The sequence below is a fragment of the Camellia sinensis genome, chromosome 5 (assembly GCF_055761805.1).
Source record: "Camellia sinensis isolate YWXY chromosome 5, ASM5576180v1, whole genome shotgun sequence".
NCBI lineage: Eukaryota > Viridiplantae > Streptophyta > Magnoliopsida > Ericales > Theaceae > Camellia > Camellia sinensis.
Window position 1 is genome coordinate 109,764,540 of NC_138965.1, and position 51,038 is coordinate 109,815,577.

The window sequence follows — 51,038 nt, forward strand, 5'->3', positions numbered from 1 at the left end:
ATCTCTAAAAGGATTATATCATGCAAGAAAATATCACACCATTTTAATTATTTTTTCTAAGGTTGTTAAAGGTTAGTCAATATTAATTTTTTTCTCTCTACTTATTACAATTTTATTTTTCAACAATACTATTTCTTCATTCTTTCACACCACATCACTTTCAATCTCTTTTTTTTTTTTTTTGGCTTGAAGATCTATACTATATATATAAGCGAATGTAGTGGGTGAGCAACTCCAACCACAATCTCTATTTTTCATTAGTTAAAATATAAAAAAAGTACTCTTTATTTTATCTAATTGCTTTAACTATTGTGTTTTCCAACCACACTTTTTATTTTAGTTAATCATTTAAACTAACTTAATTAATTTTTAAAATAAAAAAATACTAATTGTTGATATTTTACTAATATAAATTTACAATAATAATAAATTTGCCCATACAAACATACAAAACCTGAAGAATGAGGAGAAAAAAAATACAAGATATAAAACAAGTTATTCCATAATTCATCAAACAGAATTGAAAGAACATATAAAATTGCTACATACACACACATATATATATAATATATATAAAATCCCAAATCCAATACATAAATATATAAAAATCTAAAATATATACATACATAATTGTTTGAAGAGCCTCTAGAGCTCTTCAATTGTAGCCACCAAAAAAATAAGATGGTAAAGTAGCTAACCTAATAGCTAGCTCATTGGAGCTCAAAATTAGACTTACAATTAAACCCACTTTTCTCTCTACTTTTAAACCCACAAAGCAAACCCACCCACATTAAACTCACTTTTCAATTGTAGCCACCATATAAAGCAAACTCCCTTTCTCTCTCAAAAAGAAAAAAAAAGAAGCTACAAACCTATACTAAATTCTAGTCAAATAGTAATTTGTAAAGGAAGAAAATGTTCTATTCCCACCACAAACAAACAAAAAAAGAAAGAGAAAAAAAAGAGAGGCATAAATGGATATGTAGCACACACACCTCCAATCAATCCATTTAAGCAAAATGAGAAAGAAGGTAGGTAGTATGGGTAAAACGATATATATATATGGAGCATCTTAAACTAATAAATGCTTAAATTAGGAATGATGAATGGAGGTACTGCCAAAAAATTCTTCTAATAAATGCCAGTGGTAGGAAATAGGTAGGATACTTAGATCAAAGATGCTGCATAATAAATTGACAAATTTAATGGCTTCAATTAATAACAATTCAAATAACATGGTTCATTCAAACCAAAAGCTTATTAGAGCAACCTTCCTGCACTGCCAATGAAGTCTGCATACATGCGCCACTGTTTTGGGTCATCATCAAAAAGATTGCCAAATCGCCCACCTGAAAAAGATAGCCATGGTTACTGGAAACATTCGCCATACCCGTTTCTTTCCCTTAGCTTAATTGACAATTGCTAGACCAATGAATAAGCGCCCAACAGCACCAATGCCATCCTTTTATACCATCTGCATACAACGTGAAATAACCAATGCTTGAATCCAATTTCAGACTACTTTTGAAGATTAACAGAGTGGCTCCCTTTCCTTCTAAATATACATCATATGTGCATGTGACAATTGGAACAAGGAAGATAACTCATCAAGATCTTTTCTTCATATAATTTTAGGGTCAAACCACATGCTTTCTCTTCAATTTCTTTATATAAAGAATAAATTGCAAGGGAACATTCAAAGGGAACACAGAAGAAACTATACAGCCAAGAAAATTTAAAATACCTGATGGCAGCAGCAGAAGCAGCAGTAGTTCCAGAGAAAGAGCGCACACCAACAACCTACAGTGTTAGTGCATTATACTTCTTAGTTCAAGATATACCAGGAGTACAACTCATCTATACAAGTTAACAGCAGGAAAATAAAAAAACCATTAGAGGGAGTGGATTACCTTTTTGGAAATTGACTTTTTTTCCTGATTTTTTACTATACATCCTAGAATTCGTTTGGAAATGGACTTCTTTTTTTTTTTCTGATTTTTTACAGAAAGATGTGCAAAAAAATTAGAGCGAGTGGACTACCTTTTTGGCTAATTTAGCATGTTCCCAAACATAGCCTTAATGTTCTAGTTTAGTTGCTTGAGAAAAGAAAAAAAAGTGATGCTTAAAAATTTTAGATAAGCTTCACAATTGTGATCCAATAGAACAGAAGGACTCCACTGAAGTAAAGCTAATAAAAAATTAAATTCATAGATTTTTTTTTTTTTATACTTCATTTTTAGCATCCAACATAGGGAAAATGAAAAGAAAATCACACAAAATTGAAAATTTTGTAAAATTAACCAGTGGATTGATGTTAATGGTATCTTGCGATTAGCTTGCTGAAGCTGCGGCAGATGCTGAGGCAAGAGAGCATCGTTGAAGCCATTTGAATCAGACAAGACGATGAAACAATAAGATCAATTTGAAACTGTTAAAATCCACTTACTCTCCACCTACTTCACCCACTTAAACCTACTCCACTAAACCTAACCCACTACTTCACCCACTCTCCACCTACTTCACCCACTTAAACCTACTCCACTAAGCCTAACCCACTACACCACTACCACCTCACCTACTCCACTAAACCTAACCCACTACACCACTACCACCTCCACTTCACCTACTCCTTACCTACTACACACTCACCCTCTTCTATATATAGGAATCATAAATCATTGTAATAGATATCAATATAAATCAATAATAATACATACAATTTATTCTCTCTCTTTCTCTATACATTATTTCTTACATGGTATCAGAGCTGGTTTAAAACCTAGTATTTTCGCTTCCCCGGCGGGCGGCAACCTCACCTTAGCCGCCCGCCGGACCTCAACCTATTCCGCTGATAAAATCAACAAAGATTTGTGCAACTGTAGTCATGTGTGAGGCTGATGGAGAAGAATTCTTCACCTCATATGACGAGACAGTCTGGAACTGGAAACACTGCAACATTCTGCTCTGGAATTCTGCAGCAGTTAGATTATAGCTTGGTTGAGTGCCAAGCTTTGGTTCTTCCACCCACTCTTGAACTTGCCCAGCAAAGTGTGAAGGTTCATGCTTGTGTTGGAGGGACTAGTGTGCGCGAAGATCAGCGCATTCTCTCCAGTGGGGTTCATGTTGTTGTTGGTACTCCTGGTCGTGTGTTTGACATGTTGCGGAGACAATCACTTCGCCCTGTTTACATCAAAATGTTTGTTTTGGATGAAGCTGATGAAATGCTGTCACGAGGTTTTTAAAAATCAGATCTATGATATTTTCCAGTTGCTGCCACCCAAAATCCAGGTTGGGGTGTTCTCAGTTGCTGCCACCCAAAATCCAGGTTGGGGTGTTCTCTGCCACAATGCCACCAGAGGCTCTTGAAATCACCAGGAAATTCATGAATAAGCCTGGAAAGAGAAAAAGCTCATGCTAGGATTTGCGAAGTGATTCGCTGCAGGAATTTTGGCTTTGGATGAAACCCTTACCATACTCCACTCATTCTCTCCAACTGTTCTAACTTTTTTTTTTATTATTATTATTATTATATCAAATAATCAATGCACTCATGTTCCCCACTAACAGTGTCCACTTTTGACCCAAACCATTTTCAATCCATCATTTCTCCTTCACCTTTTGCACCCCACTCACCGACTCTCTCTCCACTTTATCACATGGGTTTGTCCCTCTCTCTCCTCCATTTGATTTCAAAAATCACTTATTTTTATTTATTTTTTCCAAGTCACTTTTCCTCTTTTTTAAATACCCCACTTTATTTTGAAACAATCGCACTGATGTTTTTCATATAATCCATCTATAAATATTTTTTATCTATTTTCTTTCTCCCTTGTTTTCTTTCATTTTATTTTTATTTTTTCAACAAAACACTCCCCAAAAAAAAAAAAAAAAAAAAAAAAAAAAAAAAAAAAAAAAAAAAACATCTTACAAACTTGTCATTTCTTCATGCCGGGGATCAACCCCGATCAGCATTTTACACCATAAAAATAAATAAATAAATAAATAAATAAAAATAAAAAAAAAACACAAAACAAAACAAAACACAACCAACACAAATCGGAACAGTGGGATTTTTCTTCTCGCCTATTCCGCCGGTCTTTTCTTCTTGCCACCGTCTTGGGCGGCCCTTGCCGGTGTTGCCTCCGTGTTTCCCACTCCACTGGGCATGATCACTACTCCCTGCTCCTCCACTGCAGCAAATGGCGGCCCTCCAAATCGGAACATAAAACTGGCCTTCCGCTTCAGCTCCTTGTTTTCCGCCTTTAGCACACTTATCTCTGCTCGCGCATCCTTATACATGCGTTGGAGCAGAGCCAGTTGGGCGTTTAACTGCTGCACCTCATTTGTCCTACTCTGCAGCCGGTTCGACAAATTTGTAACCGCAGTCATGGTTTCCACACATGACTTCAAGGTATACTGATTAGCCTCCACATCCGACTGCACTGCCATTCTTTGCTCCACCGACCGCATCGGAAAGTTCAACGGAGCAAAACCCGTGTTTGGTTGAGGTTCACGGGCCTCCGCACCAGTTATCTCTCTTGTTGACTCGTTGAGGTCGGGAAAGAGAGTGAGTAGACCACGGGATGAAGAGGCCATATTCTGGGTAGCTGAACGGGAAGAAGAGGCCATGTTTTTTGGGTTGCTGAGTGTTTCAGCGAAATAGCAATTTCAGACTGATAATGTTCGGAAGGGGAGTGTTTCAAGATTTGCAGCTCTTAGAGGCAATCTCTCAGAAAAACGAATATCTCTCTCAGAAAATGAAGAGTTTTTCAGAAGTTTTTTCCCAAGTTTTTTTGTCTTCGCTTCTGCCTCAAGCACAGCCTCCGCATTGGTTTATATTGACACTGACGACGCGGCCGACACGCCACTCTGTCGCTCACGTGCCTCGCCGCGTCTCCGGCTCACCTTTTGATGGCTCGACGCTTTCTGTCGGGCACGACTTTTGATGAAGTGGGCGCGCCTTTTGAGGGCGCAACTTTTGATGGCACGTCTTTTTATGGATTGGGCACGCCTTTTGATGGCACGCCTTTTGAAAGATTGGGCACACCTTTTGAGGGTGCGACTTTTTAGGGGTCCGACAAGACTCTGTAAACTGTCCCGACATTGATTCCAGTTAGCTCCTTCATGGGTCCGACAAGACTCTGTAAACTGTCTCGACATTGATTCCGGTTAGCTCCTTTATGGGTCCGACAAGACTCTGTAAACTGTCCCGACATTGATTCCGGTTAGCTCCTTTATGGGTCCGACAAGACTCTGTAAACTGTCCCGACATTTGATTCCGGTTAGTTTCTACAACTACAAGGGTCCAGCAAGACTCTGTAAACTGTCACAACAACTGTCACAACATTGTCTGCTACAACGGTCCGACATGACCCCATAAACTGTCTTCTACATTGGTCTGACACAATCATCCAGTGTCTTCTACACCGTTATGACACCACCATACAGTGTCCTCTACATGGTTATGACACCCCCGTACAGTGTCCTCTACAACGTTATGACACCACCATCCAGTGTCTTCACCAATGGTCTGACACGACCATACAGTGTCTCTTCTCCTCTTTTATTTTTATGTATTTTCTTGTTTTGTTACTCTCTCCAAACTCAAGTTGGTTAGTTCCTATCCCCCTTGAGTTTGCGGGGGGCTGTTAAAATCCACTTACTCTCCACCTACTTCACCCACTTAAACCTACTCCACTAAACCTAACCCACTACTTCACCCACTCTCCACCTACTTCACCCACTTAAACCTACTCCACTAAGCCTAACCCACTACACCACTACCACCTCACCTACTCCACTAAACCTAACCCACTACACCACTACCACCTCCACTTCACCTACTCCTTACCTACTACACACTCACCCTCTTCTATATATAGGAATCATAAATCATTGTAATAGATATCAATATAAATCAATAATAATACATACAATTTATTCTCTCTCTTTCTCTATACATTATTTCTTACAGAAACACTTAAAATTAGTAAAAAAATCAAGTAGTGATCTTCGAGAGAATTAGAACTTTGATGAGTCTAAATTCGAATCGGTAATCGATGTAAAAAAACAAGAGTAAGAACACAAAAACAAACCACAAAAAAGTAATGAAGTCGTATTCAGATCTAGAAACAAAACAACCAAAAACAGAAAACCAACCCTGCCTTTCAAATAAAATTGATAATTCGAACAAAAATGAGAACTAATCACTGTTTTCTTCGTAGATCTATAGATACACATACATATGAGGCAGAGAGAGTGAGAGATGGACCACATCTACAAAAAAAAATTGAAAGAAATGATAGATCTGTTGTGAACGAAGCTTCAAATCTCAAATCAACAATAAAAATAAAAATAAAAATAAAAAATATGAAGAAGATGAAGAATCAAACCCATAGACTTCATGATTTGTGTGTGTGTGTGAAAAATGATAGAGGGTCATCTAGGTGATAAGATGGCTTTATCCTCAATTTGAATTTCGAATTTCAAATTAAATGATAACGCCATTTGAATTTTGAATGATAGCACCATCTGAATTTGGGCATAATCATATTTGATTAATTGTCTTGCTCTTTTGGATTTCATCATGTGTGGTGTCTTTGTTGTAGGCTCTACAAGTGTCATCTTTTGTAAGCTTCACGTGTCATTTGAATATCTTAAATAACATCACTGAGATATGACGTCGTTTTATTTATGCACTCCAACAGACCAAGTTGATCATTTTAGGAAGTGATTACCTACAACAAACCTATCATAGGCTCTATGTGTGTCATTAACTGACTGACTGGTATAAATATAATATGAATCTACATAACACATAAAAATATATAAAATAAATAAAATAAAATTCGCCGTGTCCCTCGCTGTGTCTGTGTCCCCATTTTTTGAAAATTGCCGTGTCCGTATCCGTGTCCGTGTCCGTGCTTCATAGATCGAGACACTTGTTGCACTGTCTTTCTCAACACTCAATTAAATTCTATTTGAATATGATTGACCATATGATCATATTAACACACTACTAGGATCGGAGAGCCTGTTCCTTGAGTCCCAGATTGGCTCTGGAATCGATGCACACAAACCAAGATGATCGGTTGTGCTGAAAACATACACACGACCATGTTGGCCTCCCTGCTGGTAATCCTGATGGACAAGTGCCCCTCCCAGGAAAGTTTGCTGAACAGTTTGCTCTGAGACAACAAGAACAACTCTATGACTTTGGGCCAATATTACCTAGCCCGATGGCCCATAGCCCTGATGGCTCTGGCCAAACTAAAACGGAGGTGCTTGAGAGCTAGATGCTGCTGGTGTGCCCTGCCTCCCTGGGCACTGGTGTTTCATGTGACCATGCTAGTCACAATCGAAGCAAGTCACTGGTCCGTTGCCCGAACCACTCGAAGCAATCACTATCTGTGGTGGCTGGGGGCAGTCACTCTCTTGCAATGCCCTGGGCGACTGCACTGAAAACAATGGAAACAAGGGGTTGGACCCCTAGATGTACTGGCTGAGTGGGCTCCCGATTCTTTTTTCCACCAGAATGTGGAAATGAGAGTCTCTGAAAATCTACCCAGCTCTGCCCTTAGGCCCATCAACTGAATAGCCCTCTCTAACTTGAGAGCATCATTACGAGCAGCTTGAAAAGTGGTCAAAGTAGCGGTGGCCAAACCCACCTATAAATTTCCCCAGAGACCCCAGAGAAACATGTGGATGCGGTCCGTGACAGTCAGAATCAACTGCGGAGCGAAGCGGCTCAAAGCTGAAAAGAGAGCCTAATAATCCCCGACACACATGATGCCTTGACACAGCTATAAGAACTCCTCTCGCTACTAATCTCTAATGACCAACAGAGAGAACTGCTCATCAAATAGCTAGCCAAAATTAGCCTAAGTAATGGTAGCTACTGGACGATTCCAAGTCACTGACTCCCACCACAAGAGTGCAGCACCCGAAAGCCTGAATGATGCAAGACGTACCTAGTCTGCCCCATCTGTGATCATTAATGCATCTAGAATACAGTTGATGTCTATAAACCAAGACTCTGCAACTAGTGGGTTAGTCCCCCTGCCATAGAGCAGTGGTGCAACCCTTAAGAAAGATCTGAGCTGCTCGGCATGTGCCTGCTCGATGGCTCGGTGATTGACATGAACAAGTGCTGGCGGTGGTGGCACATGTACTGGTGCAAGAGGTGGAGGTGGTGGCACGTGTTGGTGGTGGTACTATATGGCAGCGTGGGCTACCTCATGAACAAGCTAGCGAAGGGTAGCCATATCGACTAATACAGGTCCCTCCTGAGGTGGTGCCAGGTTAGCCCCAGCAGCCATTCGCACACTAACCTCCTCCTAGGGAGCTACCCTATGAGATACTCGGGGTGGTAGTCTTGCTGCAGATGTAGCAGGATCCTGTGGTCAACCTCGGCCTCTACCTCGAATGGGGGTTGCTTGTGCCGGCATTCTACAAAAGTTTAAAAAGGTTCAAATTAGTTACAGGTCCAACCTAAGGTATTCGAGTAATTATAGTTCATCTAAACATATCAAGTTTCAAAGTTCCCAACATTTAGTCTAATCACGAAAGCAAGTAAGCAAATAAGCATGTGAACATAATCAGGTGAACACTTAACATAAGCATATTATCTTATAAGCATGGCAATCAACAATTTCAAAAGAAATTTTAACCTATAGGCAATTTCTACACTTTGAAAAATCCAACCAATATACACATTCTAGCATGGATAAAAAAACAAGCAAAAATACCCTAGTGTTAACTACATGCAAACCCGACCCAAACAGTGGACTCGGCCACTTCCCACGGCCTTGGGTGTTTGAACCCGGTTAAGCTCTAATACCATGTCGTCTTGTCCTGATTTTCAAAGATCAATTAGGCAAAAACTAATTAATCTAAGCATTAGATTTTAAAGTAAAAACTCTCTTTATCACTTTGTTCATTCTCAAAATCACTTTCCCTAGCCAAGTCTCACTCAATTCCGAAAATTAGGGTTGTCACGTAAAACGTGCCCAATGGCATTAGATTGTATGAGGTTGGAAAGCATGTCCATTTTTCCTTCATAGAGCCTAACTTAAGGTGGCAAACAAAGTGTTCTTGATAAAATTTTACTTGCATTGAAAAGCATGCCGTTATAATAGTTTTTTAAATAATTCACCGTTTTAAGTTCAAAAACTCAAGTGTTCTCTCACATACTGAACACACATCCTCACTTGGCACGCAAACCAACAAAATGAAGTACATCATGCAATGATGGAAATAAATGCTTAAGTTACAAACTCACAATTAATTAATACAATAATCCGACAAAAGATGTGAAGGCACGCAAGCCCAAATTAACCTAGGATCTATACTTAACCAAAAAAACCACATCCATCAATACCTACACAATGCAAGGGAGGTGAGTATAGACACTCACCCAAAAATAATCTCATTTCTTACTAAGTAAACATGTCAAGTGTTGTGACAAGTAAAGTTATACAATGAAATGCCAAATTTTCAAATTAATGTACTTAATCTTATTAAGTCCATCTTATTTAATTAACTAACACTAAGGCAATTAAATAAAAGAAATACTCCAAAATCAATAACTGCCAACTGAGTATCAATAACCAGCCAAGAGGGCCCGATCTCTCCAACACATACCGTGTCCAAGCCGTAAATAAGTACATAATAGGTCCTACCCTAATCACACCATAGGCTCCCTCCGAGCTGCGTGTTAGAAAGAAACTTCATCCTCAACCACCGGAGGCTACTACTCCTCTAAACTGCGCAATGTCTAGGTTTCTAACTTAGAGATAGTTGGATCCACTACCTCTCAAGCATACTGGACCACAATATTAGCTATAAGCTTATAACCCGGGCCAAGCCCATAAAATCAAGGGTGGTTAATTACTTAGAAGTCTTATTTGTAAGGTTGGTACTCCATTAAGTCTTACTTGATTACTTTTTTATCAATAATGTCCCATGTTCAAGATATTTATGTATATATGATTGTTTTACCCTTTACTAAAAGGCATAAGGAATTGAAAGGCGTCAATTCAACAAGTGCTAATAAAAAATTATTAGGTGCTCCAAGTGTACTACATGACAATATTATCCCCCAATCACCAAGCATTATAATTCAAGCCCAACACAAAATTGTGGGCCCCACTCTCACCACCAATCACAAAAGCCCTAAACTATACTTTTCCATGATTTTAAGATAAATATGACAATATTGCATTCAAATTTCACGAAATCGCATAATAAGAACACTTTTATAGATTTCAAGACAAAAATCCAACTCTAACTTAAAGTGTCTGAAGAAGGCATGAATCAACTAAATAACTCATAGTCTAGAACAAATACACACTAATCATGCTTCCATGGAAAAAATCATGCCATAAATTTTGAAATAAAACCCTAGCATGCTTTCCAAGCAAGAGATGAGAAAACCCCTACCTCTTTGAAGCTTTAACAACTAAGGGCTCGTTTGGGAATTTGACTATTTTAGTTGGCTTTATTACTTTTTGGCTATTTTAAAAAAGTTTCATAGTTGATTTGATGGTTATGAGAGAAAAAATGAAATGATTACAGTTTGAATGTGACATTTTGTCTTATTGACTATTTCAATCTTCTTCTTTTTTTAAATCTTTATTAGCTATTTTAGCCCAAACTTCTCATCCCAAACACCCCCTAAACAATGGAGGAAAGAGGTTGAAAGTGTGAGATGTTTCAAGAGCAAGCCTTGTCCTTCAACTTTGATCTTCATACACAATAAAAACCACTTCCAAGTCTTCTAATCACTCCTTAAAGTAAGATTCTAAGCCTAAAAACACAACAACACTCACTTGCTTTGACAAACAAGGATCAAGCCAAGGGTTTTGTGTGCCAAATCTAGAAAGAGGAGAGAAATTTAGAGAGAGAAGAGATAGACGGAGAGAGTCAAATTTTTGTGGATAAAGTGGCTAAAATGAGGGCTCCCCCTCTAACTCAACCCCCAACAACCCTAAACTACCCCTAGGTTAACCCTTACCAAAGTTGTAACTAATGACTAAGATTGAATCTTGAAAACCCCTCAAATCCTCACCCTAGATTCAAAAATCAGATTTTTGTTCATAAATATCATGTATGTATAAAGCTTGGTCAAGCCCATGTGACCCCCCTTTCCCCAATTGTGAAAGGTGTAAGAATGTGTAAGGAAGAAGGTTTTGTTCACCCTTAAAGAGGGAAGACACATGCTAAGCTTAGGGAAAAGAGAGGGCTGGTTTTATTATTGAATAGAAGGATTTTCTGTGTAATTCTGTATAGTACTTATAGTCTCCCTTGTTCCCATTTACTGAACAACTCAATTTCTGGGTAAACTACACAGTTTATATAGCTTTATGTACTGCAATCTCACGAAAATCACAGGTCAACAAAAATAAATAAAATACACATAAATAACACAAAATTAATAATTATCAGTCCTAAAGAATCCATCTTTTGAATCTCAAGTCAGTTTGGGCCCGGATGCACACAAATTGAGATAATTGTTGCACTGCCTTTCTCAACACGCAATTAAATTCTATTGAACAGGATTGACCATATGATCATATTAACACAGTACTAGGCTCGGAGAGTCTGTCCCTCAAGTTCCGGGTTGGCTCTAGAATCGATGCATGCAAACCAAGATGATCAGTTGCACCGAAAATTAACCGACAAAGGTCTAAATTGAAATGAATAAAGAAACTCGTGATCTTAATAAAACTTAATTAAGACTCAATTATATTAAATAAAAGTTTAAATTTTTCCCAATCGTTACATTCATTCTATAACAAGTTATTGTGTTTCTTTTTGTTTTATTTTATTTTTATTGGCAAGTTATTGTGTTACTTAATAAAATGTAATTTATAAGTAACTGTATCATTAAGAAACAGTTGAACAAATGTAAATTTAACATAGAATATATTTGAATGCAAATATACTCTAGATACTGTTCCATTTTAGAGATATTGTATTAGGCAAACTAGTGAGCCATCTCACATTCGTTGATAGGCACATTAGATGCCCTTTTGATTATCCCAAAGGGTCGGGCATTTTGAGTGAAGACTGCTTACCTCAGGCCACGCTCACCACTATCATCATTCCTTGAGATACATTGAGGGAAAAAGTTACACTCCATGAAAATTAAGCCTTTGTTATTGAACCTTCTAAACGAGCTTTACTTGCAACAAACCCTTTTAGAACTCTAGGTAGCCTACAAATAATGAACATGACAATAATATTACACTAAAATTTCGACTAAAATCTTATTATTCCTCTGTCCCATTTTGTTTGTCCATTTGGGGATTCTAAATTTTAAGGGGACACGCAATAATTGCATTGGAATTCAAAGGTATTGTTTCCAACAACTACTCCTTTATTTCTCATTTTCCAATACACTTTGGGGAAAATTTGATTTGATGAATAATAGCACAAGATTGGGATTATTAATCCATGGGACTCACATTCCAGTGTTTGGTTTCAATTTTGTTATTCAGATTAATAAACATGGACAAGAGGGAATTATTTATTCCACTAATCTAGTTGGATAATCAATCCTACACTAATTTCATCGATTGCCCCCTAATCAAACAAGGCCTTATGACTTGTTGTAAGGGATAATTTTGGAAAAATACACATTTTATGCTTTGCCTTTTCAAAGTGGACAAACAAATGGGACATAGAGTACGATTTTACTATAAGAGTACAAACTAATTACTTTTCAATTTGGTACATCCATCGATATTGCACTAGACCTACAAGCATAGCCTCACGAAACAAATGAATAGCCAAGTGGACCACGACATCAACAAAAGTTTGAGGAAAAATTATTTGAAGTTTGTAAAGTAGAAGTACAATTTAATTCTCTAGTTCTTTAAATTTGTCACCTTCAATGCCTTCGAGCACAATTGTTGAAAGTGATTTCCTAACTCAAACAATGTGGTACCAATTTCCTTGTTAATACCCATGTGTCCCAATTGAAAGAAGTCGTAGAAGGGCATATGACAATCACGACTTTTTGAGACCTGAAAATTTACCACCCTGAGTGCTCACGCAAGTAGAGATGATTGTTGCCTAGCTATCAAGATACTTGATTGATTTCAAGAATCATAAACTCCTTGTCATTGCAGTGAACAATGTGTACAATGTCAGAGGCATCTCAAAGGACCCATTTGCAAGCCTCTTTAGGTGCAACTCCTGCTGCATTCTCATATTTTCCAAATCCATGCATACTTTTTTTGTTTCCTTGCTCTTCCCATCTATACTTAATAACGTTCCAGTGAAATTGTCACATATTCTTCTCTCTGTGCATGAGATTTAGGTTGTGTCAAAGCTTGAGTATCTTCTAGTAAAGCAGCTCAAATATAATGCTTTTATTTGTCCAATTCAAAATTGGATTTTCAACCCTTTGTCTTTTCTTGTTGTTTGGAGGTTTTTCAAACAACTTGCATGTCCCTAAATCAATTTGCTCTAATATTTGTTTGCCCAATAACTCCAAAGGTCTTCACCTGATTTGTATATTAAACAAGAAGTTCCTTCTCCATCTGTATTCTCAGGTAAGTAGCAACAAACACCTATGTCCCCCTATCCTATTCATTAACTTTTGAGATGATGCATCTTTGTGACAAGTGAGACAACCCAAATAATATTTTCTAGTCCACCTGAACAAGATACCATATGCAATGAAGTAATTGATGGTTTACATGACTACAACATGCAATCTAAAAATTTGTTCATTTGAGGCATCATAAGTTTGGATGCCATCTTCCTTAACTCCTTCAATTCATCAATTAATAGCCATAAGTAAACATCAAAATGTCTTCCAAGTGTCGATCGTTCAGGAATAAACGACATCATGCAAAAGCAAAAGGATCTTTCATACACTTCCATAGTGGAAGATTATAGGGCATTATGTAGGCCACATACTATTCAATGTGCTCATATTTCCAAAAAGATTAAAACCATCGATGGCCAGTTGTAGCCTTGCATTCGGCAAATCCTCAACGAACACAAGATGCTATCTATTAAAGTCCTTTTCATGCCTCAATATTCCATCATCCACACTTCTTTGTGCCATCTCATATGTGTAACTGTTTTCTTCAACATTTACAATTTTTTCAACCTAGGTGTCAATTGGTTTATGAGTTATCTTGTTACCCTTACCATCATCCAACTTGTATCCTTAAATCCAAGGCAATTCTCCATATTCACATTCTTCTTTCAAAGGAGTGCACAATCATGCTTGTAGGCATGAATGAGCATATATCCCAAAAACCCAAATCATGTCAGAATTTTTAGCCTTATAAAGGATCCATAGATTGAGATGCAAGGCATAGCATGGTTTGGTTTGGTGTGGTTTGGTCATAAACCGTCCATAGAACAACCTAATCACACTCTAGTAGAATGTCCTTGAATACCTTCATAACTATATCAAATGGGTTGTAGCTCCATTTGTTGTACAGCTTAATATAAGGTATCTTAATAACTAACAACAACCCAGTGAACCTTGTGCATTCAGGTACACTTCACATTAAGCATATTTGAACAACTTATCAAAGTTCAACGCATCATCCCTCTCCAAGCTCTAAGGTAATTCATCAGATCATTCATCAATATCATCATCCATAAGAAGACCCTTGTATACCTCTTCCAACATAGTAGGCAATTCGTCCTTGTCCTCACGAACTTCCCCTGCAATTCCATCGCAAATATATTCACCATTGTTGTGGTCAGCATCGTTCGGTACAAGAGGCTAAGACATAGGAACAAGTTCCCCATGGTGCACCTAAGCCCTGTAAGAAGGTGAGATTCCTCTTCGGATCAAGTGAATCCTGACAACCTGATTCCTATGCTTTTTTGTCATTCAAGCAGTTGATACACGAATACCAAATCCCATCCTCAAGGCCTATATTTGCATTGCAAATTCAATAAATGGCTTCAGCCGTTCTTGATATTCCATACTTCTTATTCTATTTATTCTATTTTAATCATCATCTAGCTCTTATCCAATTGTCACATACAAAACAAAAGGTCGCACGACTCAATGCAAAATGTGTAGTAAATTCTCCAACTCCTTATTTTCGTAGGTGGTCCTATCCCATTCGAGAATACATAATCTATGTCATAAGAAGCAATCCATACCACTTTGTCCATATCTAACAGAAATCTGGCAGCATGTCCTATTAGTTCTCCTAGTCTGTGTTACATGGACTCACCAGTTCTGGGGGAAGTACCTGTGTCAACACAACACGACACGGGTGCAGGTGCAAGATCTGTCGGACATGGATCTGTTATCTTGGACACATCTAAGTTCAGGAAGAACTCCATACAAAAGAATTTTTAGCTAACGAGTGTGAAACTTGTTCCATACCTCTGAAAATTCGCCAGAGAAGAGAAGGAGGTGTGTCGCAGGTGTAGCTCTCTGTGTCATCAACAAGCAACTCTCTCTCTCTCTCTTTCACAATTCACAATATGGATTTTTATATTTAATATTTGTATATATACATTTAATACAACACAAATATGCACAACTTTTTATGATTAATATGCAGTGTATCATGTGGATAAAGCAATCTGCAGTGTATGTTATGTGACATAGACTAGGTACAACTTTTTATGTTATAGAAGTATATTAGTATTATATAATCAAATAGAGACAGCTGAGTTTTTTTTTAGTTGAGAATGTCATCAGGTGTAACATCATCTTATTTGCACTTGGAATTGTAATTTGATGATATGACACCACTTTCTTTGCCACTTAACTTTCAATTTGCAAGCAACATCAGCAACATATATTGAGGTATAGTTTCACCTGCAAAAGCTTCAAATGAACATCAAGTTACAAAAAGCAATTAATTCCTTTAATCATTATTTTTTTTTAGTAGTAATTCATTTCCAACCCGTCCCTTCTAATTCAACAATATATAGAATATTTAATTTTAATGTATATATTAATATGCCGTGTCCCCGTATCCATATTAAATTTTTGAATACTTTTTAGCCAAGTCCCCATATCCTATAATTGAGAGAACATGCGACTCCGACTTCTGGACACGTACCCAAATCCGACTCTCTTACCGAGTCCATGTAACATAGCTCCTAGTACAAAACATAGATTGAGTATATTGCTACATCCAACTTAGTATGCACCTAGAGAACAAGGAGTTGAGACAATAAATCTCCATGAGATGAAACACATTTAAGTGGTAAAGCTACAATATAGATTTGTGCATTCCAAACTGGACAATCCAAGGAGAGTTTCATCTACAATGAAGATTCTCAAAGGGGTCGAAGGGTATATATGTATATGTATGCATGAACAATACTTCCTAATTTGACCACCGGGGATGGATTTCACATCACAATTGTGTGAAAGCCATGTAGGAGGTCCTCATAATTGCTAGGAACAACAGGACAATGCATTCGACTCCCATTGCAATTTGATATTCTTTGTTGCAACGATCAAATCTCAACTTGACTAGAATGAGAACCCACCACTCGTTTGAATTCATCTTCAAAGAAGAAGAGAATTTTGAACTAAGTTTGAGAATACATTTGAATGGTGTGGATCGAACAGTATCTCACCACTCCTGAGCATTTATGCCAACAGTAGGGATAATGTTTTTGCCTTTCAAATTTTCCAACTTAATTATAGTGAAAAGATGAATGAATAGTCACAATAATGCTAGGTATTGACATTTGCAGTAGATCATGAGCAATTTTGGGTTAATATGTTTCTTTTATGGCCCCAAGAGGCTATTGCTCAATAAATAGTGCTGTTTCTTGTAAGTACTTAACATACAAGTTAAATTTTGGATTGGTTTGGCAAAGTTTAGGCTGTTTTAATAGAGGTGATTGGGACGACATTGGGCTGTGCGCACAACAATTATGGTCAAAGGCTAGTGTATGAGCTATATGTGCCCATAGGGTGTAGTGGCCATGGTCAAATTTTCTTCTGAACCAAATCAACTAATTGTCATTAATGAAATCATGAGGGCCACACACAGATAATAACTATAAAAGAGACAATAATTAATTGTAGTTATTACATCATAGAAAGCAGGTATATGACATTTGTGTATAGGTTAAGTCGGTAAAGAAAAGATCAAGATTAGTAAGGGGAAAGACTATCACAATCAATACTGCAATTTACATTACAAACAACTCCAAAGATCAGCGCACTAACAAAATTACCCAGCAATTCACTCCAGATGTTAGGGTTTTAACACCAAAAATAAATGATAGCATTTCAGGTTTCAAAATGAGAGAGAGAGAGAGAGAGAGAGAGAGTACCTGATATTGCAACGACGATGGTGGCTGACAGTAGTGTGGTAGTGAAGGGGTGAGGACCTGAGATGAAAATAGGTTTTAAAAAGGAGAGATAGAAATCGAGAGTCAAATAGAAAATTTCACAAAATTACCTCATCAATGGCGGAGCAACAGGGGACGGTTGATATGGTGGAGTGAGTGACGGTGGACAATCGATATGGCAGTGGCACTGGACAGTGCTCTACTGGGTGTTGAATTGGTGGGGCTCATGTGTGCTGTAATCAATGGAGAGAGAGAGAGAGAGAGAGAGAGAGAGAGAGAGAGAGAGAGAGGCTCTGCATAGGTTAAGCCTTCTGTGACAAACACTTTGTTGCCTGAATTAATTTGGAAAGTTAACGACATCATTCTATAGGAACAACCTTCTGCAACAATTAAGCATTGGTTGCCAAAATGTTTTCAAAATGCACCAAAAATTTTCATAACTGTTAAAATAAAAATAGTCATTTGGCGGCAAATATTACTGGCAAGGTTTTAAAAAGCGGCCGCAACCATTACGTAACGGTTGTGGTAGTTACTGCCACCCGTTACGGCCGCTTTTGCAGTGTGATTGAGATTCACAAGTGTATCGGCCGTAGAGGCTGCTATAGCGGTCGTAACGGTGCCGTAACGGCCTATTCCGCACCGTTACGTAACGGTTCCGAATTGCTTCTTTAAAAAAAAAAAAAAAAAGTTGAAAATGGGGGAAAAGAGATAGAGAGAGAAGAGGGAAGATGGAGGTACAATAGATAGAGAGAGAATAGGGAAGATGAAGAACATGTTATTGATTTGTTCAAGTTGTAAGACCTATGCTATTCTATTCAGCTATTATCACTTAACCATTTTGTTTGTATGTGTCTATTTATATATTGTTTGAAAATAATAATAATAATAAGTGTGGTCATTATCTATTTGGCTTGATTAATATATATATATATATATATTTAGAATTTTATTTATTCTCTACTTTTGTCATTGTTTATCTTATATATAATAGTTAGTGATTATTTTTTTGTAAAATATAAAGTCATTAATTATTAAAATAAAATGTAAAAAACTCAATTTATAGTGATTTAAAAATATGAAATATATTGGATCAAACTTAAAAATTTATAAAAATTGATCAATATTTATTTTAAAACTCAATAAATATGATCATGGAAAAAAAATATGCGTAACGGTAAGTTTTTTTCAAATTGTGCGAAAAATAAAAAAATTCACGGTTCCAGTTACCGCAACCGTTATACTACGGCCTTTACACCCTGCAACCGCAACCGAGTCACTGCCACCGATACGGCGACCGCAACCGCTTTTCAGAACCTTGATTACTGGTCATTGTTCGTAGGGTGTCACTTTGAGACAAACTATTAGGTGCCATAAGTTACTGTTTCATCGAGGACACAATTCCCTCATTATGGAAGCAGAACTTGGGGTGCTTAGCACCAAGCCTTTGCTGACTAAAGCTTTAATTTAGTTGCCACGTATTGGACTTTCTGCGACAAGATGTATTTCAGTTGCCAAAAGCTGACCTTTTCAGTCATGGAATTTTCTCATAGTCACCAATAATGGTCACTGAAAGTGCTTTTCTTATAATGTTATATGCTAGCTGCCAATCCCCCGCTTCACTCCTACCCCGCTTTGTGCAATTAAGATGTGAAGTAGACTCGTTTTGGAGGCTTGGAAGAAAGGCCATTTTGACGTAACAAGGATGTGAAAAGCATCAAACACTTGAACAAGAGGAATGTAGCAAAACTGGGCATTAACAAACTATACAAAGATTGATGTTACAATAAAGTCAATAAAAATATATATAGTACTCAAAAAAGCCAACTTTAGGTACATAGAATTTGAATTCATCCTTTGAATCCTGTCATGTTAGCCAACAGAAGGGCCAATATTGATAGAGGACCCTGCATCTAACCACTAGCATTTGAAAATGAATGGTTAACCATCAAACTCATCTATTAGAAAATCCACATCTGTAGGAGGACCGATACGAAGTTTTTCCTGGAGTTCCAACTGTTTGGGTAGAACAAGTTCAATTTCATGGCCGGACAAGGAAAAATATCTCTCCAGCACCATCTGTAACCAGAAAAATGCGAGAAAAGAAAAGCAAAGCTGTTGTACTTCGACATTGATACTATGCATCACTTTACTTTTCATACTTGCACTTCACAAGATCAATAAGCAGCGCTATGGATAGAACTTATAACAAGCATAAATAATTAGGACTGCATTTAGAATTATCCTTTTTAAAGGATTAAGGATGATATGTTAGAAGCCAAAAATAAAAGCTAAAAACAACAAAAATAAAAATACAAACATAAATATGTACATATACATATATATGATAACATAACACATACCATGGCAGCGTAGGCATCAATTCTCCCTTGGCGAGCAGACTTGCTGATGCCCCTATAAAAATTTTGAGGGTCTATCAGAGGGTACACATTGCTTCACATATGTAGTTTCACAATCTTTTATATGTGTTCTATTATACTAAATACTAGACATCATAAATTAGCATATTTCATGTGTTGTATAATAAAGACTTGAATTAAAGCATAATGATTTTTCCGAATGACATTTTTTTTTAATCAGCAAAACGTAAATTTTCATTAAAAAGAAAAAAAGATCAAGTACAAGAGGAAGCGGGACAGAAGTCCATCAAGAAAAAACAATAAAAGAAAGGAAAATACCTATGAAGCACGGATACTTAAAAAAGGGTGACGTATCCGTATCGGATACTTATCAGATACCGATACTCCTCGGATACTCGAGGATACGTATCGGATACTTCTTAAAAGTATCAGATACTTCTTAATTAATTTTTTATTAATTTTGAAGTATCGGATACTCGAAGTTACATATTACTTATAATATTTTGTTTAGTTCTTTGATAAGAGGAATATAGTAAGAGTTAAAGTAATAGAATTTGTCAAATTGATGTATCCTTGTTGTCTCTCTCACTTCTCTCTCGCTTTCTCGCTCTCTCACGTTTCTTCTCTCTGCTCTCATTCTTTTTTTGGTGTTGGCATGTAAGGATGATGTTTAATTTGCATTTGCTTTTGCTTTTACTTTTAGTTTTGGATATTTTATGAATGTTTGAGCACTTTTAGGTTAATAGGAATCCCTCTTTTTATTTATTAATTTACTTTAAGTTTTATTTTCATGCATATTACATTATTAAAATTATAATTTTCTTTTTTTTACGAATGTATCCCCGCTGTACCTGTATCATACTTTTTCAAATTTTGACATATCGCCATATCCACATCCCCATATCACCATATCCGTATCCGTGCTTCCTAGGCTATCATTAATGACTTCAAAAAGTATATTTGCTGAAATTTTTACTTAAGAATGGTTTTTTTGCTTTAGCTAAGGTCTATGATATTCACTGATGAAGGGGAACAAGTTGAAGCTATTGACCTTGAAGACTCTTAGTTTTATAAGAATTTTTCTTCTTTATCAAGTTATCTTTTGCTTTAAGTTTTATTTTTATGCATACTAAAAATTGTTAAAATAATATTTTTTATGAACGTATCCCCGCCGTACCCGTATCCTAGTTTTTCAAATTTTGTCATATCGCCGTATCCGTATCGTATTGTATCCGTATCCCGTATCCGTATCCGTGCTTCCTAGGAAAATACATACTACAAATGGCTCTCCAACCCCCGAGAGAGAGAGAGAGAGACCCCTTTAAAAGGAGCTACTGGCACCCAAAAGAAACCAAAAAACATATTCTCCCACATACTTTCAATATCATCTTCTCTTCCCCCAAAAATTCTAGCATTCCTTTCAAGCCATAAGACCCATAGAACCACACATTTCCAAAGTGCTAGTGCCTTGTCATTTGATCCAAAACCTCTGAAGTCAATGCAAGTTCAGATTCAATTAAGCACAACAAACCCGAATGTAGATGCTTATTGTTAATTTTATGTGTTTAATGAAAGCCATTTCACTGATGCCACCATGCTCAATTTGATGGTCTACAAATAGCAGGAAAGGAAAACTTATATCCCGCACTAAATAACTCACAAAACTCAAATTATGAATTCTTTTCCATGTTTTCCTATAAAAGTAAATGACATAGTTTTATTAGCTCTTTTAATCAAAGCTAAATTCTCAGCTCTTCAAAACTAGAGAGAGAGAGAGAGATTACATATTTGAGTATCCACTATAAAAGTTGGAAACCAATTTACTCCATAGTTTTTAACATGGGATTTGGGAGTGTATCATGTTTTTTACATCATTTTTAACAAGTCTCATTCTTTTATGTGAGCATGGAGATGTACCTATCCAACCCAACAAATTGTGTGATGAAACTAAATGAGAAACAAATTGGAAAAATTCAACCACCAAATTCATAAAAAAAAGACCCCCTAATAATGAACCTTTCAGTACATGACAGCCTAGCAAAGTGAGGTTAATTCATTCACAAAAGGACAAAGATATGAAACATAACCCGCTGCTTTTGAAATCTACTCAAGGAGTGACAAATATCAAAATAATTAAGATGCATTAGAGAAAAATTACCTATCAATCATTAGATTCATTGCTTCAGTTGACGTCCCGTGTTCGTCCTGCAGATATACTCTCCAACCCCTTCATTTTTAGAACTGAGATCAGTAAAGCTGAAAGGCAATACATCCATGAACAGTACTGTGGTCAAGCATATGTCAAGTGGCATTAACATACATGATCCTTCAAAAGGCAATAATTGATGGAGTTTAAACACAAAATACTTCATCAACAATAACTGCATAGTGCATGAATTAATTGAAATCCGATACAAAGCTCGTCAGTCTTACTAGCATATTTAGCCACAAGAATACTTGCAGAAACAGTTTGACAAACATAGAGCTATGGGTAAGCTTACAATAAATAATCAAAGCAGTATTTGTTTAGTAAATTTGAAGATGTTTTTGCACACTTATAGAAAGGGTTCATAAGCAAAATGAAGTGCTCAAAATAAGAAATCCATTTTGAAGGTGGTTTTGCCGACATTACATGACTTATGGCAAAATATTAAATGCAATTACTCATTTGCATTGCAATAGTTTTATGGAAAGGATGCATATAAAATGTAGAGCCAAAAGCAAGGCAAGATTCGAAGACTATAGCTTACAAGCCAATGACAACATCTTCTTAGACCACTCCACAAATTCAATTGGAGGAAAACAACTTACAAGACAATGACTACATTTTCGTATCTCCCATGTATAGAATCGTCATCTCTACTTCAGACTCCTATAGTTGGGGAATGTATTCATATCCACTTTATAATTTATACTAACTAAAGGTTCAGTGTCCTAGGACTCACATGTCCAGAAAGGGCATCAACACCCCCTTCATAAAAGACAAGTCCTTCAAAGATACAAGATGACTAAAAAACACCAAAGTAATTAGAAATCACATTATGACACTAGATACAGTGTTTTGAAAAGCTCTAGGCGCATTGAGGTGCTAAGGTCACCTGGAGCTTAAGGGTGAGGCGCGAGGCGAGGCGCGCCTCACCGAAGCAAGGCGCAAGTTGTTGAAGATAACCAAAATATTAATATAGGCAAAATTTTTAACATCAAACAAATATTCTTAGAATTTCAAAAAAAAAAAAAAAAAAAAAAAAAAAAACGACATTGAATATTCCTAAAATCAAGAAAAAAATAACATTCAATCTTATTTTTCCCTATGCTATTTATCTTTTTTTATCAATTTATTAACGTGATTTCTTTTTTTTTTAGATAAGGAACTCACACCATACCTTAGTGGTTTTAATTTTAAATCGAGACCAAATTGCCTAATAGCTTCAATCATTGGCCCAAAACTATTGTAATTTATTACATTGAAAGGAATACCAAAACAATATATCCATCTTGCAATCCCAAAGCTCTTGTTTAATACCTAGAGCTTTTTTTGATATGAAAATTGGGGCTTAAAGCATGTCTGTACATTTTATATTAAAGGGGTTGCAATTCCATATGGTTTACACACACAAAAAATAAGGATGGAGCAAAAATTTAAATGAAGCACATGAGGCGTGCACCTCACGCCTAAGCCTAAGGAACACGCCTCAAGCGCCTCAAATGTGCCTTTTCTACCGCACCTCGCCTCAAGCTGTCTGAGGCACCTCAGGTGCGCCTTGCGCCTAAGCGCGCACTTAGGCGCGCCTTTAGAACACGGATTAGATATACTAACAACAAAAAGTTTATTTATTTATATTTTAATCAGAACATACTGTAGGTATAAGTGGTCCTACTACAATGTTACATTCACCAAATGCATTTGTGTTTGAGGTGCCCTACAAATACTGCAAGGGAATCATGTGAAAACTTATAAGTGGCTTCCTTATGAAATATGAACAGTTGTTATATGATTAAGAAGAATGATCGCAATGTTTTGAGTATATACTTTGCTAACAAGAAGCATGAATTGGCCTATGTCGAACCAAAACGCTTCATGACTGAAACTTCAAACCAACATGAACAGCTGGTGTCTATCCCAAGTAGCTAATTCCCAAGATATTAAAAGTTTGTAGACCATAGAGAAGATAAGTAGATTTAGCTTTCAAATTCTAGTCTTGATGAAACACCAAATTTCAAGGATGTTCATCTTAAGGTCTCCAATACAGCATATGCAAGTGATTACCTAATTTTAAATCTTTCAAATGTCACTTAAGGTTGTGTTTAGATCAAGGATTCAATGGGGAATTTGTGGATAATAAGGAAAAGGAAAGGGAAATAAAAATAATAATAATAAAATTAAAAAGCTTCAATTTCATTCATTTTTCTTTTTCCTCCCCAAATCCTTGATCCAAACACGCCCTAATGTCCTTCAAAACCCATAAATATATTGAATGATATTTTTTTCTCTATTTTGAGTTAAAAAACTAAATAAATCAAATCAATGAACTACACAAGAACATAATCAAGTCACCAACACAAATGGGTGTCCTCATTGAACATCAACATATGTAATAAATCAATCAGATTGAGGACAAGCTAAATATAGCTGAAAAAATATTAATATATCTATCTGTAAACCATCAATATAGCTCAAAAAATCAATATAAATAAAATTAACCACATACACAAAGCTTGAACCACGTTATAACAATCTCACCTCTCCGCAGCCCGGACAGCAAACCTACCAGCCACACTGCGAACTTTGTTGGATTGCTGCGTCTCCTTTCCGTCACAAGACTTAGGAAGCCCAATTATAAACTCATCAACCTCCTGGATTTCAATCAATCAATGTTATCAAATTAAAATCACATTCATGATAATAAATCACTCATACTTATTTAATAACAAAATTACCAATTCCACAACTACCATACATCTATACTATTATATAAAGCACACAACTCTTTGAAGCTTCAATTTTTTTATACCTACAATAATTTCCCTCCTTCAAACTTAGCAACCATCATGATTGCTGTAACTGTTTCACACGCAGAGTGTTATGTGTGTGCCCATAGTATACCTCTAGTACATTATGGCCATGTTTGTTTGGGCGGACTGGATTAGCATTCCCATGACTAATAGTCCTAGGGGTACAAATCCATTGGATTATGTATCCTATCTTAACTAATAGTCAAGTTTAAAATAATTAGTCCGTACTTTAATTGTTTAATCAAACATTGGATTAGTAATTTTATTGGACTATTAGTCCAATCCCAAGCTCATGTCCACCTAAACAAACATGACCTATATATACTAGCCTCATGGACACACACAATGTGCATGGGTAACCACCATAGAACAAAACGGGTAATTCTATTTGCACACGACGTCATGTCTCAATACACAATATTTGTACTATTGGGATATCAACTTCCCAACAAAAATCAAATGTTCCGATATCAAATTGTGAACAAAAATCAATTGTACGAATATCAACTATTAAATGAAATATGAGAACAATTCATTTTTGTGTAATGAGAATTTGGTATGCAAATAAAATTACAAAGGGAAAGCTTTAGAAACCTTTGAACATTACATTTTTTGCCCTTTGAAACCTTTGAAAAACAAGGAATAACTCTTTCAAAGATAATTTTTTTCATTTTTTTCACACTACTTGATCTTTGAGTTTACACAAACTGAGGTGTTCCTTAGGAAGTGTAGCCAGTACAGAATATTGAGAGAGGTAGAGAATTGTACCTGTCGTTCGGCAATTTCAATAAGTCGAAGCTCAAGCTTTTGCCCTCGTAGTTCAAGAACCTAGGGCACCAAAAACCCTGACAAGTTAGAGAGAGAAAGTGAATGCAGAGAGAGAGAGAGAGAGAGAGAGTTTAAGAATACCGTTAGGGGACGAATAGAGAAGCCCTTGCTAAGGGCAAGTCCGGTGCGAGACATGCCTAAATCTACCCCTAGACTGAACCCTCCTCTCCAGTTTGGGTCATGCTTCCGGCGGAGGGCATTGGGGGGAATCTCCTCTGCGGACAATGCCCTTATTGTAGGACACTTGCACATGGGAATCGTTGAAGGTAAGTGATGAGGATTAAGGGCACTAGTACCCTTTCGAAAGGCAGGTGTGTGAGTGAGGATAAGGGTACTCCCAAATGCAGTGCCATTCATGGTCCCTCTCGCTCGCAACAAGTGCAAACTGTGGAGCGTTTTGTAAACCTTGCAATTTAGGAATGAGATGGCAAGTCGGTTCGAGTTTGCGTGATCCGTCATCTGTTTTTGGATGGAAAAATTAGTGAAATTATTCCATATTTTTTGGGATCGTGGGTCTAGTGTAACTCATCTCAATTATATTAACTTATTAGATCATCTTTCTTATTAGATCATCTTTATCAAATTAATTATTTTTTTTAATTAAAATAGCAAATAAATTGTTAAATTTTTTTTTAATTAAAATAGCAAATAAATTGTTAAATTTTAATTTTATCAAATTAAGTTTGTTATTTTAGTTTTTGTGAGTTTAGCTTAACAAATGTAGCTAGTAGTTTAGACTAGTCAAACATTAATATATAATATATTACTTTTGATATTTTGAAATTAATTGTGTAGAGTTTATAAAAAAATATTTTTAAATTAAAATTAATAAAAAAATAATGTTTAAATAACATGGCAAAAGGAGGCTTTTCCCAAACTAGGCCTAGGTACTAATTTATTCTCCAAACTAAGCTTAGTTTGACCGAATTTTCCAAACTACGTTGAAACGTTTTTACAAAACACATTTTCAATATGTTTCTGGCTCAGGCAGGCAAAATAAACAAAATCATAAAAGCGTGATTAGAAAACACGACTTTAATTAAGAAAAAGCTGTTGCTATAGCGTTTTCAGACTTAAAACAGAAAGCGTGATTTGTAACCACGTTTTTAAAGAAATATTTACTTTTAACAAAAAAATATGATTTGGAACCACGTTTTCAGTTGATAATTTATTTATGATTTGGAACCACGTGTATAAATTATTTAAAATTGGTAGAATTCAATTTATGATAATTTATTTATAATTATTTATGATTATTTATATATATAATTTTTAAAAAAATAAACAGCATGAATTGTTTAAAAAATAAATTATCTAATTCCACCATGTGAAACATTTAGTAAAATATTTGGTAAAACATTTGGGGTTCCTATCATTACTCATTGAAAAAAGATTAGGTACACCTAACCTTTGACATAGTACATAAAGTGATTGTCCCGAGACTTAAACTCATAATCTCAAAGATTATTAGACTAAGATTTTACCATTAAATCAAATATAATTTAAAAGAGATCGATGATGGACAAAAATTAAAAATTAAAAATTAAAAAAAAAAACAAAATAATAAGGTAAATTAAGCAAATATTTAATTTATATTTTTTCATATTCTTTTTTACTTTTATATTTTTAAAGTCATAAGCGGTGATCATTGATTTAATGGTAAAATCTTAGTCTAATAATCTTTGAGATTATGAGTTTAAGTCTCAAGACAATCACTTTGAGTACTATGTCAAAGGTTAGGTGTGTACCTAATCTTTTTTCTCTGAGTAATGCTAGGGACTCCAAATGTTTTATCAAATATTTTACTAAATGTTTCACATGGTGAAATTAGATAATTTATTTTTTAAACAATTCATGCTGTTTATTTTTTAAAAATTTTATGTATAAATAATCATAAATAATTATAAATAAATTATCATAAATTGAATTCCACCAATCATAAATAATTTATACACGTGGTTCCAAGTAGCAAAAAAAAGTAAATATTTGTTAAAAGTAAATACACGTGGTTCCAAATCATAATTAAATGATCAGCTAAAAACACGGTTCCAAATTACGTTTTTTTGTTAAAAGTAAATATTTTTTTAAAAGCGTGGTTACAAATCACGTTTTTCTGTTTTAAGTCTGAAAATGCTAATAGCAACAACGTTTTCTTAATTAAAGTCGTGTTTTCTAACCACGCTTTTATGATTTTGTTTATTTTGTCCGCCTAAGCCAAAAACATGCTGAACACGTATTTTGTAAAAACGCTTTAGCTTAGTTTGGGAAATAAGTTAGTACCTAGGCCTAGTTTGGGAAAAGCCTCTGGCAAAAGAATATAAAGTTTTGTTGTAGAGTGTATTTGAGGGCCATTTCCCAAAATAAGCCAACCTACTAATATATTTCCCAAACTAAACCTAATTTGGCCAAAATTCCTAAAATAAGCTAAGGCGTGTTTCCAAAACACGCTTTCAGCATGTTTTTGACCCAGACACAGAAAATGAATAAAATCATAAAAGCGTTGTTACAAATCACGCTTTTAATTAAAAAAAACGTTGTTCCTATTAGCGTTTTCATCTTAAGTGAAAGTGTGTTTCAGAATCACGCTTTCAATAGAATGCATGGTTAGAAACCATGCTTTTAAAGAAAATTTTCTTTTAAAAGAAAGCGTGGTTCGTAACCACGCTTTTAAAAGTTATATAAAATGGCCCACCCCCCTCATTTGCAACCACGCTTTTAACTTCGTTTTTTCCCCCCGATCAGTTCTCCCTCTGTTCTTCCTCTACTTTCACTCTCTCTTTTCGTAGGTGTAGACACCCCATTTTTGACCGCCTTAAGACTTGGGCGCCACTAATTGCTTACTCAATGGTGCAGGCTATCTTATGTAAAGGTTCGATTTCTTTGGCAAGGAGAGCGTCAAATCCCAACCTCACACCCCATTTTTGGGCCAAAACTATTTTGACTAAAATTATTTTTAGACCTTAAAGCCCTCTCTTTCAAAATATTTTTGAAACAAAATTCCCACGATGTTCCGAGGCTCGCATTTCGTTAAATGTTGCGCTTTTCGGTAAATCAAGCAAGAACAAAGTGAAAATAAATGAAAGAGGTGAATTCTTTGAAAAAATCTTCAAAACACCTTATTTAGGGGTTTGGGGTTGAAGAAAAGAGGAGAGGAGGGAAGAAAACTAGCTGAGGAGAAGTTCGGCATGAATCCGGGTAGGACTGAAACTGAGCAGTCTTCACTAAAAGAGGAATATCTTAATTCACACTTGGAATTTTGATATGAGGCTACCACCATTGGAAAGAAGACTTCCGGGGCTTCAGTTTAGACTCAAGAATGACTTGAAAATGAGTCTAGATGAAGGAGTTATGCCTATTTGAAATTGGACTTAAAGAGCGGATTTTTCTGCCGACCACTGGTGAAGTGTGCCGGCCATGGATGATGCAGTGCCGGCCACAAATGATCCTTGCCGGCCATCAATGATCCCCTGCTGGCCACTGGTGTTAAAAATTAGATTTTTTGCAGATTTTTACCTCTAGTTGTTTCCAGATTGCTCCAGCTGTCCATTTGTTGATATTTTTGACCTAAAGTCATATATTTCTATATATAGAGGCCATTCTCTATGGTTTTCAAGATTGGAAAAAGTTTGGGAGCCTCTCTCTCTACAAATCCTCTCTCTCTACAATTCTCTCCCTCTAGATTTCTCTCTCTCTTGAACCTTTGTGCATACAAGTGGAGATATACTTCTCATTTGCCTAAACATCCTTGACCAAAGTTGGTTATCTTTGGGCTGAGATTCCTTGGGACCTTCTTTGAGCTTTAGAAGGTGATTTTAGCTTGATTTGGTACCTCATTTGTGCCTAAAGTGTGCTTGGCTTCAAGAGGTATAACCTTTACCCTTTAAACTTGTTTTGCATAACTTGTTTTGCCATCTTTTTGTACTTTTTTGGCCTGGTTTTCAACTACAAAAACCTCTATTTTTTAGGCTTAAAAATGGTGGTTTGAGGCTATTTTGAGTTTGGGGGTGGTCCACCATTTTTGTCTTTTTGCTTGTTAAGCTTTTGTGCCATCTTTTCATCACTTTCAAACCAACTCTTTTGGCCTTTTAACCACTGAAACTCAAAGGTTTTTCAGTGGTAAAAACTTTGTTTTGAGGTCCAAAATGGGAGAGGGTAGCCTCCCCTCCTTGTGTCTTGATTCAATGCCTAGGTTGCTTCACATGTTAGCATGATTTTCTAGCTTAACCTAGCTTAATTCAAGCATGTTTTAGGCTTTATTTTGGCATGTTTCAACTCTGTTTTAGGCTTCTTGGAGCACTTCAGGCTTGCTTTGTATGCTTGTAGTGCAATTGTGCTTAATAGTTTAGCTTGTGCTATGTTTTGGCCTCTTATTCTAGCTATTTTTAGCTTACTTCAAACATGTTTTAGGACTCTTCTTAGGCTGTTTTAGGACTGTTTTGAAGTGTTTGTACCTTTTGAGCTTTGTGTTACATGCCTATAATGTTGTGATCTTCACTAGTTTGGTGTTTCTGACTTTCAGACATGATTTGCATGAGTTGCTTACATGTTGTAGTGTCATTTTGCAAGTAATTTCAGCACATATAATATCAGCAACCTCCCTCATTTCATCACTTTTTCATTTGCTTTAAGGGTTGGTTAGCCTTAGGGTTGTGTTTAAGCTTAAGATTGAGATTTACGCTTAATGGTTTTAATCCTCTTTTGAGGGTTTCTACTAACCAACGGCATGATCTCTCTCATGCCTTAAATCATCCCTTAGTTGACACCTCTCTCATTAGAGGACACTCACCTTGGACTAAATCAACTAAAGAATGAGCTGGTAACTTAAAATGAGTAAACAAAAGTGATAAGTAAAACTTGAGCAAGATAAGCATGTTGTGTTGCATTGCATGTGTTCAATCGGACGTTATATTGAACACAAGGAAGATTGGAGCATTTTATACTCAAAGTGATGAAATGAGCTAATCTCCTTGGTCTCCATTGCCTTTGATCACACATGATAAGGTGGTGGTCTTGAGTCTTATTTTTGCATACAATGAAAGTTTACAACTTTGATCTTTGGCCATCATGCAATGAAATTGCTTTATTGGTGGTTTTGGATCCAAGAGTGCCACTCCTTTGAGGTTTTGAGATAATAAGGAGAGGCACAATACAAATAAATCCCTAGAAAAACCTTCATTTTCCTCTGTTTGTGCTCTGTTGCAGTGTGGTAACTCAGAGCACCAGTGGCCGGCAATGGCTCACTGATGGCCGGCAGTGCCTCACTCTTGTCTGGCAGGGGGCCGACAGCAACCTTCCATGGCCGGCAGGCCACTGGTGCAATCCTCAACAAGTGTTTGGTAAGTTGGAGCAGAAAGATTCTGGAGTATGGTCAACCCTGCAAACAGAGCCTCTCGAGAGCATAATGAAGGGCTTTTCGAGGCGAGAATCAAGCTCATGCATCTTCCACCTCCCGAAGCAGAGCTGTGGCAGCATAGTTTAATGCCTTGCATGTTTAGTTAGTGTGTATGTTGTTTTAATTAACTAGTTTGCTAATTAGTTAAGTATTGTAATAATTAGTCTAATTAGTTTAATTAGATTAGTTTAGTTAGCTTAGCTTAGATTAGCTTAGCTATTATTCATTTGGACCCTCCTTCGCGAGGGCACAATATTGTAATAAGTGTGCGTGCGTGTGTGCATGCCTTCCAAACATTTTCAATTAGCATACCTTTATGCTTGCATGTTTGCATCCATTCGTTTGTCTTGCATGCACCGAGGCTCGGCGCATCATTCAAACTGCATCGTTATTTCAATACTTCTTTGAATATGTGTTTCAAAGCATGCTATCAAAGTGTTGCATATGCCATGTTTAGTAGCCGAGCCTATTAATTGCATCATTGCATGTGTTGCATTAGGCATCTTGTATAGTTAGGATCATGCATTATTTCTAACTAACTTTTGTTTTGGCTTGGAGTACTCGGCAAGCTTTTACGCTTTAGCATACTTGCATGAGTGTGATTGCCATATTGCCATGTTTCGCATGCTTGCCATGAGGCTATATGTTTAAAGGCTAAACTGCATGAATGCCTGTGGATGAAGGTTTCTTGTTTGAATTTGAACAATTCAACGAATGTAAGTTTTAAGCCCACTTTGATGTGGCAAATCATGTTTTAAGCCCACTTGAGGTGGCAAATTCGTATTTCTAAGCCCACTTGAGGGTGGCAAATTCAAACCATTTTCGAAAGCAAACATGAGTTAAAATGTTCCAATTCTAGCAAACTAGTCTATACTTGCTTGTGTGCATCACATAGTAAATCTTAGCTAATAACCGGAATAAGAACGCATAATGTTTATAAAACATCATATTATGCTTAGTAGAGGTCGATCTTTGATCGGGTGAACGGGGGTGCTCATTTCAGAACCTTTTCCTCTCGTACCTAAGTTCCCGAGCCGAGGCAACTTTAGTGATGGCGGACACGTGTCCTTTGGTACGAGTCAGGGTTTCCTAAATTTTCCAAAAACAAAATATTTAGGTGACGATTCTGTAATCTGGCAAAGCATTCTAGTTTTGGCATTATTTGATTCAAAATCAATTTTCCAAAATAATTTGCTGGATTGGACTCTTTGGTGATTATCAGTTTCACATTGCATTTGTGAGACTAGATTCAGAACCACAGGTAGAGTCTGAACTGTAAGGCCTTCTTTTCAAACCATTTCCGAAAAGCGGGGGAGCAGAAAAAGGTGAGCCCATAGTTTCTAGCGACTCTGCTAGGGATTTAGAGAAATTGACTTGAACGCATGATATTTTATTTTATTTACACTTATGTGTTTCTTTGCATTTGTATTTGCATTTGCATCAGTGCGCCTAAGTTACAGTGTTTGCCATCTACTATTCTTGAGTGGTTTGCTGGAGGCTCGCTTGGAAAAGCTTGCCAAAAGGCTGACCAGTTGCGGGCTTTGCCACGATGGGAACACAACCCTTGGATCTGGACTACCGCTGCACCGTTTGATCCTCCTTTCACTTCTTGGTGTTAGGTGCGAGAGGTATATTAGATAGTCTTACTGAGGTATCCTTTTTGACCAATGGGCCTAGTTACATATCGAAAGCCATAGAGACTGTTCCAAATCAGGACAGGTTGCTCACCCAAATGCAGGATTTGTTTGAAACCGCTTGGTTGCGTAGTGAACCCCTAGTTCCTGACAAAATTAGGACAGGGAAACCCTACCCCATCATAAGGGTGTTTTGGGCTCTCTTTAACTGGTATGTGCTTTACAGTGAAACTGTACAAGGTGTGCATATCAGTTGCCAAGTTGGTATCTGTTTTGGGGCAGAATTTGGTAGAAAGCACAGTCATTTAGCTGTGATCATATCCGTTCTAGTGAAATTGGGCTGAGATGATGTCTGTTTTCTCTTTTGCAAGGTAGTCCTGGAACCATAGCTTCAGAAGGCTCCAATATCTCCCGGGTACTCTGGACTTGTATCGATAGACTTTGTCAGGTCGGAATTGGTTCAGAAACAACCTGTGTTTACCTCACCCCCACCGGTTACAAGACGAAGGAGGTTCAGGCAAAATTCACGAGTGCAGTTTTTACAACAATCACCCCTCAGTTCACTTGGGTCTAGTCTGGTCTGGGAACAGTTGTCTGGATTCAACTTATCACAAGATCAATCACCCATTCCCATGGCTTAGTATCCCCCAGCCAATGTGGAAGAACAGATATAGCACCTGCAACAGATAGTCAAGGCACTGCAGCAGGACATAGTTCGACAGGCTGAAGTCACAGCTCGTCAGGCCGAAGTGATAACCCAGCTACAACAACAACAGCATAACCAGCAGTAGCTTCTACATCTCATACACCTCCCACGAGTAACCCGACACCCGGAGCCACTGCCCATACTGCTAATGTCCAAGAGACTCAAGGCAATCCGGCGGAGCCAATCCCAAAATAGGTCTCTAAAGCTCCTGCCTATCAAACCGAAGCTCCATTTGAATTTGAGGTTAACCCAACTACACTTAAGGTCAATAAACTAGAGAAGTTATTCAAACGAGCATAAGGAGTGAACTTCATCCCGGATTTAGAGGACGGGTATACTGAATTTGTAATTACCTTACCGGAGCGGTTCAAGATGCCGCATATTGACCGCTTCGATGGCTTTGGAGACCTAATGGTGCACCTCTGCCTGCTTCCTGATATCTTGAGGCCAATGGGTTTGACCCCAGCCCAAAAGTTGTCTCTTTTCAGCCGAACCATATTTGGGATAGCCGCAATTTGGTATACGAAATTGGAGAACTCTGTTAAACAGAACTAGGAAGAGATGGCTGAGGCCTTTATTGCTCAATACTCCTACAACACATAGATCGAGGTCACAACTTGTGATCTCGAAGTCACCCGCTAAGAGCCAAATGAGGGTTTTTCAGAGTTCGTGACGAGATGGAGAGCAAAGGTTGATAAAGATCAGATCAAGATGATTGTTCAGAATCTGCATAGCAAGTTGCTGCAGAGGATGATCGTTCTACCTCTGTTTACCTTTCCAGACCTTCATGAAATGGGGGTTCAAATCGAGGATGCCATTAGACAAGGGATCTTTGTGGAAGATAATGAGCATTTGAAGAAGAATGTTGTTCACAGTTCTAATGCTACTACTAATGGTAGCACAGCTGCGAAATGCTCAGAAGTAAACACTGTCACCACTTCCCTTAATGGCCAAAAACCAACCACTTCAACTCGGCCCCAAGCCCGAAATTTCCATCCTCTTTACATGAGTCTCTCTCAAGCTTTGAAAATGCTGCGAGAAAAAGGGTACCTAGAGCTCCTAGAACCTCAACCCCTTCAAAATCCTCTTCCACCAAGATATGACCCAGCTAAATACTGTGCCTATCATCAATAACACGGTCATGATATGAATCGTTGCATTCGCCTCCGCCATAAGATTCAGGATCTTATTGATGAAGAGACCATAGCTTCACCAAAAGGACCTCGAGTTAGTACTGACCCGTCACCTCTACATCTCAATCTAATCCATACACTCCTATCTACCTACAACCCCAGCATATACATCACCCCAGTCCATTTGCCCAAGCCGGAGGTGTTCATTCCAGAAAGTATGGACTTGTGTATGATGGATGCACTCGAGCCCCAATCATCTCAAACCCGTGAACCCACTACTTTTGAGCTGATGAGAATGATTGAAGATCTTTAGAGAACTGTGGCAGATCTAGCCTTTGGGATATTGGCTCCGTCATCGACCACATCACATGCCAAAAATTTCATGCCAAAAGGCTCTCCAATCTTGGGGCAAGCTGCAATTGAAAATGGCTAACTTGAAGCCATCCCAGGTCTGGGCAATGACATGTCGACAACAATTGGGCTTCGCTCTGATATAGCAACCCAATCCCTTGGCAAAGTAGAGGCAAATGGCAAAAACAAGGTTGGGGCAGGTATTGGTCCCTGTGAACACCTTCAGTGGGTTATTGAGGCTTTGAAAGCCGAAGGACTAAACAAACAGTAAGTGCTCACAGTTGTTGTAAAGACTGTGGATGATACTTTTGCCACTTAGGGTGAGAGCATTCTGAATCAAGGGGCAAGCCGAAAAAAAGGATGTTGTACTAGAAACACCTCTTTCAGCTCTAATCCTACACTTGGAAGAGATCAACAAACCCAGTCAGCACCTACTATCCCTTTTGCCGGTACATCCAACATAACTCCACAAACCTTGAAGCACCAACCCCGAGGCCAGAGGGTCTTCGCCCCCCTTTACATGACCTTGTCCAAGGCTCTCCAAATCTTTGTAGGACAAGGCCATCTCAAACCCTTTGAGCCTCGGCCTCTCCCGGATCCCCTTCTAGCTAAGCATAATTCGGCCAAGTACTGTGCCTTCCATTAACAAACCGGCTATGACACTGACGGTTGTTTTCGTCTCCGCCATGAAATACAAGATCTGATTGATAAAAAGGTCATCGTCGCACCAGGTCCTACAAAGTCTATCGGTACTGGATTGATGAACTTAGGGGGATAATGTGACTATGTGATCGGGGATGAACCACCTACTGATGGCATTCATTTTACTCCAGATGTAATGGATGGCACGTACTGTTTTGAGCAATGTGCAAATGCTGGTTATTTTATTTTCTGACTTGGGTATTGAGTTAGTTCTGTTGTGTTGTATTGAGTTTGTCTTGTTGTATCGAGTTAGTCCTGTTGTGTTAGAGTTGGGTGATTTCGGGGGTGTTACCTCGAACATCACTATTTTGTTTTGTATTTATCTTTTACACTGTTTCTTTTGCGTCTGTTTCTACCAGTGAGCCAGTTGTGCCAGAAGATCTGAATGAAACCGCAATACATATTTTTCACCTACTTTTCTGTGCCTTGAAATCATTGCTTTGACCTAAGTTTTTCAAAACTTTTCTAACACTGTGATGAAAACAAAAAAGGAGGAATTCCTTGGGATTTGTAAAAAATTTGATTAACTCAAAGAGAAAGAGAGAGAGAGAGAGAGAGAGAGAGAGAGAGAGAGGCATGCCAAGCCCTTAATGAATGAGATCATGTTTGTTAATGTGAGTGCTGAGGAGGATCCTGGCTTAGTCCAGATTGGTTCTGCATTGTCTTCAGTGCGAGCGACTAGTCGCTTTATTAAAAAAATTTCAAAAAATGTTTGGCGTGGTCCTACGAAGACATGCATGGAATCTCTCTCGAGATTGTACAACATAGGATCATTCTCGGCCTTGAGACTCGACCCCTTTTGCTTTCAAACATTGAACTTTGATTCAGAATGTTCAATGATCAATCACAATACGAGGTTTGCATGATCATATTGGAAGCAACCCTTGAACTATGGGCAAAAAAGGTTAGATCAAGAAGGTCAGATGTCGTCACAGGAAGCTTGCAAAGCTAGATCAGAGGTAGCCCTTGAACTAGATATGTTCAAAGATTCAAAAATGGGTCATTCCGCCAACCAATGAATACCGGCAAGAAAGCCAAATTCCAGCAGCTGGAAGAAGAAAATTTATTGTTGAAGGACAATCGAGTTCCTATCCACAACACTAGGGGCAAATTCAGACCTGATTGGATGGACTCCTACATCATCAGCGAACAACAGCCATTCTCTTAGATTCAGATGGCTTAGAGATTCTACAACCAATCAACATGGACAAGTTAAACTTTCCTATCCTTGAGAGGCTCGCTAGGCTGAAAACCTAGAAGGGCGACCCAGGCAAAAGTTAGAGCAAGAAAAAGAAGAAAAGAACAAAAATGAAAAAATGAAAAAAGAGAAAAAGAAAGAAAGAAAGAAGAAAAGAAAAGAAAAGAAAAATAGCTCGCAAGGTTGAAAACCCAGAAGAGCGGCCTTGGCAAAAGTTAGAGCACAAAAGGAGAGTGTCAACACCCGAGTGAACCTCAATCCAAAACTACGTACGGCCTGATTCCCATCTTTAGGATATGTAGGCAACTTCATCCTGAAGTTCGGCCCAATCATTTTTAGCCTGCTTGGCTCATCCATGTTGATTGGTTTATCCTTATTCAAACTTGGCTATCTTATCCATGTGCAAATTGGCTTGTCTTCGTTCAAATTCGAACTGTCCTATTCCGTTAGAAAGATTCAGCTGCGAGACAATTCAAGTTCAGATCTGAGGTTGTGCATCTCAAGAGTAAATTCTATGTTGGTTGAGCAATGGCCATTTGCAAAAACAGTTTTTGAAAATTTTTAATGAGGTTAACTAGTTCTAATTATTCCATTTTTTCCAAAACTGGATCATTTCTTGGACCCAAAAAAAGAAAATTTTCAGTGCTCATAGCCTGACTTTGATGATTTCAAATCAGAAATCGAACAAATATGTTAATCTAACTTTCATGTTGGTTAAAATTGTTTTAGCAGAAAGCCAAAAACAAAAAATGGTCAAAGTGATGAACTAGGGGCACAGTTGAGTCAGGTTTCCTGTCTTTTTCCCATTATCAATGTATTCTCCAGAAAGGACATAACTAAAGCTAACAAACGGGGGCCAAGCTCTCACATCCTTCAAGCAGCAAGGTACCAAGTTAAGTGCGAAGCACGAACTGGAGCGGGATGTTCAGTTCCTTCATCCGGACGATCACACCCAAATTGGCATCTGACCCGGAATGGGGACGTAAAAAATGTAATGAGACCAATCAATTGTATGCCAGTAGGACATGCTGTAACTCACCTCGATCAAGCTAAGCCAGGGCATCGTCAACCGATGTTAGTTGCAGATTTGCTACGCATCTGGTCACACTATAACCCTCATCGGAGAGAGCTCACTAGTTGTGAGCGAAAGAATGAGGGTCTAGTAGAATACTAGGGGCAAAAGCCTATAACTTCCTACTTATCCCATCAACCACCCAGGGAAGGGATGAAAAATAAGAGAGATTAAAGAATAGAGAGATGTGCGCTGAGAGAAAAAGTGAGAAAATGTCTTTTTCAGAGAAAAAGAGATTGAGTGCCAGAGTGATGTGAGAATCACAAATGAGAAAGGATGGGAAACAATATCCAGAGAAACAGGCTCCTCGTGAATCGAGAGGTCTCCCACTGATGGATAGCAGAATGTCCGAGTGTTGTTTTTGTTTGTCCCGATTCTTGTTTTAAGTCGTTTCGAGTCTCAGTAAATGTGTTTAGGTTGTTTTACCTTTGTTTTCCTTTGTTGAGTCATTTTGACGGTGGTCAGTCGTAGGCTCAATACTCGGTCAAGAACTCATTTCTCAATTTAAAAAATGAATCGTTTTGTGCTTAGAGTGCTATGCCATTCTCCACATTTGTGCAAAACAAGATTCTTTTTTTCATAAACTGCAGGGTTCAACCCAGGTCATATGAGAACAATAGAACAAGGACCTATCTAAAGCTATATAGGTTTCGGACTGCAAAGAAAAAGAAAATAGGGAAAATTTGGAGCATCTGAGTTTGTTTCGACTTCAATAATTTCCAAGATTGCATTCCAGATGTACTTCTTCAAGCCTTATCAATGCTCCGGAGTATGAGTGTACCTTTACCTCAAGCTCAAGCTCAAGCCTGCTTCAAGCCAAAATGGCGATCTGAAGTGCTCTCCCTAAGCACCATTTCCCTTCCAAAGGCGTCTTGGCTGTGTTTTGCAATGAGTTCCTAGGAGACCAACTGCGACGGTGGAAACTAGAGTTCGAACGGCGATGCCTAGAACACAAAGGTTTGGAATTTCCGAGACTAAAGTCTGGTTTAAATACCCAGGGGTGTATCTTCGGCTTGAAATCTGTATGGTAGCCCCATAGATTGAGATAGCATTTGTGCCCCTCAATTCTGGATACTGAACCAACCTAGTCTGTCACCGTATTAGAGAATAGGGAAAGTTATGAATATGATCAGGAAGGAAAGCGGCATCCGTGGCTTCTACATGCAGCGGTTACTCATTGTCAGAATTTCAAGACCTTTGTCTTCATTTCAAGACCTTTGTCTTGTGAGTTGAAGGTAAGAGTTCGAAGAACACAAGGGGAGATCCCCGTTAGAGTAGAGCGGTTCAGTGCCGCTTTGTTTGTTTATTGCATTCCCTAAACATCATGCACTACATTGCTTGTAACATGTATCATATCATCGCACTTATTGCATTTATTTGCATTTTGCATTATCTTGTATCTTTTATCCTTTTACGTTGAGCAGCATTAAGGATCGTTGTCCCCCGGGGCTTGTCTCAGGATGTGTGGAATGCGGTCCTGACGGCTTTCCTTTGGACCTCTTCTCACGATTTCAGCGTGTTTGGAATTTATATCAAGACGCACGGAACGCGCTCCTGATTGCTTTTCTTCGAACCTCTTCTCAGGATTTTAGCGTGTTTGAAATTTATCTCAGGACGCGTGAAGCGCGCTCTTGATTGCTTTTCTTCGAACCTCTTCTCACGATTTCAGCGTGATTAGAGTGTCCCTTTCCTCACACGATTTCAGCGTGCTTGGAATTTATCTCAGGTTGCGTGGAATGCACCCCTGAGTAGTTGTTTTCAAACCTCTTCTCATGATTTTAGCGTGATTAGAGTGCTTCTTTCTTCGCACGATTTTAGCGTGTTTGGAATTTATCTCAAGTTGCGGGGAATGCACTCCTAAGCAGTTTTCTTAGGACCTCTTCTCATGATTTCAGTGTGGTTTGAGTGTCCCATTCCTCACACGATTTCGGCATGTTTAGGATTCGTTCTTCCTCATCTCATGATTCTAGCGTGGTTGAAGTATGTCACCCTATGCATCTACTACATTATATGTTACATTCATTACATCGTACCATGTTATCGCTTGCATCCTTTCCATGTTAAGCTTAGTTTGGCATGTGCTTATACATTTCCCTCGTTGAAGCATAGCTCTGCATGTGTACGTGCCTATTCCACTAGAATTGTGGTCTGAGAGTTTTGGCACCTTTTCTGTGTTAGGCGTGGTCTGTTTTGTGTCCATACCTTTTCTAGGAAAAATATGGTTTGGCTTACGCATTCTTCCCTATATCCATTGCATTCACTACATTGTACTTTGTTTTGTTGCATTCAGCATTTAGGATCATGATCTTTCCTTAGTAGATCATTCCTTACTTATATCATCCCACCCAATTACTTGTATTCTTTTTGCGAAACACATAGTTCTTCATGTGCACACGCCTATCCCACTAAGAGAATTGTGGTTTGAAGGTTTCGGTACCTTTTCTATGTTAAACGTAGTTCGATGTTGCATCTCCATCCCTTTATGGTATTTGTTGGTTTAGCACTGCTCGTGGTTTGATCATATTATTGCATTGCATTGTATATCATTTTCATTGTTTTGTTGCATTGTGTATTATTTTGCATTCGCCCTTGAACTACGCTGGTTTAATTCCTAAGAAAGGGATACATAGGCAGCCTGCTGGCGCAACCATTTGTTTCTGCATCTTTATTTTATTTGTTTGTCCAAGTCTTCGGCCTTGTCAACTGTAGACACTCCATTTTTGACCGCCCTTAAGACTTGGGCGCCACTGATTGCTTACTCAATGGTGCATGCTATCTTGTGTAAAGGTTCGATTTCTTCGGTAAGGAGAGCATCAAATCCTAACCTCACACCCCATTTTTGGGCGAAAACTATTTTGACTAAAATGATTTTTAGACCTTAAAACCCTCTCTTTCAAAATATTTTTGAAACAAAGTTCCCACGATGTTCCGAGGCTCGCATTTCGTTAAATGTTGCGCTTTTCGATAAACTGAGCAAGAACAAAGTGGAAATAAATGAAAGAGAGGTGATTTCTTTGAAAAAAATCTTCAAAACACCTTATTTAGGAGTTTGGGATTGAAGAAAAGAGGAGAGGAGAGAAGAAAACTAGCTGAGGAGAAGTTCAGCATGAATCCGGGTAAGACTGAAACTAAGCAATCTTCAGTAAAAGAGACATATATTAATGCACACTTGGAATTTTGATGTGAGGCTACCACCATTGGAAAGAAGACTTCCGGGGCTTCAGTTTAGACTCAAGAATGACTTGAAAATGAGTCTAGATGAAGGAGTTATGCCTATTTGAAATTGGACTTAAAGAGCAGATTTTTCTACCGGCCACTGGTGAAGTGTGCCGGCCATGGATGATGCAATGCCGACCATTAATGATCAGTGCCGGCCACAAATGATCCTTTCTGGCCATCAATGATCCCCTGCTGGCCACTGGTGTCAAAAATTAGATTTTTTGCAGATTTTTACCTCTAGTTGTTTCCAGATTGCTCCAGCTGTCCATTTGTTGATATTTTTGACCTGAAGTCATATATTTCTATATATAGAGGCCATTTGTTGATATTGTTGACCTGAAGTCATATATTTCTATATATAGAGGCCACAAATGATCCTTCTCTATGGTTTTCAAGGTTGGAAAAAGTTTGGGAGCCTCTCTCTCTACAAATCCTCTCTCTCTACAATTCTATCCCTCTAGATTTCTCTCTCTCTTGAACCTTTGTGCATACAAGTGGAGATATACTTCTCATTTGCCTATACATCCTTGACCAAAGTTGGTTATCTTTGGGCTGAGATTCCTTGGGATCTTCTTTGAGCTTTAGAAGGTGATTTTCGCTTGATTTGGTACCTCATTTGTGCCTAAAGTGTGCTTGGCTTTAAGAGGTATAACCTTTACCCTTTAAACTTATTTTGCATAACTTGTTTTGCCATCTTTTTGTACTGTTTTTGGCTTGGTTTTCAACTACAAAAACCTCTGTTTTTTAGGCTTACAAATGGTGGTTTGAGGCTATTTTGAGTTTGGGGGTGGTCCACCATTTTTGTCTCTTTGCTTGTTAAGCTTTTGTGCCATCTTTTCATCACTTTCAAACCAACTCTTTTGGCCTTTTAACCATTGAAACTCAGAGGTTTTTCAGTGGTAAAAACTTTGTTTTGGGGTCCAAAATGGGAAAGGATAGCCTCTCCTCCTTGTGTCTTGCTTCCATGCCTAGGTTGCTTCACATGTTAGCATGATTTTCTAACTTAACCTAGCTTAATGAAAGCATGTTTTAGGCTTAATTTTGGCATGTTTCAACTCTGTTTTAGGCTTCTTGGAGCACTTCAGGCTTGCTTTGTATGCTTGTAGTGCAATTGTGCTTAATAGTTTAGCTTGTGCTATGTTTTGGCCTCTTATTCTAGCTATTTTTAGCTTACTTCAAACATGTTTTAGGACTCCTCTTAGGCTGTTTTAGGACTGTTTTGAAGTGTTTGTACCTTTTGAGCTTTGTATTGCATGCCTATAGTGTTGTGATCTTCACTAGTTTGGTGTTTTCGGCTTTCAGACATGATTTGCATGAGTTGCTTACATGTTGTAGTGTCATTTTGCATGCAATTTTAGCACATATAATATCAGCAACCTCCCTCATTTCATCACTTTTTCATTTGCTTTGAGGGTTGGTTAGCCTTAGGGTTGTGTTTAAGCTTGAGATTGAGATTTGCGCTTAGTGGTTTTAATCATCTTTTGAGGGTTTCTACTTACCAACGGCATGATATCTCTCATGCCTTAAATCATCCCTTGGTTGACACCTCTCTCATTAAAGGACACTCACCTTGGACTAAATCAACTAAAGAATGAGCTGGTAACTTAAAATGAGTAAACAAAGGTGATAAGTAAAACTTGAGCAAGATAAGCATGTTGTGTTGCATTGCATGTGTTCAATCGGACGTTATATTGAACACAAGGAAGATTGGGGCATTTCATACTCAAAGTGATGAAATGAGCCAATCTCCTTGGTCTCCATTGCCTTTGATCACACATGATAAGGTGGTGGTGGTGGTCTTGAGTCTTGTTTTTACATACAATGAAAGTTTACAACTTGGATCTTTGGCCATCATGCAATGAAATTGCTTGATTGGTGGTTTTGGATCCAAGAGTGCCACTCCTTTGAGGTTTTGAGATGATAAGGAGAGGCATAGTACAAATAAATCCCTAGAAAAACCTTCATTTTCCTCTGTTTGTGCTTTGTTGCAGTGTGGTAACTCAGAGCACCAGTGGCCGGCAGTGCCTCACTCTTGTCTGGCAGGGGGCCAGCAGTAGCCTTGCATGGCCGGCAGGCCACTGGTGCAATCCTCAGCAAGTGTTTGGTAAGTTGGAGCAGAAAAATTCTAGAGTATGGTCAACCCTGCAAACAGAGCCTCTCGAGAGCATAATGAAGGGCTTTTCGGGGCGGGAACTAAGCTCATGCATTTTCCACTTCCCGAAGCAGACCTGTGGATGAAGGCTTGTTGTTTGAATTGGAACTATTCAACGAATGTAAGTTTTAAGCCCACTTTGTTGTGGCAAATCATGTTTTAAGCCCACTTGAGGTGGCAAATCCGCATTTCTAAGCCCACTTGAGGGTGGCAAATTCAAACCATCTTCGAAAGCAAACATAAGTTGAAATATTCAAATTCTAGCAAACTAGTCTATACTTGCTTGTGCATATCACATAGTAAATCTTAGCTAATAACCAGAATAAGAACGCATAATGTTTATAAAACATCATATCATGCTTAGTAAAGGCCGATCTTTGATCGGACGAGCGGGGGTGCTCATTTCAAGACCTTTCCTTCTCGTACTTAAGTTCCCAAGCCGAGGCAACTTTGGTGATGGTGGACACGTGGCCTTTGGCACGAGTTAGGGTTTTCTAAATTTTCGAAAAACAAATATTTAGGTGGCGACTTTGTAATCTGGCAAAGCAGTCCAGTTTTGGCATTATTTGATTCAAAATCGATTTTCCAAAATGATTTGCTGGATTGGACTCTTTGGTGATTATCAGTTTTACATTGCATTTGTGAGACTAGATTCAGAACCACAGGTAGAGTTCAAACTGTGAGGCCTTCTTTTCAAACCCTTTTCGAAAGGCGGGGGCGCTAAAAAGGCGAGCCCACAGTGGGTTCTCTGCTCTCTCTCTCTGTTGGTCGCTCTCTGCTCTCTCTGTTGGTATGTGGACTGTCTGTCTGTCTCTCTCTCTCAGTTTGAATTTTATATGTGTTGATTTTGTTTGTGAAAATATGAATGTGGGTACAGTGTGGGTAGAATAGGGTTTGTGAATGTAAAAATGTTGTGAATTGATGAAAATGTTGGTAGAATAAGGTTTGTGAATGTGAAAATGTTGTGAATTGAAATTGATATCAATGTGAGTAGAATAGGGTATGTGAATTGAAATTGTGGTTTTGAATTCAGAGATTGAACCGTAGCCCTAGCCCTAGCCCTAACCCAATTCTAGAGTTTCAAATTGAACCCTAGCCTTTACCCGAAGTTTGTAATGCAAATTGAACCCTAACCCTAACCCAATTCTAGGGTTTTCAATTGAATTTGAATTCACAAATTAGGGTTAGGATTTTTCTATATTTTATATTTTATTTTTTATTTTTTAATTCACAATTGAATTGTAGGGTTTTTATTTTTTGATTGTCAGACAAATGTTCACAAAAATAATAAAAAATAAAAAATTTAAACTCTCTTAAGACAGATAATAAGAATCTTATAGTTTATGCTTTTCAATTAGTTGGACCATGAGATGGTAAAAACCCTTATGTAAATAATATCAAATTCGATATGCTTTTGTACCTATTTGATATGCTTTTTAATATCAAATTTGAATTTGTAAAAACTTGCACCAAACAGATAATAAATTTATTCACATTACGTAAGTTGGACAATACGATGGTTCCATCCATATCTGACTCAAAACCAACCATGAGTCCCAAGTGTGTTACACTCCTGTCAAACAGCACAAAGTCATGGGACCTTCATAGTGAGTTGAGGGAAACACACAAGGGGAGTAAAATAGAATAAAGGTTAGGTGAACAGTTTCATAATTTTTTTTTTTAAAAAAAAAATTGTGTATTTAAAATATGACTTCAAATTTAAAATTATATTTTTAAAACAAGATTTTCAAAATAACTTAAAGAAATAAGTTTAAAACATATATGGACTCTTCCTTGGAACTTTTGCTTTAGGTGAGAGTGAATTATTTTATTTTACTTTTTATATCTATATAGGTACAAAAATAAAGGTTAGGGACATTAGGACTCCACAGATAATAATAATTTTGGACCTTTTGGATTTGGGCTCCATTTGAGTGAGGCTTATTAAGAATATTTTAATTTTGAACTTAGTACAAAATGTATAAATTTTTTCGATCCCAATTTTTACATAAGTTTGAATTTAAACTTTTTGTTTTAAAATGATAGACTCAAAATGAAGAATGATAATGGGGCTGGCCAATGTAGGGATCCACTCATATCAGATTGAGAGAGATAAATACGAACGAGGTAATTTTATAATCTTAAGGATGTCGGTATTAATAAAAATGAGAGACAATATAGCATATTATAGGTAATAATTTATAGGTCATGCTAAGGGTTGTTAATAAGTACCCATAGCAAGATCAAAAAAATTATAATCCCAATACATTTTCCCATATATTCCATAATACTTTTACACATTTCAATACACTTTTAATATACATGTTACACACTTTTTCAACACTATTAATAAGTGTTAGGGCTTATCTATAATAATAATAATAATAATAATAATAATAATAATAATAAGCCTTAGGGCTTTTATTAGCATTTTCCATAAATTATAAAAAAATGAGACTTCAAAAATGTAAAATGAAAAATAAAGAAATGAAAATGAGTGTTTTAAGTATAATATTTAAGTGTTTTAGTCTTATTATATTTAAAAAAAATTAAATTATATATATTATGTAAAACTATATTTGATTAGTATAATGGAGATGGGGGTGAGAATAGAAAAATGCGTCCCCACAAGTAATTCTATTTAAACATCCTTACTTATCTTAGTGTATACTGTTTATTCATTTTACACCATACACAAATTAGAACTTTTAATTTTGTCTCAATACACATCATTTTCCACCATACACAAATTAAAACTTTGATTAGTATAATGGAGATGGTCTATGTAATGGATGCTGGGCAAGAGGAGGAATGCTATGAAGGTGGTGATGATCGGAAGGGAGGGAGGTGACTGGCGGTGGTTAGAAATGGCAAAGGTTAGGGTTGCATTGGGAGAGAAGGAGGGAGGGAGAAAAGAAAGGGTGTGTTGGTAATTTGATTGAAGGATGGAAATGTAAGAATTTTTTTTTTAAAAAAAGATGTGTATTGAATTAATTAAGTGTGTAAAAATAGAATTTCCCCGGCCCCACCCTATTTTGTCATTGAAGTGATATTGGGAAAAATTACCATCTCTATTCAAAACTCACTTAAGTTATTATATTTGAATTTTGTATGTAATTTATTTAATTTTTTAGGTACACTGCACGAAATAGAATAGTGTGGTGTGTTCCTATGGGTTGGATTGAGATTTTCTTCTAGGTGGACTTATGATGAGCTCTTACCATAAAAGTTCTTGAAGTGGACAAGTCACAAGTTGTTGTTGTTGTTGTTGTTGTTTTTTTTTTTTTTTTTTTTTTTGTAGTATACCAGTTTTCTAACAAATGTAAAATATACCTGATTCATGTATCTCATAAGTAGGTGCAAATATTATGAATTCATAATTTTATATTTAAATTTTTAGATAGTTTTTGATAAATAAAAAGAATTATTTAACAATGTTAGTCGGTTTGATTAATAAGAAAAAAAAATAATTTAGCAAATATTAAATGTGATAGTGATTGTATGCAGGGAGCATTCTTTCTTTTCTTTTTTATTTTATTTTATTTTTAAATGTGGCATCCTTCATTTATATAATAAAATACATTGCATGTCTATTTGTGTCAAAATTACAATATCAAATTTAAATTTTAGTACAAGTCTTAATTATATATATATATATATATATATATATTTTTTTTTTTTGAGAAAACACAAGATTTAATATATTATACATCTAACAATAAGTCATCTAATGAAATAAGTTTGAGTACAAAATATAAAATAAATCCTAAATGGAGAAAAAGAACCTTCACGCAGAAAAGATACGAGTCTCAACATAGGGAGTAAAAAAAAACTCCATGTAGAGATGAAACCTCTATAGAGAGAGAGAGATTATTGCAACACAAAATAAAAATAAAAAACAAAAAACAAAACGATCACCACCAAATAAATAATACCAATCACCTTAAATCTATAATAATTTTAACTACTAATTTTTCAGTTTTAACTACTAATTTTCAGTATTTAATTTGCATTTTTCACGACAGGGGGTAGGAATCGCAGAGGTGACGGCTCATGACGAGGAAGAGGAACAGAAAGGGGACTCGCAGGGGGTAGGAACTTCGAAAGAGGTGAGAGTTTACGCCAAGGAAGAGGAACGGGAAGGGGAAGTTGAAACATTGTTTGCTTTGTTAGATGCCTCTTGTGCTTATCGTGATAGGTTTGGGAAGCGACATTTTGTCATACCCAAGTACTATCGAGATGTTGGGATATACCTCCTTATTGGAGTGTGGGACCCAATTGATTTATTAAAAGAGTTTGATTTAGTTTGGTATTAGTTATAATATATTTTTATATATTATATCTAATTTTGTGGAGACCTAATCCAATTTGAAAACAATTTGGGTTTGATTACAAAACCCTAGATTCACAATACATATTGGGGGTATTGTTTTTCCCGAAGAAAAACGTGAGCGGCAGCAGCTTTGGTGCTTTGCTTCAATTGGTATTGTTTGTAATTCTTGATTTGACTTGGTCAATCAAAAATTGGTGCTTTGATTTGTGAAGAAGTTTGGTTCAATTTTCGGTTCTGATTTGGTTCGTTATTTTGGATCTTCTTCAACTCTGATTCTGAAGATTTTGGTTCTTCTATTTGGTGAGGTCTTTCCTCTTTGTTTATTTGTGATTATTTGGAATTCACCTAAGGGTGATTTTGTGAGACCATTAGTGTCTCGTTTGTAATCGTTTGGAATTATTTGGTTGATAGTGGAATCGGATTTCGATCCCGTGGACGTACCTCCCATTGAGGGAACCACGTAAAAATTCTTGTGTTGCCTTTGATTTAATTTTTCCGCATTAGTTTTTATTCCCATTGATTGATTTACTTGTGGGGAATCACATCGATTTTCCCTAACAACTGGTATCAGAGCATACGGTTTATTTGGGTCTATTTATTTGTGTAAATCAATGGAGGGGAATGTGGGTCGTATGTCTAGCTTCAATGGAAGCAATTGGGTAACTTGGAAAACTAAAATGGAGGACCTATTATTTTGTAAAGATTTATATGGACCCATTGAGGGTGATTCTGGCAAACCCGAGGGTATGAAAGATGATGAATGGAATAGGCTTAATCGAAAAGCCGTTGGTGTTATCCGTCAATGGATTGATGACAGTGTGTTTCATCATGTTGCTACTGAAACTTCAGCACATGATTTATGGAAAAAATTAGAGGGCCTTTATGATAGGAAATCAGCCACAAATAAAGCTTTTCTGTTTCGTAAGTTGGTTAATTTAAAATATAAAGAGGGCAGCCCTATTCCGGAACATCTGAATGAAATAAAGAGTATTGTTAACCAACTTGCTTCTATGAAAATTGTTTTTGATGATGAGTTGCAGGCTTTGATGCTACTGAGTTCTTTGCCCGAAAGTTGGGAGACTTTGGTTGTGACGGTTAGTAATTCAGCACCTGATGGAGTTGTCACAATGGGCCAAGTTACTAGTAGCCTGTTGAATGAAGAAACTAGAAGAAAATCAGCGGGTTCCTCTCATTCGGAAGCATTCGTTGTGAGAGGCCGAAGCAAAACAAGGGGGAGGAGTAAGACTCCTCATGGTCGTGATCAAAGCCGTGACAAATCAAAAGATGGTTCTTTTTCAAAGAAAGACGTTGAGTGTTATTATTGCCATGAGAAAGGGCACATGAAGCGAGAATGCCGAAAGCTCAAGAATAAGGAGAAAAGGCGTGACAAAAGTGTGGACAAGAAGCAAGAAGACACAACGGCAGTTACTACCAATGCTGATCTCATGGTCGTTTGTGAAGATGATTGTATCAATTTTGTGGGCCAAGAGAGCAATTGGGTGATTGATTCTGGTGCTTCTTTTCATGTGACTTCTCGAGTTGATTTCTTCACTACCTACACTGCAGGAGATTATGGTTCTGTTCGAATGGGTAATGAAGGTTTGTCCAAGATTATCGGCATGGGTGATGTTTGCTTGGAAACAAATCTGGGCTGCAAGTTGTTGCTTAAAGATGTGAGGCATGTTCCCGACATTCGCCTCAATTTGATCTCTACTGGGAAGCTTGATGATGAAGGCTTCAACAACAAATTTGGTGATGGAATATGGAAGCTCACAAAGGGTTCCTTGGTGGTGGCTAAGTGTAAGAAGACTCATACACTTTATTCGATGCAAGGAAAAATTTGTAAAGGTGTTGTCAATGCACTTGAGGAAGATACTTCTACTGAATTATGGCACAAGCGGCTTGGCCATATGAGTGAAAAGGGGCTGCAAGTATTGTTCAAGAAAGAGCTTCTACCCGGTTTGAAAGGTACACATCTTAAAACTTGTGTTCATTGTTTGGCGGGTAAACAACATAGAGTTTCTTTTCATAAAAATGTTGCTTCTAGAAAAGAAAATGTTTTGGAGTTGATTCATTCGGATGTTTGTGGTCCTTTAAAAGTTAGAACACATGGCGGTGCACTTTATTTTGTTACTTTCATTGATGATTATTCAAGGAAAGTTTGGGCTTTTTTACTAAAAACTAAAGATCAAGTTCTAGAAGTATTTAAGCATTTTCAGGCTATGGTTGAAAGAGAAACAGGGCAGAAATTGAAGTGCATCCGATCAGACAATGGTGGTGAATACATTGGGCCATTTGATGAGTATTGTCGTAGCCAAGGTATTCGGCATCAAAAGACAGTTAAGAAGACTCCTCAACAAAATGGAGTTGCCGAGAGGATGAACCGCACCATTGTGGAAAGAACAAGGTGTTTGCTTTCACAAGCTAAATTGCCAAGATCCTTTTGGGGTGAGGCATTGAAGACAACGGTTGACGTGATCAATTTGTCACCCTCCTATCCTTTGAATGGTGATGTTCCAGAAAGAGTTTGGACCGGTAAAGATGTATCTTATGAGCACTTGAAAGTGTTTGGTTGCCGAGCTTTTGTTCACATTCCAAAAGATGAAAGGTCCAAGCTTGATAGTAAGTCAAGACAATGTATTTTTCTTGGCTATGGGCGTGATGAATTTGGTTATAGATTGTGGGATCCGGTCGACAAGAAAGTCATTCGAAGCCGTGATGTTGTGTTTCTTGAAGACCAAACAATTGAAGACTTTGGCAAAGGTGATCAACCGGAGCCAAAAGCTAGTGATCTCATTGACATGGATTCATCGCCTTCATCTTCAGTTGATGATGAAAACGGGGGAGATGTGCAGCCACCTATTGAAGATGTAGAGGATGATGCTAATTCTAATGAAGTTGAGTCAGAAATTGAGGAAGAGCATCCAACTCAAGAACCACCACCACAACTTGAGTTGAGGAAATCTACAAGGGACCGACAACCTTCAAGAAAGTATCCTCCTAATGAATTTGTGTTGATTTCTGATCAAGGGGAGCCTGAGAGCTACCAAGAAGCAGTTGAGCATGCAAAGAAAGATGATTGGAAAAAGGCCATGGAAGAGGAGATGAATTCCTTGCTTGAAAACCAGACTTATGATTTAGTGAAATTGCCTAAAGGGAGGAAAATTCTGAAAAATAAGTGGGTTTTCAAATTGAAGAATGATGGCAAGAATCTGAGGTACAAGGCACGTCTTGTTGTGAAAGGCTTTGGGCAAAAGAAAGGTATTGATTTTGATGAAATTTTCTCACCGGTTGTAAAGATGTCTTCTATTCGGGTTGTACTTGGCATGGCTGCAAGTATGAACCTTGAAGTTGAGCAACTTGATGTGAAGACCGCATTTCTACATGGTGATCTTGAAGAAGAAATTTACATGGAGCAACCGGAAGGCTTTGTGGAAAAAGGGAAAGAGAAATTTGTTTGCAAATTGAAGAAAAGTTTGTATGGTCTCAAGCAAGCCCCGCGGCAATGGTACAAAAAATTTGACTCTTTCATGATGAATAATGGTTTTTCTAAAACCACTTCGGACCATTGTGTGTTTGTGAAAAATTTTCCAGATGGTAAATTTATTATTCTT

At 37.3% G+C, this 51,038-nt stretch overlaps 1 protein-coding gene across 11 annotated transcripts; it reads right to left on the reverse strand.

The window, feature by feature from the left end:
- Window positions 1–1,113: 1,113 nt before the first annotated feature.
- Window positions 1,114–26,078, reverse strand: LOC114323169 (uncharacterized). 11 transcript variants are annotated; one of them, XR_014329983.1, is made up of 10 exons: window positions 25,614–26,078; window positions 25,473–25,532; window positions 24,433–24,545; window positions 21,850–21,918; window positions 19,674–19,725; window positions 18,837–19,500; window positions 17,424–17,645; window positions 17,296–17,352; window positions 1,745–1,800; window positions 1,114–1,474 (listed from the first exon to the last, which is right to left on the reverse strand). XR_014329983.1 is itself a non-coding variant. In XM_028270666.2 (7 exons), the coding sequence occupies exons 1-7, from the start codon at window positions 25,989–25,991 to the stop codon at window positions 1,325–1,327; spliced, it is 753 nt and encodes a 250-aa protein (XP_028126467.2). In that variant the 5' UTR covers window positions 25,992–26,078; the 3' UTR covers window positions 1,114–1,324. The 11 variants fall into 11 exon arrangements, 3 of the variants coding, with proteins under 3 accessions (XP_028126467.2, XP_028126464.2, XP_028126463.2); XR_014329989.1 differs by lacking the exon at window positions 18,837–19,500 and having other exon boundaries at window positions 17,424–17,546; window positions 21,850–21,947; XR_003651034.2 differs by having other exon boundaries at window positions 17,424–19,389; window positions 21,850–21,947.
- Window positions 26,079–51,038: the final 24,960 nt, after the last annotated feature.

What these genes read in the sequence shown, in the direction of transcription:
- LOC114323169 (XM_028270662.2), bottom strand. Translation starts at nt 25,991, where the DNA reads ATGACGGATCACGCAAACTCGAACCGACTTGCCATCTCATTCCTAAAT. An exon ending in ATGAATCTAATGATTGATAG is followed by an intron (nt 19,726 to 21,849) that starts GTAATTTTTCTC and finishes AAATTTTTATAG; the next exon opens with GGGCATCAGCAAGTCTGCTC. An exon ending in TTGATGCCTACGCTGCCATG is followed by an intron (nt 19,390 to 19,673) that starts GTATGTGTTATG and finishes TTCTGGTTACAG; the next exon opens with ATGGTGCTGGAGAGATATTT.